Here is a 71,695-nt window from a genome sequence, read left to right as displayed (position 1 = left end):
CCAGGACCCCAGGATCATGACCTGAGCCAAAGGCAGCGGCTTAACCCACTGAGCCACCCAGGCATCCCGGAAATCTCTACTCATTTTTGATCAACAGTCATGCGTTTTCAGTTTGTGCTGGGCCTGTGTCTGGCTCCTGTGACTTTGCACTCTCTCCACTCCGCACCCAGTGAAGGTGGCCAGAAGACCAGAAGTCCAGAAACACATGATTATCTGCGTTGGCGGCCCTCCCCAGCCTGGGGATCAGGAGCGGGCCGGAATCATCCCATGTCCACAGAGCCTGGAACGGTGGAGGTGAGCAGGAAATGCCTGTTGAACAAATGGCTAATGAATCAACTACTGATTCAACCAAGGCAAAGAAGGGCCGCCATCCAAGGCCGGCCTGGCAGGAAGCAGCCACCTACCACATTGACCTCTCACCTGCCCCCAGATTCAGACCAGGGAGAAGGGAGAAAGCAGTGATCTGGAAAGGAAGGCCTGCTTCTGTGAAGGGAACAAAGACTTCCCTTGTGGACAGGGGAGGGAGTGGAGCAAGGGAGAGCCTGCTGCTCTCCAGTCACCTAAGCTGCGAGCAACACCCCCTCCCGGAAGGGAGCCTGGCTTCAGAAAGCTCATCTACTTCCCGGCTTCTAGCACACAGACGCCGTCTTCAGAGGGTGCAGAAGCCAACTGGAGAGCCCCTGATGGTGGAGGCTGGAGAGTCAGCCTGGCTCTCCTCATGTCTTCAAGCCTGGGTTGAATGCCACCTCCTCCCAAGAGCCCTCCCAGATTTCTCCAAGGCAGAGGGGTCCAATCCATCCTGTGTGTTCATTGCTCTGGGTTTCTAATGAATTTAAAATGGTGGTTTGGGGGCTCCCTTCACGAGAACTGATGCCCAAGACGGTGAGGACACAGATAATCAACATGGCTACATTTGATACTGGCAAAAAGATCCTGCAAATAGGGGTGATTACAATGTACCCAACCCGCGAGACCCCAACCTCTCCATCTCTACAAGGCTCACTCCCTCACCTCTCCTGGGTCTTCGCACAATGTCACTGCCTCAATGAGGACTTCCTGCAGGCCCCATTAACTGTGTGACACCACCCCTGTGACACCAGCCCCATTCTGCAACACCCCCCCCGCCCCCCGCACCGTCTCTGCCTTCTTTTCCTCGGTAGCACTTTTCATCGGACTTACAGTCTTTGAATTGTTGTCTATTTATGACCCAAATCTCTCCGTTGGAAGTCTCTGAGTGCAGAAATTTGTCTCCTGTGATCCTAGCACCTAGAACAGGGCCCAGCCCAGAGCAGGTGTTCAACAAATATTTATTGGGTGAGTCAGTTCCACTATACAATTGAGGGATCTGAGGCTTGGGAAGGTCAAGTCGCCAGGCCAAGGTCATGTGGCTGGTGAGGAGCAGTCAGTCTTTTATGAACCCATGGGAGACCTCAAACATGGAGTTCCCACATGTCCTAGTGATTCTGCTCGTAAGCACGCACCCAAGAGAAGTGAAGACCTATGTCCACACACAATCTCGCACGCGAATGTTGAGAGCATTATTCGTAATAACCAAAAAGTGGCCATCAACTCATAAAGGGAAAAACAAATGTGGTAATCCATATGCTGGAGTGTTATTGAGAAATGAAGAGAAATGAAGAGTTATTACGGGCTACAACGTGGCTCTTGTCAACATTTATGCCAAGTGAAAGAAGCCAGGCAGTATAGACCACACACCGTAAGATTGTACGATTTTGCGAAATGTCCCCAGTAGGCAAATCCATGAAGGTATGAAGCAGATTAGTGGCTTCCTGGGTTGGGGTGGAGGGTGGGGAAAAATGGCAGAGTAGCTGGCTGGTAGATAGATTCAGGGCTTCCCTCTGGGGGGAGACAAATGTTCTAGGATTGACTGGGATGAGGGTTACATGACCACGTGAGTACATTAAATACCACTGAATCGTGTGCCCAATGTAAGTGAAAATAAGTATGGCATGGGAATTATATCTCAAGAAAGCTGTTGTAAAAAAAAACAAAAAACCAACCCACTGGAGCCCCACACTGGTTGCTGGAGCAGGGAGAGGTCCAGCAGAAGTCGACATAGACTCTGTCCTCCCATCTCACGTGTGGTGGGGAGACGGACAGAACTCACTGGTCACCAAAGCAACTTCCCATTTATGGGGATGTCCTCTAGGAAAAGGTGTGTGTGGCGGGTAAGTGGGAATCTGCCCAGGGCAGGGTAGGCGGGTTTGGGGAAACCCTGCTGGAGGGGGGAAGACCCCCTTGGATCCCTGGCCCCCACACATAGAAGCCTCAGGTTCCACTGTCCCTGTGGGACCAGGCATCTTGAGGAACAGAGCCTGGTGGGTCTTGAGCCTCCACCGGAGGCAGACAGCAGCCCCGTCCCTAGGGGCTGACATCTGGGTACCTGCCTGGGTGCTTCTCAAATCCCGGGCTCACAGCCAGACTGGTTCAAATCCTGCCGTAGTGAGATGAAAGGTGGCCCCAGCAAGATACGTCCACATCGTAATCTCCAGAGTGTGACCTCATTTGGAGAAAAACATCATTGGAGACGTGATTAAGCAAGAGTCTAGAGCATTCAAGATTACCCAGATGGGCTCCAAATTCAAAGACGAGGTCCTTAGAAGAGAAGAGCGGCTCACAGAGAAGAGGAGAAGCCATGGAAAGCAGAGGCAGAGGCTGGAGAGGAGCAGCCACAGGCCAGGGAACCCTTGACTTTCAGCCTTCCCGCCTCTGCAATCGTGAGAGAAGGAATTTCTATTGTTTCCAGCCAAGTTGGTGGTCATTTGTTACAGCAGCCCTAGGAGAAGAATACACCTGCCTCCTCCACTCACCAGCTACTTTCCCTGGAGCACATTTCTTAACACTCCTGAGCCTTGGCTTCTGCATCTGTGAAATGGGGCAGTTTCTACATCCCAGGGCATGTGAAGACTTGAGATAATATGGGTTAAGCTCTCAGAGGAAGGGCTGGCACCGGCTGTTGGCCTCTCCCTTGGTAGCGAGCATCGAAAAGTTCTATTGCCAAACACTTCCAGCCCCAGGCAGTGCTGTCTCTGCAGAAGCACGAAGGGGCTTTAGAAGCCCCCATGCCAGCCTCCCGTATATGTTAGGGTCCTGGCTCCTCAGGGGCGATAGAGGCTGTAGTGTGTGAAACGGAGCTGATGACCCCTTGCGGTGCCATTTATAACCCCGTGAAAATCATGGCAGGACCTCACGGTGGTCAGAGTATGGGAATTAGTGGGAATGACCCCAAGGATGTCGTCTTTAACACCCATTGAAGGGATGGTTAGGATCTCACAAGTGATCAGAACACAGACTCCGGGTTAGACTCCCTGCTCAGCTGCTTCCCTCCCTCTGTGACCCGCGGTAAGTTACTTAGCCTCTCGGTGCCTCAGTTTCCCGGCCTGTAAAATGGGCACAGTATTCATCATGCTGCTACCCTGTAGTGTTTGTAAATGCTTAGACTGGCATTAGAAAATGCTGTCCTGTTGCTAAATACATATCCAACTCAATAAAGAGGGCATTCCTTTGAATCTGCAATCTACCCAAATTTCCACCGGCGGCAAAGCTGCGTCTTCCCTGCCTGCCCCCACCCTGCCTCCAGAGGGAAGCTCTAACTCACGCCCCCAGGAGGGTCCTTGGCTGCGCATTGCTCAGTGTTTTACCAGCCAGCACTTTCGAAGGCTGGGGGAGTTGGGTGAGTGCTTCGGCCCCTACCCTCCTATGCCTGGGTCTCTCCCTCTGGGGGATACACCCAGCTTCGTGATATGAGCCCTCCCAGGCCAGGGATGGAAATGCTGCCTCAGCCCCATTTTCTCAAGGGCCCCGCCCCCCGAAATTATTAGAATTCTCAGCTATCTGGGAGTGTCCCCTAGGGGTCTGCTTGCAAGGCTGGGTTGGCTGGGCTGAAATGGGACTCTCTTTTCTCACCCATAGAATGAGGTCCAAAGCATCATCCCTCAGCCCCGGGGTGGAATTCTGAACCATCATCTTGCTTGGCATCCCTAGGAGACTCTGGGGTTGTCTGGAGAAGACAGAGTGAGGTCCCACTTCAGCCAGGACGCCCTGTCCTTATGGCACAGTGGGGATCTTGGCAGGTGGTGTCCAGGGACATTCTGATCTGTTACCCAGAATGTTCTGTATTTCCCCTCTGGAGTCTGTTTTGGGACCTTGGTTCAAAACCCTGCTGTGAGCAGTGACGCTCCATGTGTGCCCCGGTTTCTAATTCCAGAAAGGCACCCAGTCGTCGGTTCAGGTGTGTTGAGCCAGCTTCAGAGAATGTCTCTATGTGGGGCACTGGCCAGGGAGGTAGGGGAACCCTTCAGGTAAGCTTCTGTCTGCCCATGTGTCCATCCATCCGTCTGTCTACCCCTCAGACAACAGATGGGCCAAGCCGGTCTTCTTCCTGGCTCTGTAATGAGGGCAGGTTAATTACGCAGCTGGGGCTCAGTGTCCTCAACTGTACCGTGAGAATGACATCAGTGCCTGCCTTTTGGAGTCCTTGTGGGCATTAAGGAAATTCATACAGTCATGCCTGTATGACCTGTTGGACCTCATTTATTATTTATTGTTATCATTTATTAATAAATGAGCTGTTAGACCTCATTTATTATTCTTCTTGTTGTTGATGTTGTTATTATTTTCATTTTTTAAAAAATATTTTATTTATTTATTTGAAAGAGAGAGAGCACAAGTGAGGAGGAGGGTCAGAGGGAGAAGCAGGCTCCCCACTGAGCAGGGAGCCCGATTCGGGGCTCGATTCCAGGACTCCAGGATCGTGACCTGAGCCGAAGGCAGACACTCAACAACTGAGCCACCCAAGCCTCCTGAAAAATCTTCAGGAAACCTGATTTGGTTTGCTTGGAATCAGAGGTCGTTAGTTATAGGACAACACTTAAATACAAGACACATAAGAACACACTTTGAAGAAAAAGATAACATCTTCCTCGTTATTTCTCAGATGAGAAAATTAGGTGCAACACAGTTGTTAGAATGTATTACAAAAAAGATATTTTCTTTCTTTCTTTCTTTTTTTCTTCTAGTTTTAGTTTTAGTTTTTAGTTTAGTTTTAGTTTTTAGTTTTTTTAGTTTCAGATTAGAAATTCAGCTCTTTTTAGTCTGCAGCAGATAATTTTTGTTTTAAAAAATCGTGAGGCAGGGGCGCCTGGGTGGCTCAGTGGGTTGGGCCTCTGCCTTCGGCTCAGGTCATGATCCCGGAGTCCTGGGATCGAGCCCCGCGTCGGGCTCTCTGCTCGGTGGGGAGCCTGCTTCCCCGTCTCTCTCTGTCTGTTGCTCTGCCTACTTGTGGTCTCTCTCTGTCAAATGAATAAATAAAATATTTAAAAAAAATAAAAAATAAATAAAAAATCGTGAGGCAACAATATTTTTAGTTAGGCGGTTTTTCTTAGTTATAAATTTGTAATATGTTTTGAGTCCAGTTTTTTTGTTTACCTCTATGTGTTTGCGCTCTTTATTTTTAATTCAGCACCGAAAAATGATTCTTTGGAGAAAACAAGACAAACAGTTCTTTGAGGAAATAGTAGTAGAATCACTTTTTCTTTTTTTTTTTTTTAAGATTTTATTTATTTATTTGACAGAGAGAGATCACAAGCAGGCAGAGAGGCAGGCAGAGAGAGTGAGAGGGAAGCAGGCTCCCTGCCGAGCAGAGAGCCCGATGTGGGACTTGATCCCAGGACCCTGAGATCATGACCTGAGCTGAAGGCAGCGGCTTAAACCACTGAGCCACCCAGGCGCCCTAGAATCACTTTTTCGAGGGAAGATTAAAATAGGGACTTAAACTGTGTTCTGAAAATATACTTATCCTGAAGGACCAATTAAAAAAAAAATCTAGATATTCGGGGCACCTGGGTGGCTCAGTTGGTTAGGCATCTGCCTTCCACTAGGGTCATGACCCCAGGGATCCAGGGATCAAGCCCCTCATCGGGCTCCCTGCTCAGCGGGAAGCCTGCTTCTCCCTCTCCCACTCCCCCTGCTTGTGTGCTCTCTCTCTCTCTGTCAAATAAATAAATAAATCAAATCTTCAAAGAAATAAAAAATTAAAAAAATCTAGATATTGAGAAATACATCCTTCCATTCTATTACTGATAATTTTTCTCTATTACTTCATCAAAAGAGAATTCTTTTTCTTTCCTTTTTTAAAATATTTTATTTATTTATTGGACAGACAGATCACAAGTAGGCAGAGAGGCAGGCAGAGAGAGAGGGGGAAGCAGGCTCCCCGCTGAGCAGAGAGCCCGATGTGGGGCTGGATCCCAGGATCCTGGGATCATGACCTGAGCGAAGGCAGAGGCTTAATCCACTGAACCACCCAGGCGCCCCTCAAAAGAGAATTCTTAGCTGACATAATGAACTCCATTTCAGAGTTCTTTACCTTGAGGATATTTACAATTTAATTTAATTTAATTAGTTTATCATTAAATTAGTTTTAGTTTAATTTTAATTTAATTAATTAAATTTAATTTATCATTAAAGTAGTTTTAGTTTAATTTTAATTTAATTTAATTAATTAAATTTAATTTATCATTAATATATCATTAAATGATAAATTTATCATTAAATTAAATGATAAGTTAAATGATAAATGATAAATGACACATTAAATGATTAAATGATAAATTAAATGATAAATTAACTAATTCCAGGTGTTCTCTTGACCTTATTATTGTGTTGCTGCAAACCTGTGTCAAGTTACACACAGCGTCAGACGCATTGTAGCAGCTTCTTCACCTTTGGCCGTGATCTTGAGAAGGCGATACAGCCTCAGGCCAGAGTCTGTTTCCTATCAGTGTGTTCGCCCCAGACGACTCTCGGCAGGCCGTGTGTTCGGCAGTCCTCAGGAAATGCCCATGATTTATGAGTCGTTTCGTCCCCTTGAGCACCTAGAGCTCCAGCCGCACGCAGCCCCGCCAGCTGGGCTCCCCAAACAGCCTGTGCCTCTTCTTCGTCTCCCGCAGCTTTGGAAGTTTCGAGAGGACACAGCATCATCGCCCTGCTGTCCTCACAGCTCCCTGATGTCCGAGGTCCCCCACCCAAGCTGAATCCACAGTCTCAGCGGGACCACACGGAGCAGAGGTCATGTGAAAAGAATGGTCTGGGAGTTAAGAACCCCAAAGCTCAGGCCGCCTGGGTGGCTCAGTGGGTTAAGCCTCTGCCTTCAGCTCAGGTCATGATGTCAGGGTCCTGGGATCGAGCCCCACATCGGGCTCTCTGCTCAGCAGGGAGCCCGCTTCCTCCTCTCTCTGCCTGCCTCTGCCTACTTGAGATCTCTGGTCTGTCAAATAAATAAATAAAATCTTAAAAAAAAAAAAAGAACCCCAAAGCTCTGAGCTCTCCTTGTCCTGTTTGTCCCCTAGGAACCCCCTGTTGGGAAAAAGGAAGAGGGTTAAGAAGGTGGACTCGGGATGGAGCCGCTCACGTCAGACCGCTGCTGCAGCGCTTCCGTGTCCAGGCTTCTTCTCATTCAGGCTCAGTTTGCTCATCTGTCAAATGGGGATAAGAGAAAACATAGTTCTACTGAAGAGTAAATGAGATGACAGTCCTGAGGTACTTGGGACTGTGCCTGACACTTAGTAGGTGCTCAGCGAATAGTACTCTCTGGCAGGTTCAGCCCCTACCCTTTCCTCTGGGAAACACAACACGGCAGAGGGTCTCCGCTCCCCAGCCTAGCCTCTCTGGATCTAGCTCCTTCCCCTTCCTTTCCCCGGCTTCTCCTCCCAGGGAGGGAGCCCCACTGTGTCTCAGACACCCTTGGGAGTCTTGCCAAGCAGAAGCCCCAGCACGTGCTAGTGTTTCCAAGACAGGGCTCCACTCCACGCTTCTCCCATGCCTCCCACCGCCTGCAACCTTCTAACCCCCTCTGCCCACAGGCTGGTTATTTACATCCGGAATCAGGCGGGAAAGCAGGAGGCATAACGACACCTGCCGGTGTGTGTTGTCTTATTTGGTACAATGAGGCACCATTATCCCCACTTTACAGATGATGACACTGAGGCACGGGGGATTACGTACCTTGCTCAAGGTCTCAGGTATAGTTAGAGGAGGAGCCTGGTACAAACGCTGGTCAGCTGTCCCCAGAGCTAGCGCTTGTGAGTGTCAGGTTATACAGAGTGACCCCATTGCCCCCCAACAGCACTGTGGGCTACTGGGAAGAGGAGCCAAAAGAATACACCCCTCTTCCACCACTAACTCAGTCCTTGTCGTATTAGTAAGTGCTTCCTAGAACTTAACCCTGTTGGTATGGCTCTTACCACCCCTTTCCCCACTGGGATCATACGAGAGTGATCATACCAGAGTGGGGTTAGGAGGCTCGGCATGGCCTGTGTGTGTGTGTGTGTGTGTGTCTGTGTGTGCATGGCAGGGCATACATGGTGTGGAAAGGCAATGGGGTGGGATAGATGATGGGAGCCGGGAGCAGCATGACCCTCCCCATCGTTCTTCCGCATCCCCCGAAGTTTCTGAACTAGCAAGATGCTGAAAGTAACTGGGTTTCGCGCGGCAGAAATCGACAGGGCTGAGGCAGATCTAAGTCCAGACAACACGGTCAAATGCAGGCAGGAGCGCCAGAGAGAAGCAGAAGGAAATGTCAAGGAGGCAATAAGGGCTTTGCTCTGGATTGGACAATATCCATATTTTGTCTGTGTTTGGACATGATTACGGAGAGTTCTTGGTTTTGCATGAATCCGTCACTGTTACCAAGTGGTCTTATCTGACATCGATGGTCTGTGAAATTGCCTATGTTCATTAGGAAAATACCAAAGCCCCAGTGACAGTGCCTGGGGTTGGCTCCTGGAGGTCAGGAGCTGCTTTTCTCTTTCTCTGAAGGGAGGGTCAGGCACTTGGAGAAATTGGGAGGAGACTCTGGCTTCCATGTGCACTGGAAAGAGGCGTATAAAGTGTCTGGATATGACGAGCATTAACGAGCATTAACGTGTGTGCTCTGTATAGTTTGGTATTTTGGTTTTCACTAAGCAACATATCCAGAGTATCTTGTTTGCTCATGTGGGCCCCCATCCCTGAATGATGCTTGGCACAGAGTTGACACTCTGTTTAATACCCATCTTCAGGGGCACCTGGGTGGCTCAGTTGGTTAAGCGACTGCCTTCGGCTTGGGTCGTGATCCCAGAATCCTGGGATCGAGTCCCACATCAGGCTCCCTGCTCCTTGGAGAGTTGCTTCTCCCTCTGACTTTCTCCCCTCTCATGCTCTCTCTCACTGTTTCTCTCTCAAATAAATAAATAAATAAAATCTTTTTTAAAAAATAAATAAATAAAAGAAGCAGGGTTTAAAAAAAATACCCATCTTCAGACAACAAATAAAAGTTCGTCGAATGAATAAGTGAGGGAATTTATTTAACCATTCCTCCCCCATTGGGCATTTAGGTTATTTCCTAGTTCTGCTGTAAATTACACAGCGATCTACACATATTAAGCAGAACACTACACTGGCCTGCTGGCCCAGTCCCCACCACTCCCTATCGCCCCTGATGCTGAGTTCATTGGGTAGTTGCTATACCTCATTATACACGCACTGTGGTTTTTCTTAAAGTAAAGAAATATTACTGTGCACCTATGTCTCTATCAAAAATGGAAACATAGGGATGCCTGGGTGGCTCAGTCAGTTAAGTGTCTGCCTTTGGCCTGGGGTCAAGATCTCAGGGTCCTGAGATTGAGTTCTGCATGGGGGGGGGGTCCCTGCTCAGCAGGGAGGATGCTTCTCCCTCTGCCTCTGTCTGCTGTTCTGTCTGCTTGTGCTCTCTCTCTCTCTGACAGATAAATAAAATTTTTAAAAATTCTAAAAAGAAAGTGGAAAGATAAAAGCGGGACAGAGAGAGTTGCTCATTTCTAGAAAAACAGGAGGAAGCAAGTCTTGGGCAAAACCGGTGAGTACTTTGTGGGCAAAGTGCACAAATGTGTCCACTGTCCTTGTCTTGTACTCAACCCACCTCAGTCGTTGGCATAGTGTCTTCCTCACCCATAGGATCTGAGAGAGCACACTTTGTCCCATTTGTGTGATAACACTTCCATGTAACCTTCACCCAGCTGAAGAAGGACAGGTTCAGCACCTAGTGCATACATACCCTTTGGGCTAACCTTTGTCTTGACTTCTCACATTACAGGCTAGTCCTGCCTCCTTGAGCCTTACATGAATGGGGCCACACTGTTTGCATTCTTTTGTCTAAACACTGTGTTTACGAGGCTCATCTCTGTTGTCATGGTTTATTTTCATTGTCATGAATATTCCATTGTATGGATATACTATCTGTCTTCTATTTTCTTCGGGATAAACATTTGGGATTCTGATAATTTGGGGCTTATCGCAAGTCATGCCTTTAAGAACACTTTTTATATGTCTTCTGGTGAGCGTATGCATACTTTCTGTTAGATACACACTTAGGAGTGGAACTGAGGTCGTTCTAGAACAATTTTTAAAGATTCTGCCAAACCGTTTTCCGAAGTGCTTAAATCTGCTTGAAGTGTTTTAACACAGAGCATTCACTTAGTTCTAAGCATTATTAGTGTCCCCATCTTACAGATAAGAAGTCTGAGGCTCAGGGGTGCCTGGGTGGCTCAGTCAGTTAAGCGTCTGCCTTTGGCTCAGGTCATAATCCCAGAGTTCCGGGATGGAGTCCCACATCGTGCTCCTTGCTCAGTGGTGAGTCTCCTTCTTCCTCTCCCTGCTGCTCATGATGTCTCTCTCTCACGTTCTCTCTCTGTCTCAAACAAATAAAATCTTTATTAAAAAAAAATCTGAGGCTCAGAGAGGTGAGTTAACTTCTGTTAGGTCATACGGCTGGTAAAGGCTGGACTTCAGCATACACCATACTATTTCTCATGAATACTGTTCCTATAAAATGTAGGGTCTGAGACATAGCAGGTGTTTAGTGAGTGCTTGTTGAATAAATAGGCCAATGAAAGAATGAGTCCCCCAAAGGAAGGGCTGAGGGGGACTCTCAGTCTACTCTGACTCAGTGGTTGACTTACAGGGAACAGGACAGGATGGGTTTAAAGAGCTAGAAGTGCTGCTATTGTTTCTGCTTCAAACTTCTGAAGAATTTTGTCTCTTAAATTACACAGATAATACATCATCATTATGGAGAGATTAGAAAAATTGACAGGCAAAACAAGTCCCTCCACCCAGAGAGTCACTGTGAAGATAAAATTAGTTATTTCTATATAAATAAATGCTATTATATAGGGGAGATCGTCAGTCTTTTCCTTTGTGATTTCTGTGTTTTTAAGCATAGTTAGAAAATTCTTTTCCTCTCCGAAGTCCTAAGAGTTTTTCCATGTCTTCTTCTGGTGCTTTTGTCATTTTCATTTTAAAAAGTTTGTATTTGCTCCATTTGGATTTTATCATGGGGCACCACCTACAACATGGGCTCAGGTTTTTTGTTTTTTGTTTTTTTCCATCTGGCAACCCAAATGGTCCCATACCATTTGTTAAAAGCCTGTATTTACTCAAATTATTAAGGCTTTGAAATATGTCTTAATACCTGACCTGTCTGGTTTCCTTCTATTGTTCTTCCTCAGAATTTCCTGGATAAATTTGCTTCTTTGTCTTCCATTTCCATTTGAGATTCTGAAGTCACTTTTGTAAATTCTGGAGGAGGGGGTTGTGAGGAGAGTTAGCAGCATTTTTGCTGGGATGTCATTACATTTTATGGTTATACCAGGGGAAATTGGCAACTTTATGATATTGAGTCATACCATCCAAGTACATATCGTGCAGTCTTATTTGTGCTCCTCAGTCATATTTTCAAGTTCTCACAGTAGACTTGTGTATGATGTAAGGAAAGGATATAAATTCATTCTTTTGCATGAGGATATCCAGTGGTCCTGGCACCATTTCTGGGAGAATTGTTATTTTTCCCCAGTGAATTTTCTTAATAGTCTTGCCAAAAATCAATTGATTGTAAATGGGTCGGTTTAGTTCTGGACTCAATTCTGTTCCATTGATCTGTGTATTTAGCCTTATGTCAGTACCACACAGCCTTTTTTTTTTTTTTAAGGATTTTATTCATTTATTTGAGAGAATGTGTGTGATCAAGAGTGAGCACAAGCCGGGGGGGAGAGGCAGAGGGAGAAACAGACTCCCTGTTTAGCGGGGAGCCCAATGTAAAACTTGATCCCAAGACCCGGGATCATGACTTGAGTCAAAGACAGACCCTCAACCGACTGAGCCACCCACACATCCCCACACAGTCTTCATTACTATAGTTTTTCATTAAGCTTTGAAATTGACAAATGTGAGTCCTTTTTTCCAACTGTGTTCTTTTTTTCAAGATTGTTTTTGGTATTTTGGATCCCCCTGTGTTTCTATAGGAAGTTTAGGATCCGCTCATCAAATTTTGCCAAGAAAAAAAAAAAAAAAAAAGATAGTTGGAGGGTGTGTCTGGGTGGCTCAGTTGGTTGAGGGTCTGACTCTTGATTTCAGCTCAGGTCATGATGTTGGGGTCATGAGATCCATGCTGGAGCCTGCTTGGGATTTTCTCTGTCCCTCTAACTCTTTCCTCCACCCCAGCTCTCTCTCTCTAAAAAAAAAAAAATACAGTTGGGATTTTGATGAGGACTGTATTGAATCTGTAGATCAAGTTGACGAATTTGCCATCTTGACAATATCGTCAAGGGGCTGAAATCATTTAAGTCTTCTCTAATTTCTTTCAAGTGTCTTAGCGTTTTCAGACTACACATTTTGCAATCTTTCATTAAATGTATTCCTAAATATTTTATTCCTTTTTGATGCTATTGTGAATGGAATTTTCTTAATTTCATTTTCAGATTGTTTGTTGCTAAAGTCTAGAAATACAATTTATTTTCATACATTCATCTTGTACCATACTACCTTGCTGAATTCAAATATTAGCTCTGATAGTCTTTTTAGTGGATGCTGTAGGATTTTTTTTAATGTACAAGATAATGTCATACGCAAATAGAAATGGTTTTGCATCTTCCTTTTTAATCTGGAAGCCATTTATTTATCAATCTATCCATTCATATTTCTCTCTCTCTCTCTCTCTGTCTCTCTAATTATTCATCTGTTTTTGCCTAATTGCCCTGACTAGAACCTCCAGCACAATATTGAATAGAACTGAGAGTGACTTTCATTGAGAATGGACTTCCTTGTCCTGTGACTGGTCTTAAAGAGAAACCATTCTGCCTTTTACCACATGGCAGGCAGAATAATAGCCCCCCAGGGCTGTTCATATCCTAATCCTAGAACCTGCAAATATATACCTTTGTACGGCAGAGGGGAATCAAGATTGCAGATTGCTAATCAGTGTGTAATGGGGAGATTGTCCTAGGTTATCTGGGTGAGCCAAATGTAATCACAAGAGTCCTCAAAAGTAGAAGGGGGTAGCAGAAGAGGGAGAACCAGAGAGAAGGCAGTGTGAGATGGACTTGGCCCAGGGTTTTTTGGCTTTGAAAATGGAAGAAAAGGATTGTGATCCAAGGAGTGTGGGTGGTCTCTAGAAGCTAGGAAAGGCAACGAAACAGATGCTGCTTTAGAGAATCCAGAAGGAATACAGCACTCCTGACATGTTGATTTTAGCCCAGTGAGATCTATGCTGGACTTCTGATCTCCAGAACAGTATGATAATGAACTTGTATTGGTTAAGCCACTAAATTTGTGAGGTGCCTGGGTGGCTCAGTTGGTTAAGTGTCTGGCTCTTGATTTGGGCTCAGTTCATGATCCTGGGGCTGCTTAGGATTCTCTTCCGCTCCCTCTCCTCTTACCTTTCCCTCTTTCTCTCTCTCCCTCAAAAAAAAAAAAAAAAAAGCCACTAAATTTGTGATAATTTGTTACAGCGGCAATGGAAACTAACACTTACCATTAAGTACAATGTTAGGCGTGGTTTTTTCCATTGATGTCTTTAATCAGGAAGTTCTTTTCTATTTGAGGGATTTTTCTTGAGTGTTTTAATTGAAATGGTTTTGGATTTTGTTAAGTGTTTTTTCAACATCTGAGATGATTATGTTGTTTTTGTCCTATATTCTATTGACATGGTATCAGATAGTAATTGAATTTTACATATTAAACCAACTTCGCTTTACTGAAATAAATCTCACTTGGTGATTTACCCTTTTCGTATGTTGCTGGATTCACTGTGCTGGCATTTTGTTGAGGACTTTTATATGTCTGTTCATAGGGTCTCTGGTTTATATTGGCCTGTGGTTTTCTTTTCTTTCTTTGTCTTTGATATCGGGAGAATCCTGGACTGAGAATGATTTGGGAAGTGTTGTCTCTTCTTCCGTTGTTTAGAAGAGTTTGTAAAGAATGTGAATTAATTATTTAAGTGATAGAATTTCCCAGTGAAGTCATCTCTTTCAGAGTTCATTGAGCTTCTTGTACATGTATAATGTTTTTCATCGACTTTAGAAGGTTTTCAGCCAATTTTTCTTTGAATACTTTCCTGTTCCTTTTCCTCTCTTCTCTCTCTTTGTACTCCCATGATATGTATGTCCCACTTTTCTTGAACTCCCTGTTCATTTTTCTTTGTTCATTGTCTCTCTGTTCTTCTGATTACATAGTCTCTATCAATCTCCCTTCAAGTTTGCTCATGATTTCTGCCAGCTGAGGTCCACTGTTGAGCCCTTACAGTGAATATTTCATCTTGGTTATTATTCTTTCCAATTCTATAATTTTAGTTTGGTCTTTCTAAAAATATAATTTCTAACCCTTTGTTGGCATTCTCTCTATAAAATATTGCCATCATACCTTCCTTTACTTCTTTAAGTATGATATTCTTATGAAAAAATTTTTTATTTAAATTCTATTTAATTGGGCACCTGGGTGGCTCAGTGGGTTAAGCCTCTGCCTTCGACTCAGGTCATGGTCTCAGGGTCCTGGGATCGAGCTCTGCATTGGGCTCTCTGCTCAGCCGGGAGCCTGCTTCTCCCCCCCCACCCATCTGCCTGCTGCTCTGCGTACTTGTGATCTCTCTCTCTCTCTCTGTCTGTCCAATAAATAAATAAAAATAAAAATCTTTTAAAAAATAAATTCTATTTAATTAACATATACCGTATTACTAGTTTTAGAGGTAGAATTTAGCATGATATTCTTTAGCTCTCGGAACATATTTATATAAACAGACAGGTGGAGAGAATAGAGCAAAACCCTATATCCTGAGTGTATTTCGATCACTTTGTTAGAAGAAACTGCATCTCAAAATCGTAAAGAAAGAAAAACCTATATATATATATAAATAAAATTAAACACATTGAAAGGATAGCGTGTATCTGTAAAGATGAAAATTTAAAAAGACTTTAACAAAACTAAACAAAGAAAAGGAAGGAGGAGGAGGATGGGGGGAGGGAGAGGGGAGGAGGAGGAGGAGAAAAGGGGGAGGAAAAAAAGAGAATAGGCAGGCAAAGAGAACAGAGCCATACACCAGATTCTGGGTGTATTTTGGTCTGTTAGAAGCAACTGCATCCCACAGTTGTAAAGACAGTAAAACATACGTATAATAGTAGCTGCTTTGCAGTCTTTGTTAAGTCTGACATCTGGGTGCTCTCAAAGGTACTTTCTGGGGCCTGTGTTTTTCTTCCATGTGGATCACACTTCTCCTGTTTCTTAGCATGTCTCATTTTCTGCTGTTGTTGGAACTTAGAGATTATACTGCAGCCACGCTGGGATAATGACTCCTCCACGGCTCCTCCCTGGGCTGTTTGCCTATATTGTCTGCTTGTTTCATGCCTCGGAGGGACTATGTCAAGAAAGTCTATTTCCCTCAGTGTGCAGCTTCCAACAGCACTCCACAGGGGCTGCAGACTTGGACAGTGCGTGATCCACTGAGATGACATGGTTTCATCAGGGTTCTCTTCGGCTTTCTCTGATCTCTCTGTTAAGCTCTCTGCCTCTGTTGGCGTCACCCAGTTCTTAACCTCCACCAATTGCAGGCTTAGTGACTGTTACTTGCAATAACTCCGGGGGCACATCATTATTCTACTTGCTTTTGCAGGCCCAGCTCCAGTAGCGTGGGTGGCTTCTCCAGTCCACACAGCAGTGTGTGTAGGCTTTCGCAGATGGCTGTTCTAGCTCCAGCTCCTGCAGTAGCTCTCCCTTCCAGTCCCCTTGGGTCGCTCCATTTCAGAGTGACTCCAGAAAGACACCACCCTGTGAATTAATGGCTTTCCCTAGGACCTGGTGGAAGGGGGGGTGGGTAGAAGATTGTCAACAAATTTTGGGGGTAAGGAGGCAGGATAGATGTCAGCAAGTCCCATTGGTACAGCAAAAGGGAAACTTCACTGTCGACTCAGCGAGTCATGCCACGCCTCTCCGACAAGCTCTAGACCTCAGCCCTGTGGGGTGAGAGGTGTGTTACCTCAGCCCTAGAGGGAATACTTGTTTCTTATATCAGTAATTCCTATATACTTTTGAGCTCTTTTTACTTCTTGTTAGCTGATCTCTTGTGACTCATGTACCCTATTACAGTTAATAATTCCTTATATTAACTTTCTTTACACACCATAGTACGGGTGTTGGCAAAGCCACATGTGCTCCAGAAGCTTGCCAGGTGAGCCCCCAGGCACAGGGAGTAGAGCCTGCTCTCCTCAGATGTCTCTCCAGCACCTTTTCCTGACAATGCCTCCTTGCCAACTGACAGAGGAAAAAGACTGAAATTAGCAGGTCTATTTTTACAAAGCAGACAATAATTGCATTTGGACCTGAGAGGCAATCAATCGAGAATGGGCAAAAACTCAGAGGTCCATCTGTGGCAGAAGGAATAAAAAGTTGTGGCAGATTCACACAACAGAATGTTATGCAGGGATGAGAATGAACGAACTGATCAATATAGATGACAATGTGGCAGATACACCCATTTATATAAAAGTCAGAAATCAGCCAACTGAGTTTGGCTGTTAAAGGAACAACAGTGGTTACCTTTAGTGGATGTATAATGGGGAGGGGGCTGTGGTGATGGGGAGCAGGGACCGTCTGGATGCTAGAGATGTGCTATATCCTGATTTGGATGCTGGTCTTTGGGTGTGTTCACTTTGTGAAAATTCTTTGAGCTGTATATTTAACGATTTATGTTAGTCTTACATATGCCTGGGTGTGCATACATTTATTTATTATAGTTAAATAAGATTTGCTTGAAAAGGGGGATATTTGCACACTCAAGTTCTTTCCAGCGTGATTCACAATTCTTCAGCTAATTATTATCTCCTTCTTTTAGAGGAGAAGCTCAGAAGCAGAGAACAGATCTAACTTATCTAAGGCCACAGAGCCAGCAAGCCGAAAAGGCAGGATTCAAAGCCAGCCAGGTTGGCATCTGGGTACATCCTCTTGACCCTCTGCTACGCTGCCTCCCCCCACAGCCTAGACTCACGTGTCAATCAAAGTGGGGCTGGGCCAACTAACTGGCGAGGAAGCCTGGCTGGGAAGGCGGGCTGTCTTGTATTCTACAGTTGAAAAATCAGGCCATAGAGGTTTGGGCAACCATGTCATGCCCAAGTGCCAGGGGCTGTTTGAGCCTGATCTAGCCCAAGCCTTTGCAAAACCCATCTACCAAGACGCCCACTGATGGGCATGACTGGTTTTCTTGGTGCCAGCATTTTTCAGAGAAGTAGTCCTTCCAGCTCCTATTGGCTCAGCTGACTTTACGTGTAAGAAGACAGATCAGGGCACTGTTTCAAGGCTAAGCCCCAAAACCGTGGAAGGCAGGAGACAGCTGGTATAAGCAGTCCAGGTTCTCCTAATACAAGCTCTCAGGCTGGCTCCCCAGAGCAACAGCTCCTCAAAGCGTTGGGAACATGCTTATCCCGGGGCTGGCCCTTCTGGGCAGCTTTTTTGTAGGTGTCTTCATCTGGGCTGTCTTTCAGCACTTCCTCACAGCAGACATCCCCTCCACGTTGCAACAGCCCATCAAGTTCAGATTTCTGCACTGCATGTTCCTGTACGTGTTCACTTTGGTGAGTTTGCTCTCAGGCTCTGTAATGGGTTGGGGCTCCCTTCCTCTCTCCCTGTACCTTGCCCCTCCTCTCCTCTTCAGACTCCCCTGAGGCAGCCGTTGCCACACTCTCTTTTGTGTCTGTGGTTCTGTTTCCCATCCTCTTCCCTTCCTCTCTCCCCCCTGCCCCCATTTTCTTCCTTCCAACATCAAACACTTACTAAGGCCCAATCCCTGGGCTGCTTTCTGAGGATTCTAAAAGGATTTCAGACCCGGTCCCTTCCTTCAGAGGGCTTTCAGCCTAACAGGGAATGAACTGGCTTCAGCCACAGCATCTTTTGACCTTGATGCCCTTAATTGCCTATAGGTCTTCTCTCCCCTGCATAGGTTGTAGGCTCCTTGAAAGCAGGGACTGCCTTATCCATCCTTGCAACCCTGGCCATAAGCACAGACCTGCTACCTAGGAGGTGCTTTCCATTTGCTGATCAAATCGTAAGTGAATTCACTCAGCATGTCAGAGTGGCCATGCTGGCCAGGCTCTGAGCCAGGACCAGGGGTGTGGACAGGCCAGTCTGTGCCTAGAGCTGCAGCAGATTTAAAAACAAAGATTTGGCATCTGGTAGGAGACAGCCCACTTGATTTAACCCCGATATCCTAATACTGGGTGACAACAGCCAAATAGTTCATGCTGCTTACCTGGCGGGAAGTGCAGAGGTAGAGCAACTGTAGAAAGAGGAGGACAGAGGCCTCGGTAAGGAGCTGAGGCGGCTACCAGCCTGCCGGTGTGTGCATCCCAGCCCTGGCTATGGGATCTTGGGCCATGTACTTAACCTTTCTGTGTGTGCTTCCTCATCTGTGAAAGGGAAACAACAGTGTCCATCTCATCAGGTTGGTGAAAGACTTAGACGAAGTCATTAGGGCTCACTGTATTTGGTGAAGAAGTAAAGTATCTCTCTGTGCTGCTGGAATGCTCCACTGTGGATATGCATGAGTCTCAGAGTTTATAATTACAGAAATGCTACTGGCTCCAGGAGACAGGCTGAGGGTGCAAAGCTCTCATCCCTCTTATTTATCCTGGCCATGCACTTCGCCTGTCTCAGACCAGTAGGTGATTTCACATGGAACTGCAGGGTAGTGTGAGGCCCAGGAAAGTCCAGATCTTTCCAACCTTCAGTGTTTTTTCAAGAGTCGCTCACAAGCTGCCAGCCCTGCTGATGACCACCGCGCGGGGGCGCTCGCAAGACGGGCAGTGATAGACTTTGGAAGTAACACAGCCAGTTATTTTGCCAGCAAGAGGGGCTTATCCAGGAAGAGCAGAAGAATTGCGATGGGGGACATCCAAGTTATGGCAAACCACAGACAAATCCAGAGATCAGAGGAGAGAAACCCTTCTTTCCCGAGAAGCAGAAGGAGTGGGAGGGCTGCTTTGAGTGAAAGTCCCTTGGAGGAAGATGGAGGCCAGGGCTAGGATCATTTCTCATTGGCTGAGTCGTGGTATCTTCTTATTGGCTGAGCTTGTTGCTAGGTGTGGAGAAGTTCTTCCTTCCTCCTGTTGGAGGAGCAAAGCAAGCTTCTTCTATGGGACGTTGAGCTAAATCTTCCCATGGGTCTGCAATTGACTGCACCTCCCGAGGGCTCCCCCTGCTGGGTTCCCCCTGCATCTTCCCAGGGGTTTCCGTGTCCAGTTTCACAGATCTGAAGACACATGTCCCCATCCCACCCTAGGCCCTCCAGCACTGGCTGGGTGCCCCCAGGACACACTGCCCATCATGGGGTGCTGCTGATGAAGAAAATGATGCCCAAGTAGTTAGGGTTCATTCAGTTCTGGAAGACAAACAGGTATAGGAGGAATAAGAAATTTAAAGAGCAGGAGGAAAAGCCTAAAAAGATTTTATGGCGCAGAAATCAGATGTCTTCTTTTGGTGTCAGACAACCCTTGGTCTGAGCCCCAAGTTTCCCACTTGTTAGCTTTGTGGTTCGATGTCTTTGAGCCTCCATTTTTTTTTCCTTTGAAAAATGAGGATAGCAAGAGATGCTTTTTATAGGGGTGATAAGGGGATTGAATGGGAAATGCATATCAGGTGAGTGGCACAGTGATGGGCACGCAGAAAGGGCTCAGTGTAAGTAGATTATTGGTAGTATACATGTCAAGTCCCTGAGGGCAAAGACAGAGCATTTCCTGAAATTATTCTGTAATAATTTTGCAGTTTTACTAAAAGATTTAAAGAACAATATAACAAGCATTATGGATTTTATTTTAAAGGGGAAATGCTGCTAGAATATTTGGTGAAAGTGTTTCAATCTCTGTCTAAAGTTCTGGACCTCAGGTGTCCCTATCCTGCTGATGCTCCCATTTATACTACTACCGATATATTATTAGAAATTTTATAATATGAGCGCCTGGGTGGCTCAGTGGGTTAAGCCTCTGCCTTCAGCTCAGGTCATGATCTCAGGGCCCTGGGATCGAGCCCCGCATCGGGGCTCAGTGGGGAGCCTACTTCCCTCTCTCTCTCTCTGCCTGCCTCTCTGCCTACTTGTGATCTCTCTCTGTCAAAGAAATAAATAAAATCTTTAAAAAAATTTTATAACTATAATAATATGGTATTGATGTGATGATAATAATATTTATATACAAGCAATATGTTTATTATAGTTATCTATACATGATACAGTTATATTATAAGTATTAATTTTTCTTCCCTTGCCTTTGTCCTACATTACCAGCTCTGGAAACTATGGACTCATGGTTGGAAAAACCACACCAAACCAAATCTAACCTGGCCATATCTAGTGACCTTTGAGAAGGTCATGCTAGGAAAGGCTTGTCATCACACTGCCTTGTTCAAATTCCCTGAAACATTTACTCTTCTAGATGTTGGAGGCAAAAAGATGAATGAGATGTGATGACAAGCAAAATGCTGACAAGAAGCATTCAGTCTGGGTGGTGGTGGGGGAGACGTATGGGTGGCCATAGCATGTAATAAAACCTTGAGGGGTTCTGAAGAGACTTTATGGCTTAGAAAACTTGGGGCACTCAAGGAGACAGCAGCCTTCAGTGTGAGTGGGAGGGATGACATCAGTCAATGAGAATGTGGTCTTCAGCTTGGAGCTGAAGGACAGTTTCCCATCCATCTATCTAGTGGGTGGGTAGAAGGGCTCCAGGAAACCGTGTGAGCCATGGATGAGTACAGGGAGTTTGGAGAAACTGCTGGGGAGGAGGCGAGCATTGGAACCCACTTGAACTGAGAGGAGGTGTCCTGATGCTCAGAGCTGAGTTGGCCAGTGAAGTTCCACGTTGTCTCGATACAGACATCTGGTGCCCTGAGATGGGGGCCAAGCTCACCTCGTTCTCCTCCAGCTGAAGCAGGGAAATAATGGTTTTGTCTGGAGTTCTCTTTCAAGAAATCAAAGCCTTGGGAATGCACTGGGGAATGCACTGAGGCATCCCAGGGGACCTGGGACAAGACACAGTGGGTGTGAGCAAGAGAAGGGGTGGCGCTCATACTTGCTAGGACCCACCAGGGAGACACTCCACATGGTGGTCACATCTAATTCCCAAGCCGCATCCTTGGGCTATGGACACCATTTTCTTTTACAAATGAGGAAAATGGAAGCTCAGAGAAGGTTATGGCCAAGGCCATTCAGCTAGCTGGTGATAAGCTAAAACTTGAGTTCAGATTCGTTTGACTCCAGAATCCAAGCTCTTTCTACTTTAGTGGTTTAGAACACATGTTCTACATCTTACCCGTTGGCGGGCAAGGCACTTGACTTTGGTTTGCCTCAGTTTCCCCCATCCATAAAATGGAGCTAATAACTGTGCTTGACTCAGAAGGGTCGCTGAGAGGCTTAATCTGGTTCATAACCACCTGGACCAGTACTGGCGTGCTGTAGGTAACTCATAAGTATTAGCTGTTCTTATTTTATTATTATCATCCCATGTTGTTTTCCTTATGACAATGACACGTTTAATGTGAGCTCCTTGGAAGACATGATCCAAAATGTTTGGAAAGCATTTTGTACATGCAATACTACTTGTAACTATATTTCATGATATATATTGACATTTGTTTATAGCTAGAGTGACCATATTAGTTTAAAAACAGTGGAATTCTATGCACATGTGGCAAATGAATGGCCTTGTGCCATTGCCCCCTCCTTCTGAGTCAACAGCAGACATCCCTAATGGTTATTTTCTTCTGTTGAACACAAACATGGCTTAAGAATCCATCATAGCTCAAGGGCAATGGCAGCTACTGACCAAGGTGATGACCCCTTTTTGCCATCTGAGGCTGGAGAGCTGAAGAGGAGGGTTGCCAGCCACTTACCTAGGACAATTGGCTTTGTTTAATTCAGTGACCAACCACTCAGCCCAAACGTGGTTGAGCTTTTTGGCAAATTCCTACCATTATTCAATCAAAGTCTTTTGGGAGGACATTCTGAAAACCAAGCCCTCCCTCTGGACACAACCTAGAGCCTGTCCTTCCTGATGGGCCCAGTGTCCATTTGGATGTGGCAAATGAGAGATTGCAAAGACATCCTCACAATTACAGGTGACAGGTGTCATCTGCCATCCAGATGGGTCCTGACCTCTCGTACGGTTTCCCTCTTTCTCTTACCTCCAACAGGCGGAAATATTTGAGAAGTTGGGAATTTGCTCCATGTTCAGATTTCTCAAATTATTGCAAGCTTGTGTGAGAATAAAGAAAGATGATAGACTTACGGTAACTGACCTGTATTTTGGGACCATACCCGTGAGGCTGTTCCAGCCTAAGGCAGCGTCTTCTGGCCCCCGGCGAGGCATCATATTCTTCCCTGGAGGAGGCGGGTTCATGGGGAGCCTGGGTAAGAAGAACTTCATCTATGTGCACAGCTTTGACCATCCTTCCCTTGAGAACCTTTTTGGAATAACTTAAAGGAATCAGCAGTTGGGGATTTTTATAGGGAGCCCAGACTAAGGGCTCTGGGCTCACGTCAGCAGATGGTGTGCATCTCTATATAGCAGGTGTTCTTTTCTGTACTGTAATAGTCTCAGTCAAGGTGAGACTAGTGCCATGTCTCAGTGGGGCTTTCACGGACAGCACTGGGGTATTAATTCCTCTTTCCCTCACCACTCACTGACACCACTGGCTATTCCTAGCCATTCTCCACCCACACTGCATCCCAAACCCATGCATTTCTCCGAGGCTCTGAACCCCCCCATGATCCAAGACCCCATCTTCTCTTGCCTGCCCCCTTGACCCTCTTGCTTCTCCTGTTACTTCTCAGTCCATTCCTCACTTGACAGCCAGAAAGAGCTTTTAAAGAAATACAAGCCAGAGCTTCCAAGTCCTGTGCCAAACCCTGCTGGTGGCTCTCCAGTGACCTTAGATGGAACCAAGCTCTCAGGCCCTGATAGCTTTGGAGACCCCTGCCCACCTTTCTGACCAGGTTCCCTGGGTCTCTCTCCTCCCAAAGCAGTTCCCTGCAGCTGCAGCCCCATGGCTCGCCTGTGTTCCAGACACTCCCGGCTCCTCCTAAATCTGAATCCTCTGCACGTGCTGTCCGGGCCTCCCCAAAAGCTGTCTCGCCCCTCCTGGCTTTGCTTCACTGGTGGGTCCTTGTTTGTCCTTCCAGTCCCTCCTCAGAGCCGCCTCCCAGAACACCTTATCTAAGGAACCATCCCTTAGAGTGCTCTGCCCCTGCCTCCATCCCTGACATCATCCCTTAACGTTTTCTTCATGGCACTTGTCACCGTCTGAATTTATCTGATTCCTTCGCATGCTTCCTTATTTACGGTCTCTCTTTTGCACCTAAAAATGGAAACTCCAAGCGTGCCCGGAAGACTTGTGTTTTCTTTTCTGTCTCCTCCCCAGTGCCTTGCCTGTGGTTTTACATTTTCTAATGACTCTCTGGGTGCATGAATATGGAATATGGATGGGTGGATAATCGGGTGAAAGGATGTGTTCATGAATGAACACACAAATGGATGGACAGAAGGATGGACGGATGGTTGCACGCCCGCGAGGTCCCTGGAATTAGGGTGTACTGCCACCTGGTGGTGGAAACAACACCAGCCTCATTTGCGGCCAAGATGCTCTCCTTCAGAGGTCCACAATGGTTCTCTCCCACCTTCCCGCCCCAAGACAGTTCTTCCCTTTCAGAGGCCCCCAGGAGCACCCCATTAGGGGGCTAGGGCTGTTAGCCTTCCTCCGTGGGCCACGATGTTATTTCTAAAAGTAAAGCCAGGACGCATTCCGCAAATACTCCCTGAGTATTTACCTACCTTGCGTCAGACTCTCTTCCAGGTCTAGGGGACCGAGTGGAGAACAAGGAAGACCCTCACGGAGCCTACTCCAACGAGGAGGCTGGCAGTTAAAGAGAAAACGAACAAGTTAGGGTCATTTCACAGAGTGAGAGCACGAGGAGATGGAATAGAGAATGATTCAGATGCATCGTTAGTCTTTCCTGACAAAGCCTCTCCAAAAAGTAAAATTTGAGCCCTGGCCCAAGCAACCGATGAGTAAGATCTGGCCCTACAGAGGCTGGGAAACACCCTCTGGGGACCGGGGAGGCAAGAGAGTCTGGGGGTGGGGCTCTATCTTGAAAGGGGCACCGAGAAACACTGTCTTCAAGATTAATAATATTTTTATGCAGTATATTTGAAAATTCAATAATAATGCAAAAAAAGGTCTATGATGAACACACTGTCAACGTTCATCAAGCGGTGGGATCCAACGGGGGGGGGTGGTGGTGGTGGTGAATTGTACAAAGGCAAGGCAGGCTCTCGTCTACTTGAGATTTTCATAGGGAAATCTGTTCATCACAGATCCTGGTGGCATTTACTTGGATTCCCTAAAGCAGTATTTATGTTGGTTGCTGAGCCTCTTGGTGCCCAGGGCAGGTGCCTCCCTCACCTCCTGCCCTGTTAGGTCTACGCGGAAGGGAGTGCAAGCACAGAGCCCAAAACAGGGGCTTGAGGGAAAGAAAGTAATGTCCCAGGGCCGCAGAGCAGGAAAGCAGGCGGAAATGGCGTGGGGAGGGCCAGCAGCCATCTCCACGGAGGCTGTGCTTTGAAACCCACCCCCCGTCCCGCCTCCGGGGTGTTTTAGAGTCATCTCCACACCCAGGTCCTACCCAGGCCACTGTCCAGCTCAGCGGTGGGGCCCAGGCATCAGCATTTTTAAAAAGCTCCCAGGTGATGCTGATCTGCAAGCAGGGTGGAGGCCTCCTTAGGAGCTTCCCACTCCCCACTCCAATGTGACTTCTCCTCCATCACCTCCCCGGAGCGGTGTCAATGAAGCCTGCACCCCCTGACCCCCTCGCCCCCCCAACCCATCACTTCTCTCGGTCAGATCAGTCATTCCCAACTTCCTGGGTTTTGGCCTTGCGGGCGTGATCTGGGAGCTTCTGCTGCTCGTTCCCCAGCCCCAGAGACACTGGTTTGGTTGGTTTGGGACTCCGCCTGGGCATCAGGACTTGGAAAAACTCTCTGGTACAACTAGGCAGAACCAAGGTGGACCACCACTGAATTAGAGGCTTATCTGGTACATATATGGTCTGGCACTGTGCCAGGATGGCTCATGTGCTGTTGAGAATGGACTTGTCCCCTGAGAACCTCAGAGGTACCACTCGGCTAATAGCAAGGGCCCATCCCTCCATTGCTCATTTCTTGGCAACACATATCTGTATGTACGTGTGTGTAATTATCATTAATATTCTAGGGCAGGCCTACCTCCCTTCCCTGGTCTTGGTTTTGTAGGTTTCAAGTCACCAAGTCTTCCCTGGTCCTCAGTCCCCACCCCTCCACCTCCACTGTAAAAGGAAATGTTGCAGTTGGTGAGTCCCTGAGGTGCATCCGAGCCCCAACATCTAGGAACCAGGGGCAGATGTCACGTGTCTGATATGTGGCCTGGCTTTTTGGTTTTGCCCAGGCAGAGCCACCCAGAGTCACTGCAGAGGAGGCAACAACAGGGACAGAAAGAGAACATCACCCCCAAAGCCGAAAACCGACAGGACTGGCAGGCTCTCCCTGAGGTCCCAGGAAAGGGTGGAGGTGGAGGTGGGCAGGGATGACATCCCTAGAGGCCACTCGGGGTGGCTGCGGCTGTGACCATTTCTACTCTTGCAGACCTCTTCCACAACCTGAGCAGTTTGCTGGCCCTGGAGACGGACTCCGTGCTGCTGTTGGTTGGGTGAGTTGCTGGAGAAAGTCAGTGGGGGTCGCAGGGGTGGGAGAAGGCAGGCATGAGCACGTGGCTGGTTTGTAGAAGAGAGAGACAGAGACCCTAACCCCCAAGAGGCACTCTTGCACATGCACGCACGGACCCGGGCACGGCACTGTTCAAAAGGGCGAAAACCCAAAAACAACCCAAATGCCCATCAACACAGAGTGCGTGAAAAACCATGGCAAGAAGCAAGTGTGGGTGAGGGTGGGGAGAAAAAAGAGCCCTTCCAGACTGTTGTGCGAAGCCACTGTGGAAGACAGTGGAGGTTACTCAAAATAATAAATAAATAAAATAAAAAACAAAAATATAAAAAAATTTTAAAAAATAGAACTACCCCATGATCTGGTCATCGTACTCCTGGGTATTTTTACCCAAGGAATAGGAAAACACTAATTTGAAAAGATATATGTGCCCTTGTGTTTATTGCAGCATTATTTACAAGAGCCAAATTATGGAAGCAACCTTAAGTGTTCATCAATAGGTGAATGGATAAAGATGTGAGATATCTATATATATATTTTTCTTTTTTCAGCCATAAAAAAGAATGACACCTTTTTAAACTTTTAACTTCTTTTAATCAGTGATTCATCACTTACATACAACACCCAGTGCTCATCACAAGTGCCCTCCTTAATACCCATCACCCAATTACCCCATGCCCCTACACACCTCCCTCCATCAATCCTCAGTCTGTTCTCTATCACTGAGTCTCTTACGGCTTGTGTCCCTCTCTCTAAAAAGAATGAAATCTTGCCATTTGCAACAACATGGATGGAGCTAGAGAGTAATGTTAAGGGATAGAAGCCAGTCAGAGAAAGAGAAATACCATACGACTTCAATCACATGTGGAATTTAAGAAGCAAAACAAGTGAACAAAGGAAAAAAAGAGACAGATCAAAAGACAGACTCTTTTCTCCTTATTTAAAAAAAAGTGATTATTTAAATTCTAGTTAGTTAACATACATACATAACTAACATCCAGTTCATTAACCTAGTACAGTACTATGTACTATTAGTTTCCGGTGTACAATATAGTGACTTAACACTTCCATACATCACCAGGTGCTCATCATAACAGGTGCACTCTTTAATTCCCATCCCCTATTTCCCCCAGCCTCCTCCCCTCTGGTAACCATCAGTTTGTTCTCTGTAAGTAAGAGTTTGTTTTTGTTTGCCTCTCTCTCTTTCCCCCCCCTTTGCTCATTTGTTTTGTTTCTTAAATTCCACATGAGTGAAATCATATGGTATTTTTCTTTCTCTGACTGACTTATTTCGCTTAGCATCCATCCATGGATGGATGCTAGCTCCATCCATATCCTTGCAAATGGCAAGATTTCCTTCCTTTTTAAGACTGAGTAATATACCACTGTGTATATACACTACATCTTCTTTATGCATTCATCAGTAGATGGACATTTGGGCTCCCTTCCATAGTTTGGCTATTGTTGATACTGCTGCTGTAAATATTGGGGGTGCATGTACCCCCTTTGAATCTGCGTTTTTGTTTTGCTTGGGTAAATACCCAGTAGTGCAATTGCTGGATCATAGGGTTGTTCTATTTTTAACTGTTTGAGGAAACTTCAAACTGTTCTCAGAACGGCTGAACCAGTTCCCATTCCCAAGAACATTGGAGCAGGATTCCCCCTTCACGTCCTCACCAACACCTGTTATTTCTTGTGTTGTTAATTTCAGCCATTCTGACAGGTGTGAGGCGGTATCTCATCGTGGTTTTGATTTGTATTTCCCTGATGATGAGTGATCTTGAGCATGTTTTCATGTGTCTGTAAGAATTCTGGATATCTTCCTTGGAAAAGTGTCTGTTCATGTCTTCTGTCCATTTCTTAACTGGATTATTTGTATTTTGGGGTGTTGAGTTTGATAAGTTCTTTATACATTTTGGATACTAACCCTTTATCAGATACATTGTTTGCAAATATCTTCTTCCATTCTGTAGGTTGCCTTTGAGCTCTGTTGATCATTTCCTTCACTGTTCAAGAAGCTTTTTATCTTGATTAAGTCCATTGGTTCACCTTTGCTTTTGTCTCCCTTGCCTCTGATGACATGTCTAGTAAGAATTTGCTGTGGCTGAGGTCAAAGAGGTTGCTGCCTGTGTTCTGTTCTAGGATGTTGATGGTCTCCTGTATCATGTTTAGGTCTTTCACCCATTCTGAACTTACGTTTGTGTATGGTGTAAGAAAGTGGTCCAGTTTCATTCCTCTGCGTATTGCTGTCCAGGTTTCCCAACACCGTTTGTTGAAGAGACTGTCTTTTTTTTCCATTGGGCATTCTTCCCTGCTTTGTCAAAGATGAGTCGGCCATAGAGTTGTGGGTCCACTTCTGAGTTCTCTATTCTGTTCCATTGACCTGTGTGTCTGTTTTTGTGTCAGTACCATACTGTCTTGATGAATAGGGCTTTGTAATAAAGCTGAAGTCTGGAATGGTGATGGTACCAGCTTTCCTTTCCTTTTCAAGATTGCTTTGGCTATTCTGGGTCTTTTGTGGTTCCACACAAATTTTAGGATTGTTTGTTCTAGCTCTGTGAGAACTGTTGGTGTTTTGATAAATTACATTAACTGTGCAGATTGCTTTGGGTGGTTTAGACATTATAACAATGTTTACTCTTCCAATCCATGAGCATGGAATGCTTTTCCATTTCTTTGTGTCCTCTTCAATTTCTTTCATAAGTGTTCTATAGTTTTCAGAGGACAGATCTTTTACCTCTTTAGTTAGGCTTAGTTAGTTGTCTTATTGTTTTTGGTGCAGTTGAAAATGGGCTCGATTCCCTTTTCTGTTGCTCCCTTATTGGTGTACAGAAATGCAACAGATTTCCACACATTGATTTTATATCCTGCAACTTTATTGAATTCATGTATTAGCTCTAGCAATTTTTGATGGAGTCTTTCAGGTTTTATATATAGAGTATCATGTCATCTACAAATAGTGAAAGTTTGACTTCTTCCTTGCCAATTTTGAGGCCTTTTATTTCTTTTTATTGTCTGACTACTGAGGCTAAGACTTCCAGTACTATGTTAAATAGTAATGGGGAGGGTGGACATTCCTGTCTTGTTCCTGACCATAGGGGAAAGGCTCTCAGTTTTTCCATCGAGCGTGATATTAGCTGTGGGTCTTTCATATACGGCCTTTATGATGTTGAGGTATGTTCCCTCTATCTCTACTCTGTTGAGGGTTTTTATCAAGAGGATACTGTATTTCGTCAGATGCTTTTTCTACATCTATTGACAGGATCATGTGGTTCTTATCCTTTCTCTTACTAACATTACATAACTATTTATTTATTTATTTATTTATTTATTTTTTACCTAATGTCACACAGGTGTTTTTTTTTTTTAAGATTTTATTGATTTAATTGACAGACAGAGACCACAAGTAGGCAGAGAGGCAGAGAGAGAGGGGGAAGCAGGCTCCCTGCTGAGCAGAGAGCCTGATGCGGGGCTCGATCCCAGGACCCTGAGATCATGACCTGAGCCGAAGGCAGAGGCTTAACCCACTGAGCCACCCAGGCACCCCACATTACATAACTATTTAAAAAATGAACTGGGAGGACACCCCAGAATGTAAATGCATCTTAGCAGTATAAAATTAAGTGAACAGCTTTTTTTTTAATTACATAAAGCCTGAGACTCTTTTTATCAAGTTAAAGGCAAAATCAAAAGAATATTTGTAAGGAATATGTATAGACATTATAAAACTATGTGAAAAGGAGAGAAAAGGGATGATGGATACAGGATTCAAGGTAACTGTTCTCTCAGATGGGGAAGGCAGTGAGATGAGATGTTGGTGGGGATATTACAGGGTCGGTTGAAGGTTATGGTCAGGGTCCTGGCTGTTGTTTGGGGTGATGATTCTGCACGTGTTTATTGTGTTGTCAAAACAACTAACTAACTGCAGGGATAAATGCCAGGAATGTCTCAAGACACAAGAAGACACTGGGCCACAGTTTCAAGAAGGCAAGTGAGAGAAATTAAAAACCGCTCTTTTAGATTCAACCTCTACACTCAAGGCCTTTCAAATTTTGGCTGTCCCCAGGCTGAGTCTTAAAGCAACTTACTGAGCCCCTCTGGTCTTCTTCATGAGATTGAGGAAGGCAACGTCTTTCCGGTGCTCGACATACTTCCTGACCAGCTCAGCATTGTGTCTAAAATCCCGTTGATAAGAGTTTCGGTCAGAATCTACATCTGAGAAGACCTTTGTGGTAATGAAAATACTCCTTGAACACATAAAAGTGTTCAGGAACACCTGTATGAAAAACTTGCAGGAAATTGCTTAGGATACTGTTATTCTGGATAGTTGAAAAGACCCAGGGGGCGCCTGGGTGGCACAATCCGTTAAGCATCTGACTCTTGATTTCGGCTCAGGTGATGATTTCAGGGTTGTGAGATCAAGCCCCATGTTGGGCTCTGTGCTGAGCGTGGAACCTGCTTAAGATTCTCTCTCCTTCTCCTTCTGCCTCTCCCGCTGTTGCTCTCATGCTGTCTCTCTCTCAGAAAAGGATTTCCTTCCTTCTCATGGCCAAATAATATTTTACTGTGGTGTACACATCTAGAAGTTCATTTTTTTTAAAGATTTTATTTATTTATTCTTCGACACAGAGAGAGATCACAAGTAGGCAGAGAGGCAGGCAGAGAGAGAGAGGGAAGCAGGCTCCCTACTGAGCAGAGAGCCGGATGCGGGGCTTGATCCCAGGACCCTGAGATCATGACCTGAGCTGAAGGCAGAGGCTTAACCCACTGAGCCACCCAGGCATCCCAAGAAACTTATCCTTTATTTGAGCTTTAGTTCCCTCAGCCCTTCCTCTCCAGCCAGCCAGTGGGACGAACAGCACCTTCCTTTGCCTTTCCTGGCATTGCTGGTTGTTTTGCTCTCACTTCAAATAGCTTTTGAGTTGCATAATCTTGTGTGGAGTGTCTGCGTCTCCGGGTAGCAGACGGAGCCTAGTGTTGGAGTCAAGAATCCCTGCCTCGAAGACAAAGGGGAGGCTCTTCACATCCTCAGCTCCATAAAAGGGGGATAAAAATCTCTTCCTCTCAGGACCATTCTCAGGGATTTAGTCAGAGACAGTACTGCAAGGAGGAGTTGAGGACACAGGTAAAATGGCTCCCAGCCGCTGTCCACACTGCTATGCTTTTGTTCCCTGCTTGCTTCTCAGGTACCGAAAGCTTCCTGATCACCATTACCCCAGCATTTACCAAGACTGCCTGAACGCCTCCATTCACTTCCTGAAGGCCCTGAAAAGCTATGGGGTGGACCCCTCCCGCGTTGTGTTCTGTGGAGACAGCATTGGGGGAGGGTATGTGGCCTGTATCACCCAGGCTCTGGTGGGCAGATCGGATCTTCCCCAGATCAGGGCCCAGGTCTTGGTTTATCCAGTTACCCAGGTCATCAATTTGCAGCTGCCGTCCCACTGGCAGAACCGAAATGTCCCGTTCCTTTCCCAGAAGGTCATGATGACATGTATGTTCAAATATATGGTTATCGACTTTCACTGGTGGGACGCCATCTTGAGTGGTGCTTTCATACCCCCGGAAGTCTGGAGAAAGTACCAGAAGTGGCTGAGCGCAGACAACATTCCCAGAAGATTCAGAAAGCCAGGCTACCGACCTCTGTTTCCCAGCCCTTTTAATGAGGCTGCCTACCTGGAAAACAAACATCTTTTGGATATAGAAAATGCCCCTCTGCTCGGGGATGATGAGACCATTGCTCAGCTTCCTGCGGCCTTCGTGGTAAGCTGTGAGCATGACATCCTCCGCGATGACGCCTTGCTCTATATGAAGCGGTTGGAGGACCAGGGGGTCCCTGTGACGTGGTATCACGTGGAAGATGGCTTCCATGGGTCCTTGTTGTTTTTTGATAAGAAGTTTTTCTCTTTCCCATGCTCCCTGAAAATTACAAACTCTGTCATCAGTTATATAAAAAGCATATAGTAACCCTGGGGCGCCAGTGTCCTTTGGTGAATTCTCTTGGGCTGATTAAGGAGATGCTCAGTCAATGCTCAGCCCACGCAAGAAGGATAAGGAACCTAGGAACAGTCTTGCTTAGTATCTAAGAAAATCCAATGTCGCTCTTTCTTTCTGGCACCAACAACGATTAATCCTGGATCTAGCAATACTGGCCAACATTCTCACTCAGGTGAAATAAATATCAAAGGGAGGGAAGAAAAAGTCTTTAAAAATTTCTCAAAGCTCTAACACACAACCTCTGTGTAGAGTGAATGCCAACAGTTGGTCATACTGTCCTTGGTGAGTCTGTACTCAGGACGTTAAAGCTAAAGCCCGGCTTGGGGTCATGCTGCCTGTTGGAGGAGGGGACACCTAATTGTTCTTGGGGTCAGAGGTCACCAGCGACATTCCAACAGACTGGTTCCAGATTAGTCTCCAGTCAGAGAAATGCTGTTGCTGTAGAACTCTTGTTCAAGTCGGCCATCCATTGGCTGGACTAAAGGCAGATTTCAGGGGAGGTGATTGGAAAAAGAGATGGGAAAGAGGGAAGAGAGAGCCCATGTGGGAAAGAGTGGGCTCTGGGGGGCTATGGATATTGTCTGGGCTCACATCTTTAATCTGAATTTCAAAATCAGATCCCTGGCTACCAAGAGGCAGGCTCTCAGCGACAAAGCTGTCTTGGGAACCTCTGGATGCCATCTGAATCTGCAAACTGCATTCTCAAAGACAGACACCTTACTATACCCTCTTTCTCTGGTGATCTTATGTATCATTCCCACTTTTACAAAGAACCTTGCCCTAAGGGTGCCTGGCCAGCTCTGTTGGTAGAACCTATGACTCTTGATCTCGGGGCTGTGAGTTTGAGCCCTATGCTGTGCGTGGAGGTTATTTTAAAAAAATAAAATCTTAAAAAAAATTTTTTTTGGTCTTTGCTTAGCCCATACCACTTTCTCTGCTCACAGTGAAAGGGAAGAGAATCTTGATACTGCATGCCAGCGCAGCCCACATTAGATTTACACGGGCCCATGTTTGTTAGATACTTCTCTAATAACACCGAGTCTCACTGCTGTCTCGATCCACGCAAGTGCTGGAGATGGAGGTTTTCCTTCTCTTGGTACCAAGGACCTCACCTATGATCAGTGGAAGAGGGGTCTTACAGGTGTCTTGGATCCTTGCAAAGAAAGCAAATACCTACACAGGCAGTTTGGATTGGGCTTCTCAGGACATGGGTAGGCATCATGATTCATGTGTTATACGCAAACAGCTTTGATGGAAGAGTGTGTTAATTATCCATTCCTGGATGATGACATTACAGTAAACTTAATGGCTTAAAATAATACACATTTATTATTTCACAGTTCCTGTGGATCTGGAGTCTGAGAACAGCTTTCCTTTAATCGAGGTGTGGGGCTGTAGTCTCATCCGAGTCTTGACTTCCAGACTCAGGTCATTGGCAGAATTCAGTTTCTTCAGGTTGTAGACTGAGGACTTCAGTTCTTTTCCAGCCAGAAGTCACCCCTATACTCTAGAAGCCACTCATAGTTTCTTGTCATTTGAGATACCCAAATGACTGCTTACTTCCTTTAAGTGACTAAGGGAGAGACAGAGTCCAGCAAGATGGCCACTAAAATCTAAAGTACTTACAAACATGTAATTGCATATATGTCATCGCATATATGTCACCTTTGCCATATTCTGTTAATAACAAATTGCTGGTCTTGCCCATACAAGGGGATCATACAAATGTGTGAATGTCAGGGCATGGAGACCATGGGGACCACCATAATCTGTTTACCACCAAAGGTCTCACCAGAAGATTATTAATTAAAAAAATAATTATGGAGACAAACGAAAATGAAAACACAATGGTCCAAAATCTTTGGGATGCAGCAAAAGCTGTTCTGAGAGGGAAGTTTATAGCAATACAGGACTACCCCAAGAAGCAAGAAAAATCTCAAATAAAACCCCCAACCTTATACCTAAAGGAGCTAGAAAAAGAACAAACAAAACCCCAAATCAGTAGAAGGAAGGAAATAATAAACATTAGAGCAGAGATAAATAAAATAGAACCCTCCCCCCAAAAAGCAAACAAACAGTAGAATAAATCAATGGAACCGGAGCTGGTTTTTTGGGAAAAAAAAAAAAAATCAACGACATTGATAAACATTTAGCCAGACTCAGAGAGAGAGAAAGAAAGAGAGAAAAAACTCAAACACAATAAAAAATGAAAGCAGGGAAATAACAACAAACATTTTAGAAACATAAAGGATTGTAAGAGAATATTATGAAAAATTTTATGCCAACAAATTAAACAGTGTAGAAGAAATAAATAAATTCCTAGAAACATGAATCAGGAAGAAATAGGAAATTTGAACAGATCAGTTACCAGCAATGAAATTGCATTAAAAAAAAAAAAAACTCCCAACAAACAAAAGTCCAGGATCACAGGTGAATTCTACCAACATTTCAAGAAGAGTTAATACCTGTTCTTCTCAAACTATTCCAAAAAAAAAGGAAAGGAAGGAAAACTTTCCAATTCATCTGATGAGGCCAGCATTTTCCTGATACCAAAACCATATAAAGATGTGACAAAAAAAGGGAACTACAGGTCAGTATCTCTGATGAACATAGATGCAAAAATCCTCAACAAAATATTATCATGCCAAATCCAACAATATATTAAAAAATAATTCACCGTGTTCAAATGCGATTTATCCCTGGAATGCAAGTGTAGCTCAACATTCACAAATCAATTAACACAAGACATCATGTCAATGAGAGAAAAAATAAAAACCATATAATCATTTTAATATACGCAAATATATAACATTTGGCAAAGTAAAACATCTATTCATGATAAAAGACCTCAACAAAGTAGGTCTAGAGGGAATGTACCTCAACATAATAAAAAACCCACATATTTGAAAAACCTACAGCTAGCATCACAGTCAATGGTGAAGGACTGAGAATTTTTTTCCCTAAAATCAGGAATAAGACAGAGATGTCCACTCTTACCACTTTTGTTCAACATAGTACTGGAAATCCTAGCCACTGCAATCAGATAAGAAAAAGGAATAAAAAACATCCAAGCTAGTAAGGAAGAAGTAAATTTTTCACTAACTATAAATGACATGATACTATATAGATAACCCTAAAGACTCCATCAAAAAACTATTAGAATTGATCAATGAAGTCAGTAGGGTCACAGAATGCAAAATCCATGTACAGAAATCCTTCGTGTGTCTATTCCCTTATAATGAAGCAGCAGAAAGAGAAACTAAGAAAATGATTCCATTTATAATCATACCAAAAATAATAAAATACATAGGAATGAACTTACCCAAGGAGGTAAAAGGCCAGTACTCTGAAAACTATAATATACTGATGAAAGAAACTGAAGATGACACAAACAAATGGAAAGACATTCTAAGCTCATGGATTGGAAGAACAAACATTGTTAAAATGCCCGTACACCCCAAACAATCTACACATTCAATGCAATCCCTATCAAAATACAAATAGCATTCTTCACAGAACTAGAACAAACAATCCTAAATCCCTGAATAGCCAAAGCAATCTTGAAAAAGAAAAGCAAAGCTGGAGGCAGCCCAATTCTGGACTTGCAGTAATATTACAAAGCTGTAGTAATCAAAACAGGGCAGTACTGGCACAAAACAAGATACACTGATCAATAGAACAGAATAGAAAATCTAGAAATAAACCCACAGTTAATCTTTGACAAAGCAGGAAAGAATATCCAATGGGAAAAAGACAGTCTCTTCAACAAATGTGTTGGGAAAACCAGACAGCTACAAGCAAAAGAATGAAACTGGATCACTTTCTTTCAATATGCCTAAAAGTAAACTCGAAATGGATTAAAGACTGAAATGTGAGACCTGAAACCATAAAACTCCTAGAAGAGAGCACAGACACTAATTTCTCTGATGTCAGCCATAGCAGCATTTTTCTAGGTATGTCTCATGAAGCAAGGGAAATTAAAGCAAAGATAAAACTCTTGGGACTTCATCAAAATAAAAAGCTTCTTCACAGCAAAGGAAACAATCAACAAAATTTAAAGACCACCTACTGAATGGGAGAAGATATTTTCAAATGGCATATCTGATAGAGAGTTATATCCACAACATATAAAGAACTTATAGAACTCAACACCAAAGAAACAAATAATCCACTTAAAAAGTGGGCAGAATGGTTGATATCCAGGATCTATAAAGAACTCCTCAAACTCAACACACACAAAACAGATAATCATATTAAAAAATGGGCAGAAGATATGAACAGACACTTCTCCAACGAAGACATACAAATGGCTACCAGACACATGAAAAAATGTTCATCATCACTAGCCATCAGGGAGATTCAAATCAAAACCACATTGAGATACCACCTTACACCAGTTAGAATGGCCAAAATTAGCAAGACAGGAAACAACGTGTGTTGGAGAGGATGTGGAGAAAGGGGAACCCTCTTACACTGTTGGTGGGAATGCAAACTGGTGCAGCCACTTTGGAGAACAGTGTGGAGATTCCTCAGGAAATTAAAAATAGATCTTCCCTATGACCCTGCAATTGCACTGCTGGGTATTTACCCCAAAGATACAGATGTAGTGAAAAGAAGGGCCATCTGCACCCCAATGTTTATAGCAGCAATGGCCACGGTCGCCAAACTGTGGAAAGAACCAAGATGCCCTTCAACGGACGAATGGATAAGGAAGATGTGGTCCATATACACTATGGAGTATTATGCCTCCATCAGAAAGGACGAATACCCAACTTTTGTAGCAACATGGACAGGACTGGAAGAGATTATGCTGAGTGAAATAAGTCAAACAGAGAAAGTCAAGTATCATATGGTTTCACTTATTGGTGGAGCATAACAAATAATATAGAGGACAAGGGTAGATGGAGAGGAGAAGGGAGTTGAGGGAAATTGGAAGGGGAGGTGAACCATGAGAGACTATGGACTCTGAAAAACAACCTGAGGGTTTTGAAGGGGCGGGGTGGGAGGGTGGGGGAACCAGGTGGTGGGTATTAGGGAGGGCACAGATTGCATGGAGCACTGGGTGTGGTGAAAAAACTATGAATACTGTTACGCTGAAAATAAATAAAAAATTGGAAAAAAAAAAAAGTGGGCAGAAGACACGAACAGACATTTCTCTAAAGAAGGCATCCAGATGGCCAAAAGACACATGAAAAGATGTTTAACATCACTCATCATCAGAGAAATGCAAATCAAAAGCACAATGTGGCATCACACACATGACTAAAATAAAAAATATGAGAAACAACAGGTGTTGGTGAGGGTGTGGAGGAAAGGGAACCCTCTTGAACTGTTGGTGGGAATGCACATGAATGTAGCCACTCTGGAAAACAGTATGGAGTTTCCTCAAAAAAACTAAAAATAGAGACACCATATGATCCGGTAGTCATATGTACTACTGGGAATTTCCCAGAATATGAAAAAGTTTCATATTTATAAGAATACCAAAACACTAATTCAAAAGGATATATGTACCCCTCCTATGTTTACAGCAGCGTTATTTACAACAGCCAAATTTGGAAGTAGCCCAAACATCCATAGATAGATGAATGGATCAAGAAGAGGTGGTATATAATGGAATTATTCAGTCAAAAAAAAAAAAAAGGCATGAAATCTTGCCATTTGCAATAACGTGGATGGAGCTAGAGAGTATAGTGCTAAGTGAACTGAGGCAGAGAAAGACAAATACCATGTGATTTCACTCATCTGTGGAATTTAAGAAACAAAACAAATGAATAAAGCGGGGGGAGGAGACAAAACAAAAAACAGACTTAATAGAGAACAAACTGATGGTTACCAGAGGGGAGGTGGGTGAAGGGATGGGGGACATAAGTGGAGGGGATTAAAAATGCACTTATCGGGGCGCCTGGGTGGCTCAGTGGGTTAAAGCCTCTGCCTTCGGCTCAGGTCATGATCCCAGGGTCCTGGGATTGAGCCCCGAATCGGGCTCTCTGCTCAGCGGGGAGCCTGCTTCCTCCTCTCTCTCTCTGTCTGCCTCTCAGCCTACTTGCAATCTCTGTCAAATAAATAAATAAAATCTTTTAAAAAAATAAATAAAAATACACTTATCTTGATCTGAGATTGCTTATGCAGATTCCTCTGGTGGTCTCTGTGGGCTGATGAGGTTCTAGGATTGTCTCCTGCTGTCCTTCCTGGTGTGAGAGAGGGGAGGGGAGAGATCTGCACACGGGGAATTTGTATCCTACATTTAGGCAACTGGGGGAGAGCCGAGATCTGTTTTGGGGTCACTGTTTCTCAATTGTCTTCAGTTCACAGAAACCCTTGTGCCAAAATGACCCATTTGGGGATGGCCTCTTCCCATCCCCTACAGTAGTGTTCGCACATTTTTTTCTCACTTCATTTCCCGAGTCTGGTCCTGTGATCATTCCTCTTCATCAGATGAAGCAACTTGTCCGAAGTCAACTAGTTGGGGGTAGAACCGGGACTTGAACCTGGCCAGGTGCTCCAGGTGCGGGGCATGTGCTGACAAACATTATCCTAACTTCCTCTTCATACCAAACTGGAGGCAAAGTAGGTTCCGTGTTTTTAGACCCGGCACAGGATGTGGTTCCATGTCGACTGATGTCCTGCGTGGTAGGGTCAGAGGCACTATGATGTAGTGCAGCTACATACTCTGTTCTCAACAGAGGCAGGGGTGTGCACGATTTTGGACCCCAGGGGACATTTGGCCATGTCTGGAGACTACAGAGGAGGCCCTATGGGCGTCTAGTAAGTCGAGGCCAGGATGCTGCTAAACATCGGACAGTACGCAGGACGGCCCGCACGACCATGAGTTATCTGGTCCCAAATGTCAAGAGCACCCAGTTGGGAGCTCGTATGGATTTTATTTGGAGGTCAGGCAGACCAGTGGGCTTCACGTCCCCTTCCTCCTGGATGCCCTTGAGCTCCACTGAGTCTCAGCTTCCTCCGCGGAAAATGCCCGCCTGCAAAGCTCATTACGGAAAGGAAATGATATAATGTAAGTGGCCTGCACATAGCAGCTGGGCGGGTGGGTGACACAGCCTCACGTCCTGGTCTGGACAGGGGCGGTGGCTCACGATGGTTGTGAGGGGCAAAGGAGCCGAGATGTTCCATCTAAGAAGAAAGAGGGATGCCCAGCCAGCTACAAAAAGTGAAGATTCATTTCAATATTTGTTAGTTCTCTTGTTCAAAACCTGACTTAAAAGTTGAGGCAGCTGGGGGGGGGGGACAATGGAGAGGTGACTGAACCCTAAATGTACCAGCAGCCAGCTGGGTGACTCAGAACAAGTTTCTGATAACCGCGGGGGTTTTGGTATCCTCACCTTTCTGTTTTTGAACTTCCTGCCTCGATAGAACAGGAGTTGGAGCTGATTTCGTTTTGCTGCTCACTTTCCGGCTGTGTGAAGGGGCCCTTTCTGGACGTTGTTGCATGTTCACGTCTACCATCTCCTTTGTTGATATTCATCTCATTAGTCTTTTATTCAGTGAACGTTGACCGGGCACCTGTCCTATGCAGGGCACTCTGCTGAAGGCGGGGCATGGAGAGGAGCATCTAGAAACGAGCACCAGGAGGGCCGAGGCCCTGCGGGCCCCATCCCGGGACAATGCCCAGCAAACCCTCTATTCTCAGGACAGCCTGTGAGAGGAGACCAAAAAATGAGCCACCTGCCAGCCTTCTAAATGAATGTAAAGATGTGTGTCTCCCGAGTTGAGGACGTGCTGTATTCAGGCTTCACGGGGTCTCCGTGGTAGGAGGACCGTAGAGTTCTAGATCAGTCAACAAGCATGAATGGAGCCCACGCTCCGAGTCAGGCCCTGCTCGAGGTTCTGGGAACACGGTGGTGAATGAAAAGGACAAAAGTCTCCCGTGGTGCTTACTGGCTAGCGGGTAGGTGGGTAACCGATGAAGGCCCTCAGCTGCCCACTGAACTGGACGGCGCGGGGCGAAGAGGGCTGCAATGGAGATGAAAAGGCCGACAGGAGGAGGGGGATGCCTGCCCTGGCGGGGGGGCCTTGGTGAGAGGCGGCACGTGGAACAATTGTCTCAGAGGTGAGGGAGTGATGTGCAGGAGTCTCTTGGGGGAAGGGTGGTCCAGGGGCATGTGTGTTTGGGGGACGGCAAGGAGGCCAGTGCGGTTGGCCCAGAGTCAGCTGGGGACAGGGAGCCTGGGATGGGGAATCAGGTGGGGCCCTGAGGATGCTCCAAGGTCTTTGGTGCTTCCTTGAGTGAGATGGGAAGCCATGTGGAAGGGCCACGGTAGATATACATCCACTACGGTGAGTTTCCCGTGCATCGAGTCACCTCTGAGCAAGGACCTGTTTGCAGAATAACCGACTAAGCTCCTATATCCAATCCCAGGCACAGCTCATTTCTGTAAAACGTTAGTGGCCAGTAGGATCCAGTGGCAGCCTTTCCACCTGCAAAAATCAAAAGTTACGATCACCGCGGGCCTACCTGGTGCTCTGTATCCTTGAGCATCACCTCTGTCACACCTGGGAGCGTCGTGCCGAGTTCCCACCAGGCACATGGCAGGTGCTCAAGAAATGCTGGGAAAGGTAACTTGTCTGTGCAGAGTGCCCTCGATGGCAATTTCCACAAATAAATCTATTTAATTCACCTAGACACTCTTGGAGGTACATTTAATTGCTTCCTTTGTGGATGGAGTAACTGAGATGAAGGTGTAACAGGTTTAGGTGAAACTACACGGCTTCAGGAAGGAGTGGGAGCTGAATACAGGTCTCCCAGTTTGTGAGGTCTGTGCTGCAAGGGGCCTGAGTCAAGGGCAAATTCTGGGTCAGCCATTTGGCTCTGCTGTAGACTAGGAATGAAGGAAGGTGGAGTGGGGTCCATGAAAGTCATCATGTGTCCCTGGGCCTAGAGGAGAGTGGCTTCCACAATTAGTTGTTGAATGAATGGAAAAAGAAAAAATGAAGACACCCGAGTGCATTGGAAGTGAGGCGCTGGGTTGTCGGAAATGAGTTATGAGCCCACGCAGAAGCAAGGCTAACTGGGCCAAGGGTGATTTGTGCAGAGGCTGAGGGATAGGGGGATTCTGTCCAGTGAGAAGGAATCACCCCCTGTTCTTTCTTGCTCACATTCACCCTACCTCTTAGAGTTTTATGAGCAGCTTTTGTCAATCCATTTTCCAGACAGAAGAACCAACTCAGAGCACATCCAAAATGGTAGTTTTGTCTGTGAAAAAAACCTCATCAAAAGAGGCCGCAAATCTGGGCAGTTCCAACTGGGTGAAAAGAATTGCTTTATCCTGAAGCCAGAAGGAAGCCTTTCCTTCCCCATCTCATATAGTGGCGTGTTTTTAAGAAGTTGGGGATTTGCTCGATGGCCAGATTTCTCTGTTTTGTACATGGCAGGGTGAAAAAAAAAAAGACCCCAAACCATACCCATGAGGCTGTTTCAGCCCCAAGTAGAGTCCCCCAGCCCCACCAAGGCATCATCTTCAAGCCTGGAGGTGGCAGGTACTCAGGAGCCTAGCGAAGGGGCTTCCTTACCTAGCTTCGTAGAGGAAGGGTCTCATTGCAGCTACTCAACAAACATTTGTCAGATGGATAAATGAATGAGTGAGTGAAGGGTAACTTCTTCCAGCTTATCCTCTCTACCATCCAATGAGTCAATTCTAGTAATGCCTGACTGGAATCAGGTCATTCAGAATTATTTACCAACAGGCTCCGAATTCTTTATCCGCAATTCCAATACCCAGATAGCTGGGGAAAATGAGAATTTTTTCATAACTTGTTGGGCAACCAAATCTGACCTGAGCTCATTGGTTGGCATGTTTGGATTTAAATTGGGATGAGGATATGTATTGCCCTTACGTACTCCACTTACGTGAATGTTCATAGGCTTGCTGCAGAAATAGTAACATGTATAATAATGGAATTATTTTCCTGTGTCCTGCCAGGATGACATATACTATCCAGTTTATGTACCATATATGCCATCTTGTTCAAGCTATGAAATGATTGGACACAGGTAGAAGATCACAACAAGATACCATAGGACTCCCATCAGGTTGGCTAAAATACAAAATACTGATAGCCTCAAATGTTGGCAAGGATGCAGAGACACTGGCTCCCTCATTCCTTGCTTCTGGAAATGTAACATGGTACAGCCTTTCTGGAATGTCCAACGATAGAGGTCATTTATGGTCAGCCATGAAAACCTAAACTCGCTGAACAGAGTCAACATTCACGATTTCATCTTTTGGATCTTTCTTCATCTCCACTAGCAATTAACATTGTTTCTTTTAAATTCTCATGAGCTTAGGGGTGCCTGGGTGGCTCCCTTGGGTGAGCGTCTCACTCCTGATTTCAGCTCAGGTCAGAATCTTGGGGTCATGAGATTGTGCCCTGGGTAGGGCTCCATGCTGGGCGTGAAGCCTGATTAAGATTCTCTTCTCCATCTGCCCCTCCCCCAATGCTTGCGTGCACACACACACTCTCTCTCTCAAATACATAAATAAATCTTTTTAAAAAAATCTCATGAGCTTATTAACCTTGATTTTAACTACCACGTTCCAAGCACCTCCAGCAAAGGAAGGGCTGTATCTTAGAGGAACACCTCTCCCCTTTTCCGGTTGCTGGTCCCCATCAGTCCCCATCATAACAATCATGGGTCAGATGGAAATTCCCCTCCCCCACTGGCTGATGCCATGATGCCCACTGAAGATGTGAACCTTCTCCTGTAAGAGAAACCTTTGACCAGGTTCTATTCAGATGTGTATACAAGGAGCTCATAGATGGAAAACAGGTGTAAGTTTTTTGTTTTTGTTTTTGTTTTTGCAGAGGGAGAGAGAGAGAGAGTCTTAAGCAGACTCCACATTGAGTGTGGAGCCCAACTCAGGGCCGCTCTCATGACCCTGAGATCATGACCTGAGCTGAAATCAAGAGTCTGACGCTTAACTAACTGAACCACCCAGGTAGCCCCAGATGTAAGCTTTAATGTGGGAATGAAACCGTTTATTTCTGCCCCATTTTCAACCATGCAACAAATACTTTTGGAGTGTCTGTGGAATGTCAGGCACTATCCTGGCTCTGGGATATAGGACCAAGTAAAACCAGACTGGGCCTACCGGCTATCCTTTTTTAGACGTTTACCACGAGCCATGTGGTTATTTATCCAACGTTATTTATCCAAGTGGGACTCCGTACTATTGCCATGGATGAGTAAGAAAGGGTGTACACTGGGTCAGATGCGGATGGGCAAATGGGGCTGGGGAGGAAGGAAGGAGCTCAAAACTCCCTGGCAGGTCCTGGACGGTTATTGCAAGTGAAGCCGTCACAAGTTGGGAATAAATTCTCAAGGTTTGGGGTTGGGCATCTGAGTACCTGGAGGGGTCTCCTTGACTAGACACTCATGGGCCATGGACTACGTGGCAGTGGTTTTAGTTTGCAGTCAATGGCTGCACTTGACCTAACTACAAATCCTTTTTCTTTCTTTCTTTCTTTCTTTCTTTCTTTCTTTCTTTCTTTCTTTCTTTCTTTCTTTCTTTCTTTCTTTCTTTTTTTTTTTTTAAGATTTTGTTTATTTATTTGAGCGAAAGAGCGAGAGAGGGGCAGAGGGAGAGGGGGAAGCAGGCTCCCCACGGAGCAGGGAGACTGATGCGGAACTTGATCCCAGGACTCTGAGATCATGACCTGAGCCGAAGGTGGATGCTTAACCACCTGAGCCCCAGGTGCCCCCTAACTACAAATCCTTTGTCAATTTGGTCCCAGAATGGATTTGTCTTCCTTGACAACACTTAGTTCCATGAAGATATTTGTTTCCTTAAACCTGCCACTTCATGAACTTGGACACTGTCATTTTCTCCTCAGATTTGACTAGCTCACTTGGGGCTCACCTAGAGATTTGGGGTGCATGTTGCCACTGTCCCTTTACTCTGACTTGACGCCAGTTACTTTTCTTCTTTAGGACAAGGCAAGTGGTTTTCCTGATGTTTCTCCATCCTTGTGCATTTTGAAGAAAGACTCCTTTGTTAAGTCTGAGCCAGAAACATGGAATTTGTTGGCCCTAATCACTAGATCTCCATCATGGGAAGTAGATAGATGATTCTGGGAGTCTAATTTAGGATGAGAAGTGTTGTAAAGGAGGAAAGTCCAGAGTAGTCTCTTGCTATGTGATCTCGGGGAAAGTAATTACTCTCCCTGAGTCTCACTTTCTTTTTTGGTCATTGGGTCTTTTTTCTTTTTCTTTTCTTTCTTTTTTCCTTTTTCTTTCTTTCTTTCTTTCTTTCTTTCTTTCTTTCTTTCTTTCTTTCTTCTTTTTTTTTTGTCAACCTTTTGTAGGGCTGCTGTGTTGGAGAGGATGTAGAGAAACGGGAACCCTCTTACATTGTTGGTGGGAATGCAAGTTGGTGCAGCCACTTTGGAAAACAGTGTGGAGATTCCTTAAGAAATTAAAACTAGAGCTACCCTAGGACCCTGCAATTGCACTACTGGGTATTTACCCCAAAGATACAGATGTAATGAAAAGAAGGGCCATCTGTACCCCAATGTTCATAGCAGCAACGGCCACAGATGCCAAACTGTGGAAAGAACCGAGATGTCCTTGAACAGATGAATGGATAAGGAAGATGTGGTCCATATATACTATGGAGTATTATGCCTCCATCAGAGGCATAATACAAAAAAAACTTTTGTATCAACATGGACGGGACTGGAGGAGATTATGTTGAGTGAAATAAGTCAAGCAGAGAGAGTCAATTATCATACGGTTTCACTTACTTGTGGAGCAGAAGGAATAACACGGAGGACGTTAGGAGAAGGAAAGGAAAAGTGAATTGGGGGAAATCGGAAGGGGAGACGAACCATGAGAGACTGTGGACTCTGAGAAACAAACTGAAGGTTTTGGAAGGGAGGGGGGTGGGGATTAGGTGAGCCTGGTGGTGGGTATTCAGGAGGGCATGTATTGCATGGAGCACTGGGTTTGGGGCATAAACAATGAATCTTGGAACACTGAAAAAATAAAATTAAATTAAAAAAAAAAGAAAAAACAAACCCCAATGGCTTTGTCTCCTTTTTCCCCAACATTATATTATGACCTAATGGATTTCACAAGGGGACCTGACCAGCAGAGGTCCAGCTGAAGGCAGAGAAGGCTGGGACTCTGGATTCAGCCAGACAAAAAATAAGCCAAGATAACAGGTGGCTGAATTTGGGGGAAGGTGTTTCAGATGAAGGCGAAACCAGACAGGGAGGAGACGACCAGTCGCATGGAGAGGGATCAGTTCTGGGAGGTCAGCTGGGACAGGGGGAGGTAGGACATGTGCCCCGGAGGCCGAGCAGACAAGTAGACAAATCTAGAAGGCTCAGCTGAGGCAGGGATCAGAGAACCATATGGACCAGGGGCTGGGTGCAGGAGTTCATGAATCTACCAGTGAAAGCTGCTTCCTGACATGTTCACGTGGCAGCCATGCACACCCATCAACCACCATCTGTTGCTCACACCTGTGGGGCCTTAGCTTTGTTGCTTGTCTCCCCACAGTGAAGGGAGCCATGAGGGCCAAGGACGGAGAAACTGGGGGTTGGAAGCTAGGTCCACCAAAGGAAACAAAAAGGACTTAGCCCTTGGAAAGTAGAGCAGAGAGAGCATGCAGGCGCAGATAAACCACACATAGGAAAGATTTGCAAGGCTTTGAAGAGTGGCTCTTGGGGTGGGAGCAATGATGGTGAGCAGGAAAGAAGACTCATGGCTCATGAGGCAACAAAGAAGGGACCTCAATGCCATGGCTGCCTTTCTCGGTGGGGGTCTTCCCCTCCTGGCTCTGGGCAGGGGCTATTTCATCGGGTCAGGCTGTGGGCAGATGGCTGGGGGACAGGTGAGCACTGATTGGCAAGGAGTAGGGATGCAGGAGGTAAGATGAGAGGGATAGTTGGTTTATATGTGCTGCTCTTGGGCAAGCCCTCATCGGTTCCAGTGTCCATCTCAAACTCTGGAGATAGGCTGCCTGGCTTTGCAATCTTTGCTGCATTGTTTCCTTCTCTGCGACCTTGGCCAATTCACTTAACCTCTTTGGGGCTCAACTTTTTCATCTTCATAATGGAGCTAATGATAGTACTTACCATAGCAAGTCGATGTGGGGGTTAGATGAGGTTATGTATGTGAAGAACCAGGAGCAATGCCCAGCATGTTGTTTGTGCTCAGTTAAGTGTCGGAGTCATTACTGATATCATCATCACGATGTTTTCCTAAACTTGGACTTGCCCTTGAGTTTACCAGGATCCTTATTTCGATTATGCTACTGAAACCAAACAAGTACCAGGGAAGTCTGAGTTATGCAAGAGTCTCTCTCTCTGTTTATTCAAATGAAGGTTGGCAGGACCTCCTGTGGTCCTGGCACTTACTCTTAGCTCATTGTTCTAGCACTTTCCTTTTGTTGGTGGGAGTTCTCTGTGTCTTCTCCTTCACTGAGGAGGCTCCCCACCTCCCAACTATTGTCCTCCCCTCCTCCCTGTCTAGCAGACCACTCACCATAGAGCTGAGTCCATAGGGGTAAGCTATTATTTATAGTGTTAAAAATTATAATACTGTTTAAGAAACAAAACAGAGGATCATCGGAGAAGAGAGGGAAAAAATAAAATAAGATGAAATCAGAAAGGGAGACAAGCCATGAGAGACTCTTAATCATAGGAAACAAACTGAGGGTTGTTGGAGGGGAAGGGAAGGTGGGATGGGGTAATTGGGTGATGGACATTAAGGAAAGCATGTGATGTAATGAGGACGGGGTGTTAAATAAGACTGATGAATCACAGGACTGTACCTCCGAAACTAATAATACATTGTATGTTAATTAATTGATTAAAATAGTAAAAAAAAAGCTGTTACAAAATTGAAAAAAAAATTATAATAATGTCATATATGGAATGACAACTTCTGAGAGGGATTTGGAACATAATAACAATCCCTCTTCTTTTTTTAAATTATAGGGTCTTCTTATTTAATGAAGATGAATATGGAACCCTGATGTAGAAAACAGAGAAAACCAGAGCTGTCTGGTTAAAGTCCAGATAGGAGGTCTACCTACTCAGCCTCTCCCTTGAAGCCAGATTAGCTCCAGAGCCCCCTAAAGCATAGTTTATAACCACCAAAAATGACTGATGTCGCTGAGAAAAGGCAGAGTTAACAGAACTCATCTCCATTTCTGCTTATGGAAGATCAAATTTCTTTTCTGTGTAAGTCTTTGGTTCTTGCTTTTGGCTTTCATTGCAACTGCTTTCTCCACAACCATCCTAATTCCTAACTGGCCAAGGGCCTCTGTGCTCTACCCTTAGGAACTCTGTCATCTCCCTCTTTTCACTCCTTCATGAATGGAAAGGATAGATGTAGCTGGGCCACTTGGTGGCAGCGTACTCCAAACTAAACTTGTAAATTTATTTAATTTGTAATTTAAACCTAACTACAGGTTTAAATTTCTAAGAAGGATATGTTTTGAAGATTGGTTCTGCAACCTCAGATTAGAAATAATAGTAGTAAGATGACAGAATGATACACAAGACAAATAAATTTTGGTAAATAAGACAGTGTGTGGAGGAAAGAAAGTTTTATCACCTGAGTAAGCAGCAGATCTTGAAGGAGAGAATCCAGGCAACTTTGGGGCAGTATACAAGCATAAAAAAGAAAGCAAAAAGTCATAGGCAAGTTTCTAACCCACAGTTTTGCTCAAGGCCACCCATGTGTGCTTTGAGAAATTACCCTGGTGCAAAAGTAAACCCAAATACTACCAAGCAAGGAATTCTGAAGGTCACTGAACAGAAAGGCTTACAGACCAAATTAAGATGGCTTAGTCACAAGGTTCAAATCCATTTAAAACATAGCAAGAAGCAAAGGGAAAGTTGGCTCACAAAGAATAAGGTGCCAAAACGTAGAAACTTTATAGCTACTCTATCCTGAGTAGTGAAATATTCATATGTCCTCTCTGTGCCACGTCTGTCTTCCCCTCTGTTGGTGTGGTTAGGAAGACCAGAGGGATTCCAACAGATGCAGGGTGGCTGGAACCAACATATATTCTTCAGCGGAGCAGGAGAGCACAGGAACAGCTAAATCTGGTCACAGCAGCAGCTCACCCATTAACTTGCTGAGTAGCTGTGAATTTCATCTGCATTCTTTGGGAGAGAACATGCAGAGCAAGCATGGGACCATATTGGGTGTTACCAATGGGTGACCAACTTAAGATGACTTGGCTTGTCAATCGAGATGTGGCATGCTCATGACTTTTAGGGAGGAAGCCCATCTGGTGAGCAGAGAGATCTTTAACCTAAAACATTTGCCTCTTGTTGCTGGTGATGACATCATCCACTCTTCCCCAAGAGCTTGTCTTGTGAGCCCTGAGCATAATGTCCTTTGAGATGATACCCTGATGTATAAGAGGAGGCTGGAGGACCAAGGGGTACCAGTGTCCTGGTGCCACATTAAAGGTGGTTTTCATAGACACTGTGACATTAGTGGGCTTCCTTCCTTATGCTGAGATTAGGAATGCTGCTGCTCGTTTTATAATGAATCTGTGAATGGTTCTCCCCTTCACCAAAGCCAAAAATGGAAGCCCACCTTCTATGATGGCAGGTAATTTTCTCCTGTTCTGGTTGAAAGGGGCACAGGCAGACAGTTGCTGCTGATGGAAGATGAAACCAATGGGTCCCACCTCCTCGCAGCCTCTGTGGACAACAATCCAAAAGATAAAGGAGAAATTGTTATTGTTAACAGCCCAGTTAGAGCCCTGCTTCTCAAGCAGTGGTCCCTGGGCCAGCAGCACCATCGTTTCCCAGAAGCTTGTTAGAAATGCATGATCTATCTGCACAATGAGATACCACATCACACAGGTCAGAATGGCTAAAATTAACAAAATAGGAAACAACAAATGTTGGCGAGGATGTGGAGAAAGGGGAACCCTTTTACACTGTTGGTGGGAATGCAACCTGGGGCAGCCACTCTGGAAAACAGTGTGGAGGTTCCTCAAGAAGGAACCTCTATGACCCAGCATTTACACTACTGAGTATTTATTCCAAAGATACAAAGGGAAAGTGATCCGAAGGGACACCTGCACCCCAACATTTATAGCAGCAGTGTCCACAACAGCTAAACTATGGAAAGAGCCCAGATGTCCATTGACAGATGAATGGATAAGGAAGATGTGGTTCATATATACCATGGAATATTATTCAGCCATCAGAAAGGATGAATACCTACCATTTACATCGACATGGATGGAACTAGAGGGTATTATGCTAAGTGAAATAAGTCAGAGAAAGACAATTATCATATGGTTTCACTCATATGTGGAACGTAAGAAATAGCACAGAGGATCATGGGAGAAGGGAGGGAAAACTGAATGGGAAGAAATCAGAGAGGGAGGCAAACCATGAGAAAGTCTTGACTTTGGGAAATAAGCTGAGGGTTGCGGAAAGGGATGTGGATAGGGGGGATGGGTTAGCTGGGGACTGGGCTTTAAGGAGGGCCCATGACATGATGAGCACTGGGTATTATGCGTTAACTGATGAATCATTGAACACACCTACATCAGAAACTAATGATGTAGTATATGTTGGCTAATTGAATTAAAAAAAAAAACAATGCATAATCTGGGGTCCCTTGCAAATCTACTGAATCAGAATTTGCATGTTTAAGCAGATTCCCAGGTGATTCATGTGCTCATGACAGTCTCAATCACACTTCCCTAGGGGAAGGAGAAAGACACTGAAGTCAGCCAACCCTGGGTGAATTCTGACCCTGTAGATTTACTGTCCAACTTTGGGTGAGTTATTTATCTGCTACCAGCTTCAGTTTTCTTATCTTTAGGAGGCGGGAATAACACTTTCCTCAGATCTGTCTCTTTTATTGTGGTAAAATATGCATAGCATAAAACATCACCTTTTCAAATTGTGCAATTCAAAGGCATTCAGTGCACTTGCAAGAATGGGCAACAATCACTACTGTTTAGTTCCAGAACATTTTCATCACCCCCCAAAGGACACCCTGTACATTAAGGCATTATTTCCATTCTGTTCCCCCTCCAGTCCCTGGCAACGGCTCATTTTCTTTCTGTCCCTGTGAACTTGCTCGTTCTGGTTATTTCATAAGAATGGAAGCATCCAATATATAACCTTATACGTCTGGCTTTTTTCAACTTGGTCTTTTTGGGGAAAAAAAATTGACTGAAAGAAAATAAAATTTTTTTAAAAGATTATTTATTTATTTGACAGACAGAGATCACAAGTAGGTAGAGAGACAGAGAGAGAGGGGGCGGAAGGAGGCTCCCTGCCGAGCAGAGAGCCCGATGTGGGGCTCGATCCCAGGACCCTGGCATCATGACCTGAGCCCAAGGCAGAGGCTTTAACCCACTGAGCCACCCAGGCGCTCTGAAAGAAAATAAATCTTGAGAAAAGTACAAAAATTACAAGCTTACAGCTCGATGAGTTTCCACACCGACTCTATTCAGGCAACTATTACCCAGATCAACAAACGCATTTGGGTGTCCTGGACGCCTCTCCCCGGCCCTCGTCCTGTCACCGTGTCATAGCTGGGATTCATTTTGCCTGCTTTTGAACGTTACAGAATGGCATCATAACTGTTCTCTTTCACGTTCAGCCCCCGTCGCTCAGCATCGGCGAGGTTCATCTCCGTTGCTGTGTGTCCTCGTAGCTTGTTGACCTGTTTTGCGCTCTTGTTCCCCATCGTGTGAGCCAATGATCATGTGTTCATCCCTTCAGCTTTTGACGGGCATCTGGATCATTTCGTTTTTAGCTATTGTGAGTAGTGCCACCATAACCATTTCTGTCCATATCTTTTCGCACACATGTTCAACTTCTGCTGGCTCTATCCGTCGGAGTAGAACCGCTGGCTCGGAGGGCATGCATGTGTTCAGAATTCGTGGGCGCTTCCCAATCGTCTTCTAGAGCAGCTGTACCAAGTTAGCAGCAGCGTATGAGAGTCTGGGATGCTCCCTGTTGCTTCCCACACTTCTTCTTGTACTTCAAGTACAACTTCAGTTGTACTTGGAGGACATGAGAAGCGGCCCATTGAAGAGTTCTCATCTGTGATTTATACAGCTGCCCTACAACAGGAAACAGCATGGAGAGGCCAGTAGTTGTGTTTCCCAAGATGGTCTTGCTTTATCGACTTTCAAATCTAGAATCGATTATTAGGATCCAAACCTGTCAAGATCCTAACCAGCTGGTGGCTACAGAGGGGAGTGGATTGTATCTACCTAGTACCCAGTGGGAAAACTTCCTTCCTCCAAAGGCAGAACTAACATGGTCTCTCATCTTTGGGAAACACCAAACGTTTATTTTGTTGTTCAAATATTTTCAACAGAACTATTGTACCTTCAAACAGGGGCTCAATGACTAGCAGTCAAGGAGTCACGAACTTGACTGGGGAAAGAAATCATATTGTTATTTTCATGAACCTCTCAATGAAATTTAGATTTGGGGGGGGGGATAAACGTGGACCACAAGCCATAGTAATATTGCTTGTACAGGGGACTCCGTCACCGATAGAAATCACAAATATTTTCATGTATTTCTTTTGTGGCAAATATTACAAAACATCTTTTATGTTCATCATTATTTCGAAATGTGGCATTCCTAGATCTGCCACTAGATCGTGCTACTTAATTTTTTTTAAGCACTTACATTACTCTATCAGAAATGGAAAAACCATCTCTACAACTCCATTTTATTATAATTTATTTTCTGGGTAAAACTTCATCTGTTTTGCAGTTATTTAAAAACATTGCTTTTACCAAAAAAAGTACTAAAAATATTCTGAAAGGGGGGGTCTGCTGCACAAAAAGATGAAGAATCCTTGTTTTCAACTGAGAATCAGCCACCAGCCATGAGTGATCAGGAAGGAGTGGAACATTCCAGAAGGTTCCTGTGTGTCCACCTGTCTGCCATTCTGTCTAGCCTTAAGCCATCGTGACCTTAATATGGATTATTAACAAATTTATTGTGAAAATTCAGCCAGAATTGGTTACTTCAGAGTTTGGAAAGTTGACTTAGCCCTTAGCAACTCAAAGCTTGTGTACCTGTCCTTGAGGCAGGAGGCGCTCCTGAAACAGGAGGTGGGGTCCCTTCCTTTCCCAAGGGGTTTCTTCAGGAAACACCCCATCTCTGCCAGGAAGGCTTTCCCCAGATAGTTGCTTGGAGAGCGAGCACCCTGAACACTTATGAATGAATGAACGAATGTACTTTTTGATGTTGCAAACAAGAATCACACATACAGATGCATTTTTCCAAATCTGGCGCCATATTGGTGCCGCGTGGGGGAGGAGCCAGCCCTGCGGGAGTCTGGTCCCAGTTTAAGCTCATGTGCCGTCTACTGTCTGGGGCGGGGCGACTTCCAGTTGGCTCCCTGCACAGTCGTGCCTGAGTGCCACCTCTTAGATTTGCCTGCATTGGCCCGATGGAGCTTTTGCAACCTCTGTATGCAGCCGGCCCTCCCGCCCCAGCAGACCCTTAGGTCGGCCTCTCCCCAACCATGTCCTTCAAAACCCCTGGCCAGGGATTCAGGTTGGCTCCACGGACTTCCACCTGGGAGTTTCAGCCCAGGAATGTGATTTCAGGGAAACAATTTTCAGCTCATTTCCCCCTTAAAAGGTGCTCCACCTCCCCTACCCCACCCCCAACCCCTCCACCCTCACTGCCTTCCCCTCTACCCTTTGCAGCTGGCATGGATTTTCCCAAGGGACACGGAGCCCTTCCACGTGGCGAGAGGTGGGGGAAGAGACAAAGGCATCCTTGATATCCATTTACGGAGCAGGTTCTGAAAGCAGAATCTGTACTAAGGAAGATTGTTCTAGTCATTTTTTTCATACCGTCCCCCTTTATTCACTTGGAAGCCGGAAAACAAAGGTAAAGATGCCTGATGGCTCTTTTCACAGAGGATTTGTGATAGCCTACCGTGAAAGCATGTGCAAGGAAAACAAAGTAAAATGCACCCAGATGTGGGCACACGGCTGGAAGTCGGGAGGCAGAAGGAAGGGAGAGACAGAGACAAGCATGCCCCCTAAAGGGCCAACAATGTTTCACACTTGAGGCAGGTAAGTATTTCTTTTAAACTGAGATATAATGGATATACAGCATTGCATTAGTTTTAGGTGTACGACATAATGATTCGGTATATGTATTGTAGATAGTGCAAAATGATCTCCACAAAACGTTTAGTCAATGTCCACCACCATGCATAGGTATATTTCTTCTTCTTGCGATGAGAATATAGCAACTACTCTCTTTGCAACTTTCAACGTATGGTATTGTTCTGGACCGGAGTCCTCATGGCGCGTGATACCCCTCAGACTTACTTATCTTATAACTAGAAGTTTGGGTCCCTTTTGACTCCCGTCACCCGTTTTGCCTGCCCCCGTTCCCCACTTCTCACAAACACCAGGCAAGTAATTCTCAGAGAAATTCTTGAGTAAGGAGATAAATCTACCAGTCTTTTTAGGGGGTGTCCTAAAAAGAAGAGTTTTAAGTGGGCGTTGTATCAGTGACAGTATTTTGTATAGTGAAAAGTTCTTAGGACGCCTGGGTGGCTCAGTCGTTTAAGCCGCTGCCTTCGTCTCAGGTCATGATCCAGGGTCCTGGGATCGAGTCCCGCATCGGGCTCCTTGCTCAGCGGGGAGCCTGCTTCTCTCTCTGCCTCTGCTTGCCTCTCTGCCTGCTTGTGCTCACTCTCTCTCTCTCTGACAAATAAGTAAATTTTTAAAAATCTTAAAAAAAAAGAAGTTCTTGCAGACGTATCAATTGCTTCTGTGAAAGCAAATCTCACGTGCCCATTTCTCAAAGCCAAAGGGGGTTTGAAGGGGGTGTGCTGCCCCCCTCGGCTGTGGTGCGCTGAATAACACTCCCCCTCCCCCAGAGATGTTCATATCCTAATCCCCAGCACCTGCAAATATGTTACCTTCCATGGCAAAAGGGACTTGTCTCGTGTGATTAAGGATTTTGAGGTGGGGAGATTATCCAGGGTTCCCCCAAGGGGGCCCAATGTCATCATAAAGGCCCACAGAAGAGGGAGACAGGAGAGGTCAGCATCGGCAAAGGAGGTGGGATGACAGAAGTGGAGGTCAGAGCGATGCCAGGAAGGGATCTTCAGCCACGGAATGCGGGTGCCTTTAGAAGCTGGGAAAGGGAAGGAAAGAGGTAGGAGCCTCGAAGAGGAACTCAGCTCTGCTGACAACTTCGTTTTAGTACTTCTGCCTCCAGATCTGTATGACAATAAATTGGTATCATTTTAAGCCCCTAAATTGGTAGTAATTTGTTATGGCAGCAGTGGGAAATGGATGCATTGTCCCACCTCCCCCCCATTCCTCTGTGAGTTCAACACTAACTGAAAAACAGAATGGGAGTCAAAGAGCTGGAAGTGAAAATACCCCTTGTGCTGGACGTTTTCCCTTTGCCCCTCAGGTGGGCTCCCCAACTTCCTCCACTTGCTCTGTGCCCCGGAAGCGCGGACCCCACCAGTAGCATCCTGCATGGACCCCGCCGGGAGCATCCATTTCCCTCTGCTTTCCCGAAAGGCCTGGGCAGAGGAGCAGAGAACGGAGCCCTGATGTCACCAGCTGTGCTATCCTGTGGGGTCTTTTTTCTTTTTTCTTTTTTTTTTTTTTAAGATTTTATTTATTTGACACAGAGAGAGAGAGAGATCACAAGTAGGCAGAGAGGCAAGCAGAGAGCAAGGGGGAAGCAGGCTCACCACTGAGCAGAGAGCCCGATGCGGGGCTCGATCCCAGGACCCTGAGATCATGACCTGAGCCAAAGGCAGAGGCTTAACCCACTGAACCACCCACACGCTCCTCCTGGGAGGTCTTTGCAGGTTATCCTAATAGGAGGGTCTCAGTCCATTCAGGCTGCTGTAACAAGATTACCATAGACTGGGTGGTGTATAGACAATAGATATTTGTCTTTCATGGTTCTGAAAGCTGGGAAGTCCGAGATCAAGGTACTGGCAGATTCCATGTGTGAGAACCCACTTCCTAGTTCATAGATGACTGTCTTTTCCTGTGTCCTTATATGGCAACAGGGGCAAGGGGACTCTCTGAGGTCTCTTATAAGGGCACTAATCCCATTCATGTGGACCGCACCCTCATGACCTAATCACCTCCCAAAGGACACCCCTCCAGATACCATCCCACTGGGGATTGGATTCAACATATGAATTTCAGGGGGACACAAACATTCAGTCTGCAGCATGAGTATGCCGTCTGTTTTCTGCTAGGACCCTGACTGATACATTACCTTTCTTTCTGATAAAGCTGATTATCAGAGCATGTGGCTTAGCTGTGTGGGCAAGCGTGCTGCCTGATACTAGGAACGGCGTCCCAGGCAGCACTGGACATACACACACATGTCTCTCAGGTGACATGTGGCTCCGGAGCCCAGAATGCCCCTCCCTGCAGGCAGATGTCACAGCAGCACCTCCAAGTCCTTCTCTTAAGATCTTCATTCACAAAAGCCATTTTCCTCCCCTTGGAGGTGTGAGTGTAGAAGTAGAGGGAACATAGAATGTTACTCTTCTAGAGATCACTCTACCCAGGGGAAAGGTGCGCCCCAACACTTTGTAGGTTCTGGCTTTGGGCAAGTAAAATTCAAGACAGGAAAAATTATGTCATAAAAGAACACCATTCAGTGTTGATAAAGGTGCTATTATGGGTTGAATTATGTCCGTCTAAATTCCTATGTTGTGAGTTTTTAATTTTTTAAAACATCTTTAATTTTTTAGTAGTCCTTACACCCAACGTGGGGCTCAAACTCACAACCCTGAGACTAAGAGTCCCATGTTCTGCTGCCTTAGCCAGCTGGGCACCCCCTAAATTCATACATTGAATGGAACCCCCAGGACCTCAGAACATGACCTTATTTGGAAAAAAGGCCTTTGCAGAGATCACTGAACTGAGGTCATCAGAGTGGGCCCCAATCCAAGATGCCTGGTGTCCTCACCAAAAGGGAAAGCTCTGGCCACAGAGATTGTAAAGGGACTATGATGTGGAGACCCAGGGAGATGACAGCCGTCCACAAGCCAACAAGAGGAGCCCGGAACAGACCCTTCCTGCACAGCCCGCAGAACAAACCAGCTCAGCAGACACCTTGAACTTCCAACACCCAGAACTGCGAGACTATAAACTTCCGTTGGCTAAGTCCCCCCAGCCTGAGGTCCTGGGTTAGGGCAGCCCCAGCAAACTGATACAAGCGACTTGCACAGTAAATGTATAATTCTGTGCCCAATAGCATTGCAGCAAAACACACAAAGGAAAAGACTGCTGGCAATCCCCCAAGGGGTGCAGAGGAGCACCAACACTGCAAGGGTACAGAACAGGGAGACCTGACCTCGGCCCGGGGGCTCCTCGGCAGTCCGTGGTTGGACTTCAAGGGGTCTGAACGTCACAATCCCCCTAGTGTTTATTTCAGGGGTCAGATGCTGGCACTCGGCAGCCCCCTCGTCATTCTAAACTCTCTCCTGTGTCCGGGGCCCGATGCAGGACAATGGCATTTCCTAGGCTCTCTTGCCCACCGTGCTCCCGCTGGCCCAGGAGGATCAGCCCCCTGAGCTTTGAAGGGCAGCGAGAAGCAGGAGTCATCCCTCTCTGGTGGCCGCTGAGCACGGGCTCACGAGCACCCGCAGATGGAAAGGCTCCACGTTTCGCCCACACTTCCGGGTGTCCCCTGCCAAGACCCAGAGATCAGCCAGCAGCTGTGGTTCCCTGCGACATCTGCAGGTCCCTCTTCCTTGAAAGCCTGCCCTCCCTTGACTCTTGCTCCCTCCACCCTCCCAGCAGTTTCCACATTCCCTGTATTAAATCTCCTCTTGCTTGGGGGACAAAACGTTACATGGCAGAAAGATCCCGTGAATTCACCAATTCCATTTCATTTTCATCCTGTGCAGGTAGAAGATGTGCCTTCCCCAGGGTCCCATGCATTTGGGTGAAGCCATGTGAATGCGTTCTGGCCAATGGGATGTATTTCGCGGCCTGGCCCATGGGTTCCTCCATGAGGGTGCTGTTTGTCAGGCTCCTGGCAAGGCTCAGAGAATGGGTACAGGTCCCAGGGGATGGAAGAGCATCAGATGGAAAGAAACATGGATCCCATAGTCGCCAAGGGCTGTGGTTGTTCACCAGACATGCAAATGTCTGTGTTGGGAGGGGGACATAAGTTTTTATTCCCTTAAAATCTGAGATACAGGGGCCATTTGTTAGAAGAGCTACCATTGCTTATCCTAATCTATCCAGGAAATAAAAAATGGTTTGGTGTTTATACGTATGCCTTCCCTCATTCTCCCTGTGCTTTTGCATGATGTCTAGCTTAAGTGTTTATAAACCTCAGTGGTAACAGACTTCAGTCCATCTCCTAATAATCAGTCTGTGTTTTCCATTTCTTGGTTGAAATTCAGATATTTATATTTTGACAAAGAAATTCTTCATTTTCAAAATCATTGCCGTCTACTTTCACGTACCATAAAAAGGATCTTTCTAAGCATGATGTGAGAATGGGTGGGAGCGTTCACTGCATAAAAATGATAAACATCAATGCAGAAAAACAGCATTAACCAAGTTAAAAGGAAACTGGAATAAAGCCCTTAAAAATATTTTTTAAAATGTCTCATTGAAGTGTAATTGACATGCAGTGTTCTGTTAGTTCCACGGGCATAATAGAGTGATTCAGCAGTTCTACACATGACTCAGTGCTCACCACGGTGAGTGTCGTGCCCATCTATCACAACATGGTCACTACAAATATCTTTTAAGTCAATGCAAGATGACAAACAAAAATAGCAAAATAGATAACGGGTATCAACACACAAATTCCCAAGAGTCCATAAAGGGAAAAAAACCAAAGAGCCAATAAATAAATAAATATTTATTTATAAAACAAATAAATTATATATTTGTATATGTATATATAAATATATATACTATAATATTTATTTATACAATAAATGAATATTTACTTATATATAATATTTATTAAATATAATATGTATACAATATTGTATATTTATTTATACGATATTTATTTATACAATATTTATTTTTAAAAATATTTATTTACATAAATTATATATAATATATTATATATAATATTTATTTATACAATAAATATATTAAAATAAATAAATAAATGTTAATATTAAAATATAAATAAAATTAAAATATAAAATTATATTAAAATATAAATAAATATATTAAAATAAATAAATTAAAAATTTATTTATTTAAGCAATAAATAAATTTAAAAACTCCCCATCAGCATTTTATTTATTTATATAATATTATTTATTTTTATTTATTTATTTATATAATATAATATTTATACGATATTTATATTCATTTATACAATAATATTTGTTTATAATATAATATTTATTTTATAATATTTATTTATAATATTTATATATATTATTTATTTATACAATAGACATATATTTATTTATAAAATAAATAAACAAATAAACCCCAAAAGCCAATAAATACGTTCTACTTCATTGGGTTCAAAGAGCCACACCCTGAAACTACATGGAGGGACGATCATTATCGTCCCAATCTTACAATCTTGGGAGCGGAGGCTCAGCGAGTATAGGTAGCTCGTTCATGATGAGAACGCTGGCTTGGGCAGAACCTGGATTCAAATCCAAGTCTTACTAATGCAGGGCTTTCATCGTGGGTACTCTTGACCTGTTGGACCAGGTGCCTTCTCACTGTGGGGGCCGTGTGTGCCTTGCAGGACCTTGAGCAACATTGCTGACATCTGCCCTTGAGACACCAGTCCCAGCTCCCACCCCTCACCGGGTTGTGACAACAAAAGATGCCTCTAGGTGTTGTCAGAGATCTCCCGGGGGTGGATTCTCCCTGTAGAGGACCACTGCTCTGGCACCACCGCAGGGGAGGTGGGAGAGATGATAGACATCACCATTCTTACCCCGGATGTGAGACTGTCATTAGGGAAAATTGTGAACACTGACATCAATTTCTGACCTTACCTGAAAAGGCAGGTAAGCTCAATGTTTCCTGCTTTTTGATGAAAAGTACAAAGCTTATATATTCATTCTTTCCTTCATTCAACAGACATTTGCTGAGCCCCTATGAAGTACCAGACCCTGGTCTAGCCTCTGAGGATAAAGCAAGCAACAAAACAAAAATCCCTGTGCTCATAGAGGTGACATGTCACAGACAATAAAGGAATAAGTAAAGTGTGTGGTATCTCCAGTGATAATAAAGGCCAAGAAGGCAAAGTAAGTAAGTGTCGGGGGTGGGGGTGTGGGGGTGGGATGAGCACAGGGATCCTAGTGGGGAGTTATACTTTAAAATAAGGTGGCCAGGCACAGCCTCACTCAGAAGGTGACATTTGAAGAGACCTGCAGTAGGGGAGGGGCTGGGCTCAGTCATTGTCTGGGGGAACAAGGTTGCCCAGAGAATAGCAAGTGCAAATGCCCTGGGGCCTCCTTGGTAGACTAAGGAACGGCAAGTGTGGCCAGAGTGGAATTGGGAGGTTGTCCCAAGCGCAGTTGGAGGAAATGGTGTTTGTGATGCCCATGGGGACGTCTCCAGGGCCATTTCTAGTAGCAGTGCCCCAGGATGTAAGCTGGAAGTTTGGAGCCCTCATTTCTAGCTGAGTCAGGCTGCATGAACCTCTTTCTCCTGTGCATGGGCGCTGTCCTAGAACTGCGTCCTCACCTGAGTCTGTGACTCACCTGGCCTGGCCAGTGCTGGGGAGATGGGGAGATGGGGAGGGCAGGGTGTGGTATATAAGTGGAGGAGGGTGGCTGGCTCCAAACCCTGTCCTGAGTGGCCCGCCCGGAGCACAACCTCCTCTCTTTCTTCTGTGTTGAAAACAGCACGATGGCAGTCCCGTTCCTGCTTCTCCTCCAGGCGGCCTGCGTGTTCTCCGTGGGGGTTGGGCTGTGGGTTGTCTGCAACCATTTCCTCACCGCGGAAATCCCTGTCGCCATCGGCCACCCCATGAAACTGCGGGTCCTGCACTGTATTTTCGAGCTGTTGGTGACGTGGGTGAGTGGTGTGTTTTATTTGTCCCGTCTTTCGGAGGCTGAAGGAGGGAGTTGGGAAAACACACTTGGGAAGATTGTGGTTGCGTTAATGCTACTATCACAGCCGTGGAGGCTAATATGTAACATATTAGTCATGAGGTTCCCAACCTCTTTGTGGTGTTGCTCAAGCAGCAGTGGGCTCGTAGCCACAAAATGATAAAATAACTTACATCCTCTGTTAATGGAGGAAAAAAGCCCTGCTCCAGTCCCGCTTTCCTGCCTTCCAACTTACTTTCTTCACAGTGCACGGCGTGATGCTGTGAAGTGAGGAATGAGCCCTTCTGAATCTGGAGCCCCCATCACTACCTACCTGCTAGCTGGCAGCAGCCAACAATAAAGAGATATGCGGCCAATTAGTAAATTAGTGCTAATTTAGTAAATTAGCAAAACTACAGAATGTGACTTTAGAGATGTATTTTGTTACTTTTGAGAGGTGGAAAACTATTTATGGAATATAATCAGATTTTGCTCGTTATTCCTGGTGTGTGAGTTTAATAAAACAGATATAAATGCATCACGGGGAGACCTGTGTCCAAGTTGCACATGCGGATGAGTGGTGCCTTTCCAGACGGATGATGAATTGAACACACAGAAGAAGTGCTGAGTCTCTTATGTAATGAAAAGTGATCGAAAGCACCTGTTCTCATGAGGGATCCGTCCTGGAGAAGCACGCTCAGGCTGAAGGTTTCCTACCTTCAAGTTCAGCTTTCACAAAACCCACTGATTTCTCCTGTGGCTTTCCTGCCCTTGACTCTCGTAGTCTGGTAGTCCTGGTTCCCAAATATGGTGACTTAGTTTCCTCATCTGCAAAAGAGGGGGAATAACAGTCTAGATTTGTAGCATGGGCTCTCGGGAGGTAAGCCATCCTGCGGGCGGCGGACGATGCCTGGGGTGGAGGAAGCCTTCGTTAAGTATTAGCCTTACTGCTATTTGCTGCTTTGGTTTTTTTTCTATGAAGAAGTGTCTTGTGACTCCCATATGTCACCCACCAGTTCCTGGCCCTGGGACCAATGATGGGAGAGACAAAGGAAGTCCCAGAGAGAGGCTGCCTTCAGGATGCTCAAACTGTCACGGAAATGTCCATGGGGAGACAGTGAGAAACAAGCAAACTCACTAGAAATTAATTGATTTACGCCATGGCAAGTGATACGAAGAAAGTGGGACAGGGCAGGAGGGAACCGCGGGGCTTCTGAATCCGGGGTTCCCTGAATCTGCAACGGCGACAGAAGGCAGAGTCCCTGAATTTGGGGGGAGGTAAAAACCACTCCATTTCCCCTCGCCTCTAAAGGAAAAGTGGTATTTCCTTCCATTAGGAATGAAGAGGACAAACCACAATTGTGACAGCAGAACCCGGGGTTTGTCACCAAGGCACATGCCAGCTGTTTTCAGAGCAGATGACATTTTTGCAGATATTGCGAAGAACGGTGTGCGGGCCTCGTTTCTCTGAAGTTATGATAGTGTTAAACCGGCCACTAGGTCTTGCTACTTGGTGTGCTAATAAGGAAGCACGTGCATTATTACTTTACCCGTGTAACTCCCTGTTTTGATAACTATAATTGAAAAGAAATTGGTTTCTTTGGTAATCCCATGTATTTTACTTTATGTGTTGGAAATATTCTGTCTCAAGGTCCACAGGCATCACTAAAAGCCGAAAGGACCTTGGGGCCGAGCCGCTCGAAAGAGGATGCGTGGGGAAGAGCCCACTTTGTTTTCTTTTACTGCTTATTATGCCGACTCCCAGACATAGGAGACAGAATACCATAAAGATGTGCCTGCACCCCAGCCCCCCAGCACTGACTGCTGACCCCCCGCCAACCTTGTTGCACCCGTGACCCTAACTTTTCCCCCTTCCCATTTCCTAGGAAGCAGATCTTGGGTATTATATTTATCCAAAAAAGCTTCAGTAGGTATCTCTAAAAGACAAGAACCCCTCACCTTCTATTTATTTTTATTTTATTTTTTTACTTTGTATCCTTTTAAAAATGTAAGTTCGATTATTGACCATACAGTGGTCTTATCAATTTCAGAGATAGAGGTCCGTGATTTATCAGTCTTATATCGTACCTAGTGCCCTGCTTAATGTCACCCTGTTACCCCATCCCCCCTCACCAGCAACCCTCAGTTTGTTTCCTATGATTAAGAGTCTCTTATGGTTTGTCTCCCTCTCTGATTTCGTCTTGTTTTTTTTTTTTTCCTCCCTTCCCCCACGATCCTCTGTTTTGTTTCTTAAATTTCGCATGTGGGTGAGATTGTATGATAATTCTCGGACAGACTTATTTTGCTCAGTGTAATACCCTCTAGTTGTGGTTGCCATGTGGTTGCAAATGGCAAGATTTCATTTTTGATGGCTGCATAGTATTCCATTGTGTATATAGACCACATCTTCTTTATCCATTCACCTGTCGATGGACATCTGGGCTCTTCCCATAGTTTGGTTATTGTGGACATTGCTGTTATAAACATTGGGGTGCGGGTGCCTCTTTGGATCACTAAATTCGTATCTTTACCCCCCACCTTCTAAAAAACATAACCACAATGTCATTATCAGGTCCTAATAGCAACTAATGCTTGGAATGGCCATGTTGGCTAGGCTGGTCCGGAACGGCATCTTTGGGAAGAGAGGTCATGTCCAGGCCACGGTGGGGGGTGTTCTGGGTTAAAGGGACCTCCGGGGGTGGCCAGAAGCCTGGTTTATGGGGCTAGGTATCAGGTGTCCGGGGAGAGGAAGGGGCGGTGTGGGTGGACCGAGGTGGGGTGGATCTACGGCAGGGTCATGGGGGCCCATGCGGTGGAGCCGGACTGTGACTCAGTCTCCCCTCGAGCCACCCCGCGGGGGGCCACGGGCAGTGGCAGGACTCCACTGCGCTGTACACTGAAACCCTTCCCACCTCATTTCCTCTTCTCTCACCAACAGGGGATGATTTTTGAGAAACTGAGAATCTGCTCTATGCCTCAGTTTGTCCGTTTCGTGCATGATCTAGTGCCACTCAAGGAGGACCCAGATGTCCTGGTCACAGATCTCCACTACGGGACGATCCCTGTGAAGCTGTACCAGCCCAAGGTGTCCTCCTGCACCCTCAGGCCTGGCATCGTGTTCTACCATGGCGGCGGGGCAGTCATGGGGAGCCTGAGTAAGAGTCCTTCCCTCAGACCCTCATCTGTAGTAGGAAAGCCTCAGAGCAGAGCGGGGGAGCACCTGCCTTCCAGCAAGACGGGGCTCTCCCATCACTGTCCTGGAGTCTATAAGCCGCTACAGGACAGAGCATGGCCAGAGAGGGAGTGGGGCCCAGATCAGGCTGGCAGCAAAGATATGGAATGTTTGGATCTCTTTCTGGAAGTGAGGAGACCCAAATATGGGGGGAAAAAATATATATATATATATGTATATATATATATATATACACACACACACACATACATACATATTTATGTATTTATTTATGTGTATAATCTATGTATATATATTTATATACATGAAATTCACACAACATAAGATTACCCACTCTATTTTTTAAGATCTTATTAATTTATTTGATAGAGCATGAGCAGGGGAGGGGGAGGGGCAGAGGCAGAGTGACAAGCAGACTCCCCACTCAGCAGGGAGCCTGATGCAGGACTTGATCCCAGGACCCTGGGATCATCATCTGAGCCAAAGGCAGATGCTTAACCCACTGAGCCACCCAGGCGCCCCAGATTAGCTGCTTTCAACTGTACGATTCAGTGGTATTTACTACACTAACAGTGTTCTACAACTACCACCTCTATTTAGTTGGAAATAAGGATTTTTTTTAAAGTGAAAAACAAACAACAAACAAAAAAACCCAGAGACACAACCTTTTGTTTCATGCCAGATATTTCCTGAGACAAATTCCGGTACAGACAGGAGAATCAAAAATTTGAGGAGAGTTAATGAGAGGAAAAAACCTCAAAATTGAGACAATTTTATTATCTTAACTTCCTCCACACAGGTGCCCCAAGAATTTAAGGAGAAAAACAATTTTATTTGGTTTCAGCCCTGCCTTCTAAACCGTGGAAAGGCAGAAGCCCACAGTGGTAGCCTCGGGAAAATAAGGGATTTCATGTAGCCGCGGTTTGGGTTCCATTTGCGCAATGAATGGTGCTAACAGTCAATGGGTATCAAATAATATTATTAGTAATTAATATTTACACGGCAGGCACTGTAGAGACCCTTCATGTGCATGATCTCATTAACCCCCGCACAGCCCTGTTGTTATCATTGTGCCCATTTTTTTAAACTTTTTTAAAAAAAGATTTTATCTATTTATTTGACAGACAGAGATCACAAGTAGGCAGACAGGCAGGCAGAGAGAGAGAGAGAGGAGGAAGCAGGCTCCCCGCTGAGCAGAAAGCCTGATTCGGGGCTCAATCCCTGGACCCTGGGATCATGACCTGAGCTGAAGGCAGAGGCTTTAACTCACTGAGCCACCCAGGCACCCCCGTTGTGCCCATTTTATAGGTGTGGCAGTCAAGCCTCAGGGAGGTGACGGCATTTGCTCCAGACTACTTCTGCTCAAGCGAGAAGGAGGCAAAGTCAGGATGTGAACTCAGGTCTGAATCCAGAGCTCACACCCCGAACCACTGTGCCCTACAGCTAAACAGCATCTCAGATATTTTGAATGAATTGCAGAATCCACGGGGAAAGAGGGGATCTTAGAGGAAGTTGTTCAGACAGGACAGGAGAAATTCTAGCAAGTGGAGGAGGAAGGCTTCTCCACAGCTGGAAGAAAGTCTGCAAAGGCCCATTAGGATCAACCCCAGCTCTCTATCCATGGTGGTTGTCAGAAGAGAAGGGGCAGCCCATGGTGACGGCTGCCAAAGGAAGCCAATAACCATCCTAGTGAATGTTCAAAACCTTTTATTTTCTAGGAACCCACTATGCCATATGCTGTCATTTGTCCAAGAAAAGTGACTCGGTGGTTCTAGCAGTTGGGTGAGCACGGGAACGAGGAGGTGGCGCTGGGTGATGATGGTGTGGGAGGCGGGGAGGCAAAAGGACCCTGGGATACCAGAACACTGGGGCACAGGATGGGCTGTGAGCAACCCTGAGGGGAGGAAAGGAAAGAGACAGAGAGAGAAAGAGGCAGAGAACGGCACTCCTTCCTGCGGGGGGACCCTCCGGCATCCCGTGCAGGCTGTCACCCGGAAGCTGTGTGGGGAGGGGTCTTTGTAGAGCAGATCAGGTGCAGAGCTTTGTGCACATGAGCCCCATTGGGTGGAAAGTGCTTCACCAGGCGGAAGAGCTCGGCATGTTCCAGACACTCAGCCCCTCCTTCCACGCAATACCACGGTGCCCCACGTGGTAAACCAGATGAGGGCAGACATTGCCATGGCATTCCCAAGGGCTCCCGAGGTGGTGGTGGTGGTGAGGGGTCCATCCCGGTGAGATCTGTCGAAGGAACTAAGAAGGATTAAAAAGCCACTCTCTCCTACCTGATCTTGGAGAGTCGACCTCCTAGTTTGGAACCTCAAAGAGGGCTTGGTGGACATGGGGCAGGCGAGACCTCCCGCCCCCACCACCTGACACAACGTCCCACGGGAGCAGGGTGGTTTCTCCTGACTAAACTTTCCTGCAGCTTTGTTTAAATGCACATGCCATAAAGAAATGCCATGTGCTGGGGTCTTAGCAAGAAAAAATGTCCCAGCTTCCTTGTAGCACAACTGGTCGATTGAGAGTGAAAAATACAAAAATCGGTCCTGGATGAAGGGGGACCCAGAGAAACCACTCACTTTATAATTCTCAGCTGTGAGATATTTTCTGCCTTGGGGAATTCTCGATTCAGGCGTTGGCCACGATACTCCTTATAGCTCTGGCCGTGCTGAACAAAGACGTCACCGGTCTATTATACCAGCAACTCTCTACAAGAAAATTAGTTTATGAATCCAAGGAAGATAAGGTTTTAGTTGAAACGTTGCTGTCCAGGCCTGAACTCAGGACAGCTTAAAAATAGGAGGCATCGGAATGGAAATGGTTGGCAAAAATTCGTTGATCCCATAGAATAGTTTTATATTTTTAAAGTTTGAAGTGGTAACATTTCTCACAACACCCAGATTTCTGGAATCTCTTGAAAAATGGGGAGGTCTAGCATGCTGGGCTGGTGGGCTTGCACGGCAGCAACGTGAGTATGGAGCCCAGGGACTCGCGTGGCTCACGGGCAGGGCAGGAATGGCCCAGAGTGGACACGGCTGACCTGGAGGAGACCCACAGGTTAACTGCTGGTCTCAGGCAGTATTTACATCTACAAGATCCTCCCACAAAACCCGTGAGCTTGGCAGGATTAGTTAGAATTGAAACCCAGGCAAATCTGGAGATGCTCACGAAGGAACATAAGTGAGGGGACAAGTGTGAGTCAAGGATGCACCAGCAGGTTGGTACAGAAAGATGGAGTTTGTGTTGGTAATTGCTAAGTTGTTGAGGGCTCTCGTGGTCATTGCCTGTCCCCCAAAGGGGCACTGAGACAGAGGGAATAGCAGCCACCACTCACTGAGCCTACGTGCCAGACACAGTGGCCTTCATGTCCATCACTTCTTTCAGGCCACATACCTTCACTTCACCTGCTCAGGCTTCAGAAAGAGAAGTTAATGGAAGAAACTTGGCCTAAAGGATGGTAGACACAGGTCTGATTTTGCTAGGGAGCTGGGTGTAAACCGTGTTCCTTGATTCTTTTTTAGATACCGCAAGTTGCCCCACCATAAGTTCCCTGTGGCGCTAAGAGACTGCATTGCAGCTACGACCCACTTCCTGAAGTCCCTGAACACGTATGGGGTGGACCCAGATCGGGTTGCGCTCTGTGGGGACAGTGTGGGAGGGGGGATGGCAACGGCAATCTGTCAAAGATTTCTGGGGTGTCCAGATCTCCCCAAGATCCGTGCTCAGATCCTGATCTACCCCAGTCTCCAGGCTATGCATTTCCAGCTCCCCTCCCATCAGCAGAACAAGAATGTCCCCATGTCCAGCCAAGACTTTGCCTTCTACTGTTGGAGCGCTTTACTGGACGTCAACCCCTCCTGGAAAAGCACTATCCTGGAAGGCGCCCATTTGCCTGCTGAATTCTGGGAAAAATATAGAAAGTGGTTGGGTGCAGAAAACATCCCAGAGAGGTTTAAGAAGGGAACCTACCAGCCGATGACCTCTGTGCCCTTGAATGAGGCTGCCTATCTGGAGACAAGCCACACGCTGGATTTCGTGAACTCACCCCTGATTGCAGAAGATGAAGTCGTGTCCCAGCTCCCCGAAACGTTCATTGTGAGCTGTGAGTTTGACCTTCTCCGGGATGACTCGCTGTTGTACAAGAAGCGGCTGGAGGACCTGGGAGTCCCAGTGACTTGGCACCACATGGAGGATGGTTTCCATGGAGTGCTTAGTACCTTAGATATGGGCTGTTTGCACTTTCCCTGCTCCACAAGGATTCTGGACGCCATGGTTCATTTTCTAAAGGGGTTGTGACCATTTTTCCTTCCAAGACTAGTGCATTCCACCACCATCTGTTTCCCCAGCAGGGCTCTCTGTTGTGATGGAGGTGAAGTTGAGTGGGGCTAGGGAGGGGGTCGAAGTTGCCATGTTCTTCTTGCTTCAGGTTCCAGAAATGTAGAATGCATGTTTCTGATGTCTGGAGGGAGAGAAGTAGGAGAGACAGGTTTGGGGGGAGGGTGGCGCTCTGTTCTTGTTCACCGTTGGGAAAACATGAGCTGACGATCTGCAGCAGTCATCTGAGAGTGAATGGTCATGTGAAGGTTGCCTCTGGCTTCCCTGAGGGAGAGTTCAGGCTGGTCTAGGCTGTGGGTGGCAGGAGTGTCCACTTGGCTGGCCTTGGAATGAAAGAGGGACATATCCTGTGCAATCCCATGGGCTCTCTTCAATCTAGCTCAGAGGATGGGGCTCTGATGTTCCAGACTGCTGGGTGGAGGTGGAGAACCTGTTGTCCTTCTCCTCTGGGTACACAGTGACGTTTCCCCGCTCTGTTCCTCTGCCTCTGAACTCAAGAGTTTCAACTCTCTAGACTGGAAGAGTTAGGACAGAGTGGATAGGCTTTCTGTAGTGGTTGGCACCCAGTGGCAGATGAAGACGGCCCAGAGCCACCTGATGGGGGAGCTCTGGAGCTCTTGGAGTCAAAGGGGTCCAAGGGACTGAGATGTGTTGGCAAGAACTGCTTCTGTTTTAAGACACAGAACCAGCTCAAATTGGCCTAAATCAGAGAAAGAATGTATTGATAGCTATGAATTCCCGGGATAAATCAGGTATCGTTTGATCCAGGAACTCAAACAAGCTGGTGAGCTGCCTTCTCTTCTTTCTTCCATTCTGTGCTCTGCTGCATGGATGGCCCCTTCCCCTCTGCATATGGTGGCCCTGAGCAGCTCCATATTCACACTCTCCAGAGTCCCGTGCCTCATTCTCAGCCACCCTAGCAGAAACCACACCGTAGCTCAATGGCCCTGTGGGCTTGCTGAGTAGTGTGTCCAGTTGCCACAACCTAGAGAGTGGAATGCTTTGACCAACCAGGCCTAAGTTCCATGTCAACTTTGGGGTGGAGGATGGGATCCGTTCCACTGGGGGCTTGGACTGAGCGTGAGGGAGGGAGGGAGTACTTTCCTCTAATCAACACTTACTACTCTGCGGTAGACATCAATGCATACTCTGTTGGTGGACATCAATGCTTATGCTACTACAGAAGCTGAATGAACCCCGAATCAGAGTATTTGGAAGTGGCAAGAGATGTCAAGGACCACTGGGTCAGTTGACCACCTGTCCCTGAGGACATTTCCATGAAAGAGCAGGCCCAGGTTCCCAGTATGGCCCTACTAGGTCTTCAGGAGGCTCTGCTCCTGGTTGGCTAACAGCTTTTATAGGCCAAGATCCAAGTGTACTGCACAGAGGTCCCCGTGCATGTCCTTGACTTGCTTTCAGTTGAATGTTTGTGCTGAAGCATGGGGCAGAGAGGAGTCCCACTTGGTGGCTTCTGGATCCATTCACAGCAGAAGACCAGCAGGTGTCTTTGTTGGAAAGATAGGAACCACTCACTGAAAGTGCCTGGTCTGGTGGCCACTCGGCTGTTGGGCAGGATGGGATCTGAGGAGCATGGTCTCTTCTAGACTAGGTCTCTCAGTTGAGTCTGGGTAGGCTCCTCTCCTGGAGTGTGGTCTTCATTGTTTCGCCCTGCCTCTTGACATAAGTAAGTGGGACTGAGCTGACCTTGTGGGAACTTGGGTGGTCAGCTTTTCTACTGTGGGGTGGTGAGGAGTGTGGGAGCCACTGGAGGACCATGCCCAGAGGACATGTGTTGGTTGCATTTTCAGGGCTGGAGGAGCCTCTGGATTTAAATTTCCATCCCCCTGTGATGAAAAAAGAGCTCTTTCAAGTTGTTGCCCAGGCAATTTGCAGCCTGGCAATCCTGCTCACACCCATGGACATGCAGATAAGAACCTCAAGCTTAGGATTTCCAAGTTCCCACTTTACTTTTCACAGGGCACCTTTTTAAAATAACCACTTGGGGGTCAAGCCCACAAGATGTAAGTGACCTTTGCCCCAACCATCTCATCAGAAGCCGGTACTTGCTACTCTGCTCTCTCTCCTGCTCGCTTGAGACCTGAGACAGAGGACTGCCCTTTCCTCATTTCACTGCACACCCCCAACACGTTTCTGGGATCTGTGAGCAATAAATCTTATGAGTTTATTACCTTTGTGTGAGCGTATTGAAATGACCCCGGGTCCCACTTCCCCAGGGTGGGGGCTGGGATGCTGAAGGAGCTGCCTGCCAATCCCATGTGGGTGCCTCGTGTCTCCTCATGCAGTCCATGATCTGCATATTTTTATTTAATCCACCAGCTATGCACCCCGCACAACACACTCATTTGTTCGTCACATGAATTCTACAAAGTAAGTATGCTTAAACCCATTTTACAGGTGAGGAAACGGAGGCCCAGAGTTGTTAATAACAATGCTCATTTCCCGTCTCTTTCCAGTCAGGCTCAAGGCCACATAGTTGGTCAGGTGCTGTGCATTGAACCCCTGATCCACCTGAAAACACCCCCTTTCTGCCATGTCCCATGGCCCATTAGCCCTTTCCTTTTCCATCATTTAGAATTAAAAGACACGACTGAGCCACATGACCTTATTTGAGTCATTTGCCAACCACCTAGGTGTCAGCTGCTGTTTGATCTGAGTCAGGCTGATGGAGCCAAGTAAGTTTTTGCTCATTTGGTTTCCTTTGCTTTTTGACTGCAGCTTTCTCAAAGTCTGAGTGACTTTAGAATTGATCGTTATAGCTGAGGTGCCCAGCTAATACCAGCTCAGGGTTGATGAACACCTGCATACCATTAAGCCCTGACATTGTGCAAGTGTTTTCTCAGTAAATTCCCCAGGACTCCCCTGAAAAGAACTGCCAGTTAGGCCAGGGCCAGCTGATAAAGGAAAACGTGTTGAATCCCAAATTGTTCTCGTTGGTCAGATGGCAATTGAGGACAAGGTCTGAAGGCAAAGTTGGAAAAATGGGCAAAACCAGACTCTACTTCTCTTCCCACCACTTCCCTTTCATTGTCTTCCTCATGGTACTCCTCACCCCCATCCAGGACCTCCCTGCCTTTCTGGCCCCAAACCTTGTCTCCTCTCTGCCTGCACCCTCTGCTCCAGAGTGACTGCTGGCTCTCTGTTATCCCCAGGCTACTATAGTCAGTCTAGGTTAGGTTCTGCTGCAATGACAAGTGGCCCCATAGTCTTAATGGCTTAAGACAACAAAGGACTATTTCTTGCTCACATTATACGTTACGTGGTCTTCTCAGCTTGGCTGGAGCTCTGCTCCATATCTGTCTGCTCTAGCAAACCAGGCTGATGGAAAAGCCTCTCTGTGAGATGTTCTCCAGTCTCATGGCAGAGGAGAAAAGACCACGGCAAATCACACATGGGCTCCCCAACCTTCCTTTGACCTTTCGTTGACCAGAGCAAGTCATGCAGCCGCACCTGACATTGACTCAACAGAGAAGCATCATTCTCCCCAGGTGGCGGATATTTTTTGGATAATATTACAGCTTACCATGCTCGCAATCACAATATTTCCATTCTACCTTCAAAACATTAATTGTAAATTATAAAAGTGACACACAAAGATATTGTCCTTTTATTTTTAATTTTTTTGAAAGATTTATTTTTTTATTTTAGAGAGAGAGAGAGAGTGCATGTGAATGGGGGAGGGGAAGAGGGAGAGAGAAAATCTCAAGCAGAGTCTGTGCTGAGCAAGGAGCCAGATGTGGGGCTTGATCTCACAGTTCTGAAACAAAGAATCAGATGTTTAACAAACTGACCCACCCAGGAGCCCCAATATTGTCTTTTTAAGTAAAGCCTTCAAATACTGGAGATAAGGCTAACGTCCTTTTTGACCACCCTTCCTTCACTCTATCCCCTGTTGCCTTGTTGGAAGGGGGTGGTCTTCCAATCCTTTAAAGCCTATTTCTATGCTTTTACATACACAGATGTGTACCCATGGAAAAAATAGAGCCATATTTTGTGGGATGACTTTGCCATATATTA

General features: G+C 45.8%; 2 protein-coding genes across 2 annotated transcripts; both read left to right on the top strand.

Annotated features, from left to right (window-relative positions):
• The first annotated feature begins 17,680 nt into the window (after positions 1-17,680).
• On the top strand, positions 17,681-32,961 carry AADACL4 (arylacetamide deacetylase like 4). The gene is made up of 4 exons (XM_080801105.1): positions 17,681-17,930; positions 22,534-22,750; positions 26,016-26,079; positions 31,280-32,961. Exons 1-4 carry the CDS (start codon positions 17,772-17,774, stop codon positions 32,052-32,054), a joined length of 1,215 nt encoding a protein of 404 aa, XP_080657231.1. The 5' UTR covers positions 17,681-17,771; the 3' UTR covers positions 32,055-32,961.
• A 26,989-nt stretch (positions 32,962-59,950) lies between these two features.
• On the top strand, positions 59,951-67,621 carry AADACL3 (arylacetamide deacetylase like 3; the record flags this gene model as incomplete). Its single annotated transcript, XM_080802816.1, has 4 exons — positions 59,951-60,118; positions 63,071-63,287; positions 65,044-65,107; positions 66,847-67,621. 4 exons carry the CDS (start codon positions 59,951-59,953, stop codon positions 67,619-67,621), a joined length of 1,224 nt encoding a protein of 407 aa, XP_080658942.1.
• Between the last annotated feature and the right edge of the window lie 4,074 nt (positions 67,622-71,695).

This window comes from Martes martes (genome assembly GCF_963455335.1).
Source record: "Martes martes genome assembly, chromosome: 4".
Lineage (NCBI taxonomy): Eukaryota > Metazoa > Chordata > Mammalia > Carnivora > Mustelidae > Martes > Martes martes.
The sequence above is the reverse complement of the archived record's forward strand: the minus strand, read 5'-3'. Positions and strand labels throughout refer to the sequence as shown.

Excerpts from the sequence above, each read along its gene's own strand:
- AADACL4 (XM_080801105.1), top strand. The coding sequence starts at position 17,772 with ATGCTTATCCCGGGGCTGGCCCTTCTGGGCAGCTTTTTTGTAGGTGTC. Across the intron at positions 22,751-26,015 it reads CGGGTTCATGGGGAGCCTGG|ACCTCTTCCACAACCTGAGC; the intron begins GTAAGAAGAACT and ends CTACTCTTGCAG. Across the intron at positions 26,080-31,279 it reads TCCGTGCTGCTGTTGGTTGG|GTACCGAAAGCTTCCTGATC; the intron begins GTGAGTTGCTGG and ends CTTGCTTCTCAG.